Source organism: Nicotiana tomentosiformis, chromosome 5, assembly GCF_000390325.3.
Source record: "Nicotiana tomentosiformis chromosome 5, ASM39032v3, whole genome shotgun sequence".
Lineage (NCBI taxonomy): Eukaryota > Viridiplantae > Streptophyta > Magnoliopsida > Solanales > Solanaceae > Nicotiana > Nicotiana tomentosiformis.
Genome location: NC_090816.1, coordinates 108,953,518 through 109,025,606, shown reverse-complemented (window position 1 = coordinate 109,025,606; position 72,089 = coordinate 108,953,518). Strand labels below are relative to the sequence as shown.

The 72,089-nt window shown below is 37.5% G+C and overlaps 4 protein-coding genes across 4 annotated transcripts in view; 1 reads left to right on the top strand and 3 right to left on the bottom strand.

Moving 5' to 3' along the window:
- LOC138891381 (cytochrome P450 71AU50-like) overlaps positions 1 to 2,720 on the bottom strand; it is a 3,172-nt gene extending 452 nt beyond the window's left edge. Inside the window, exons 1-2 of the mRNA XM_018772517.3 lie at positions 1,323 to 2,720; positions 1 to 729 (exon numbers count right to left, since the gene is read on the bottom strand). The exon at positions 1 to 729 is cut by the window's left edge and continues 452 nt beyond it. Of these exons, the coding sequence (XP_018628033.2) occupies positions 112 to 729; positions 1,323 to 2,198 (1,494 nt within the window). The 5' untranslated portion in view covers positions 2,199 to 2,720 and the 3' untranslated portion in view covers positions 1 to 111. The remainder of the gene's footprint in view (positions 730 to 1,322) is intronic.
- An 11,888-nt stretch (positions 2,721 to 14,608) lies between these two features.
- LOC104084512 (cytochrome P450 71AU50-like) lies at positions 14,609 to 31,038 on the bottom strand. Its single transcript, XM_070175200.1, has 2 exons — positions 30,130 to 31,038; positions 14,609 to 15,373 (listed from the first exon to the last, which is right to left on the bottom strand). Exons 1-2 carry the CDS (start codon positions 30,997 to 30,999, stop codon positions 14,957 to 14,959), a joined length of 1,287 nt encoding a protein of 428 aa, XP_070031301.1. The 5' UTR covers positions 31,000 to 31,038; the 3' UTR covers positions 14,609 to 14,956.
- Positions 31,039 to 32,897: 1,859 nt separating this feature from the next.
- On the top strand, positions 32,898 to 34,842 carry LOC138892976 (serine/threonine-protein phosphatase 7 long form homolog). The gene is made up of 2 exons (XM_070176737.1): positions 32,898 to 33,619; positions 34,566 to 34,842. The coding sequence occupies exons 1-2, from the start codon at positions 32,898 to 32,900 to the stop codon at positions 34,840 to 34,842; spliced, it is 999 nt and encodes a 332-aa protein (XP_070032838.1).
- A 7,563-nt stretch (positions 34,843 to 42,405) lies between these two features.
- LOC138892975 (uncharacterized) lies at positions 42,406 to 43,403 on the bottom strand. The gene is made up of 3 exons (XM_070176736.1): positions 43,018 to 43,403; positions 42,800 to 42,870; positions 42,406 to 42,752 (listed from the first exon to the last, which is right to left on the bottom strand). Exons 1-3 carry the CDS (start codon positions 43,401 to 43,403, stop codon positions 42,406 to 42,408), a joined length of 804 nt encoding a protein of 267 aa, XP_070032837.1.
- Positions 43,404 to 72,089: the final 28,686 nt, after the last annotated feature.

Here is a 72,089-nt window from a genome sequence, read left to right as displayed (position 1 = left end):
CAATTTACTTTTCAGCAAGCTATTTACAAAGGCTACAATTCAATTGATCATCCCCTCTTCTACTTTCATATTCAAATCAAAGGCGGTGCATCTTCTTGACTTATTTGCATTTTACTTCATATGCAGTCGATAAGTAGGAATTGCCATTAGATGCTGAGCTCTAGCTGTTACTAAACCAAATTTTTCAGTCATGTCAATATGTTCTGGCAGCATGCCATTTGGTAGCTCCCAATCAAAGCAGTGAATCAATTGTGCAACCACCAAACGAACGATGGTAAGTCCAAGCTGCAAACCAGGGCAGCTTCTTCTGCCAGAGCCAAATGGTAAAAGTTGAAAATTTTGTCCTCCAAGATCAATGTTGCTTCCTTGAAACCTCTCAGGTTTGAACTTTTCTGGCTCAAGCCAAGTGTCCGAATCTCTCCCTATTGCCCAAACATTGACCAAAAGTCGAGATCCTTTAGGTATATGAAAACCATCAATTACGCAATCCTCAATGGACTCATGAGGAATAAGTAATGGAGCAACTGGATGGAGCCTACAACTTTCTTTTATGACCATATCCAAATATTGTAGGTTTTCAAAGTCTAATTCTTCCACCATTCTGTTTTTACCAACTACTTGTTCCAACTCACACTGGAGTTTTTTCATCACATCAGGGTGCCTTAAAAGTTCTGTTAAAATCCATTCAATTGTTGTTGATGAAGTATCCGTAGATGCTATCAGCAAGTCCTGGATACATCAGTATATTCTTTAGCTATTAAACTCACAACATACTGAAAATTGGAAATCTAAAATTTGCATTCTACGTTCAAAGATAAGGAGCAAAACACATACTGCATATTTTATTAGGCTTTTTTCGTTTTGGCCCTTTGACCAAAATTAATTACAGGCGCTGGTCAGCATATAGAAAACATATACACTTAAGTATATAAAGTGTATATTATATATATCTTTATACTTAATATACAAAACATATATATTTGGTGGAGACAGTCTCTTGTAGAAATGTAAGGTAAGATTGCGTATAATAGACCCTTGTGGTCCGGCCCTTTCCTGGACCTGCGCATTGCTGGAGCTTAGTGCATTGGGTTGCCCTTTATACAAAACATACATATTTGCCTGCTATTATTTTGGAAGGCGGCCCAATAAGGTAATTTTTCCTATTTTATGACATACAAAACAGTTCAATATAGGACTAGGAGTATGCGCTTTTATGTTTTCCATTATTCTGAATACCATAATGGGCATCATTCACAAAGGTTTAAAACCATAAATAGCAGACAAAACCAATGCACAATTAGACTATTTAGAGTGAAAATTACCAGCAAAACAGCCTTGACATGTCGACGATCAAACTCGAATTCAGCTTCTTTGGATTGCATAATGCCCATCAGTGTATCAACCATATCTGTTGCTTGCTTCTGCTGCTCAGTGGATTGAACAACAACATGTTCGTCGACAACCCTCTCTAATAACCCATCAAAAAGCTGAGCTAATTCCTTCATACGATGACTGAATCCTTGGAGATCAAGAACACGAAGGAATGGAAAGAATTCAGCAACATTTGGCAATGCTGCCAGGTGAAGTATATCTTGAATCAAAGCTTTGAAGCCCTTTTCGCCAAGATCCTCGTCCATGTACTTCTTCCCAAATATCATTAGGCAAGACATGTTTGCGCTAAGAGATGCAACTTTAGCACTTAGATCAATCACAGTGCCTTCAGACGCCGCGTGTCTGAGGAAATTCACAAGAATTCCAACTTCTTGTTTCCTCATAGGCTGAAACTGATGGATCTTGGCGTTGCTTAGCAATTGCAGAGTGCACAATTTGCGCATGTTTCTCCAATATGGTCCGTATTTGGCTGAGACAAGATTCCTCTGTTCATAAAAGATGTACTGAGAAACTTCATGGTACGGTCTGCTGGCAAAAGTCGAATCATGGTTTTTCAAGAATTGTTCTGCAGCATGAGGAGAGGAAGCAACAATGACAGGTACAAGACCAAAGCGGATAGTCATTATAGGGCCATATTTCTTGGCTATTTTGTAAAGATCTTGGTGAAGATTATCGCTTACCATGTGTAGATTTCCAAGAATTGGAAACCCTCTTGGCCCTGGTGGAAGTTTCTTCTTTTTTAGCATTAATTCTTGAAGAAGAAAAAACAGGACAATTAATGCAATAGCTATCCAGAGAGAAGCCATGGATGGAATTCACACCCCCTTTTTGCTACTACTAATTTAGTTATTGAAATGGTATACTACTTATAGCTCTTTCTGGGAGCAGAGAAATTGTGGTGGAAATGGAGGGGAAAAGCATAGACCACAGACCAAAAAACTAGAAATTTTATTTAGGGAAAAGGTAACAAAAATACTCCATTACTTGGGGAACACGATGGTCACTTATTGACGGTCATATTTAAATGGAGAAATTCTCTTCAACTTGTGCACCGACTTCAAGTATACAATTTAACTATGCTATTGATAATTTAAAGAAACTTAAAAGTGTGTTGGTGAGACCATCCGCCTTGATTGTTTGCTGGCATTTTTATTGGAAATAAGGTTCATTCGCACATTGGGGAGGGGAGGGCGTAAAACGCTCCTTTACAAAGACGACTTCGTATTCTGGGCTCGAACTCGATGATTAAGAATGAAAGAGTACTTAACATTCTTGGTATGAAAGTAGACTGTGAATTAAATGGTACGAGTAAAATACGGACCGCCGAGAGGACATTTTCGTGTTCATTTTATCATCACATGGAGAAATTTAATGGCTGATAAATGCATGTACTATAGCTACCCCTGTAAATATTTATGCTACTTGACAATTTTGATCATCTGTCTTATATGCATTTATAGGTGGACCACTATTTGAATTGCTAGTTGTTGGTTTCTAGCTATGGCTCTGCACATTTTGTTAGCTACCTACCCACTTTTCAAAAAACAATTAAAGGAGGCCTCGTACCAATAAATAATAATGTCATTTCTTTTATTGGACAAGCCAAATGAAATCTTCCAATGATGGGTGGCCATGACACATTATATTCAAATATATCTAGTTGATTTAAAATAAGTAAAATCTAGTTCTTCCGGAACCATTAAATATATTTTTTTAAAATTATCTATCATGTAATATGAAACTTATTTCCCTGAAAGATAGAAAACTCAGCATTTTGTATTCCCACTCTAAACTTTGTTGGTAAAATTTACACTCTTTTTTAACTCTTGAAATCACCTCCTACACAATCTATTGTGTTAATTAAGTTGGTCCTAGTAATTTTAAAAGTTTTTTTCCCCTTTTCTTTTGGAACCGTATAGGGGTACATTTCTTCTGTCCATAGCCAACAAAAGCGTCTGCCACATAACTGGCTTCCCTCAATAGCATTTTGGTCAACCATCTAAAATCAGTTTATTTTGAGAATTTTTTTTTTTTTAAAGTGCTTTTTAAAAAATTATTTTTAGTGAGAAATATTTTGTATTTGACTAATTAATTTAGAAAGTACTTTTGAGTTACAATTAGTATTTGGCCAAGCTTTTAAAAAGTATTTGTAAGTGAATTTTTCTCAAAAGTGTTTCTTGGGAGAAGCTACTTTTTCCTGCTTCTACTCAAAAGTACTTTTTTCTTTAAAAAAAACTTGGCAAAACACTTTAACTTTGAGAAAAAATAATTTTGACAAAAAAAATACTTTTGGCCAAAAAAAAGCTTGGTCAAATAGAAATATGTAGTTAATGTCATGCGAGCTCATGGCGTCAAGGGATACATCATTGTTGATATTAAAAATAACGGAAAAAGGTCAAATTGTCTTTGTACTATGGGATATTATTTAAAATTGTCCTTCGTTATACTATTTAGTCGATTGGATCCCTACTGTTACCCCTAATTTAGACGGCAAGCCACGTGTCACTCCGAGACTCAATTGACCCATCCCTCATTTAAAATACATGAAGCCTCTCTTATCTGCCCTGTTACCCGACTCTAAACCTGCCACTCTCAATTAACTCCACCTCAATAGCATTTGGTTGGCGCCACAACTATATTAAATATCACATGCCGCCCTACCAGCACCCTACTACTACTACTCCCCCTTAGCACCGCCACCTCTTCCTCAATCGTCGTTGTACTATTACCGGATAATGACGTCATCTTAGTCAGATCATGAAATAAAACATTGTTTGGAGATGGTGAAAAACTATTAGTAAAAAAAAGGAAGAACACTAAATGTGAAAACCTGAAACCCATAACTAAACTGATCAAAGAGCAAACCCCATGTAGCACAAGCCAGAAAATAGTCGCTGGAGACTTAACAGACCCATCAGACAACAAATCTAACGATCCTCTAAAGTTGTTGCTCCAATGACCTTGTTGTAACGCTGCTAACTGTTTTATTTTTTCAGTATAAAATTCAAAATGATGTCAAGAACTTGAAGAATCCTCAATTTTAGTGAATAAAAGAGTGGTCTTTAAGATTTTTGAAGAGAAAAGGCGTTAGTTGGGGATAGTGATTGGTGAGAAATTAAAAGGGTTTAATCAAAGAAATAAAATGTTACTTTAAGCTTAAGAATCTTAAGGGGTTGCTTACCCACTCTGTTTTTATTATATTTGAATTTCAACGATTAAAAATGACGTCATGAACAAACAATGGACGTTGAGAGAAGCTTCAAACGAAGAAGAAGATTTGACTAAAATAGATTCGGGTCAGAGATAGATCCGAATAGGGTGGGATTTTTTTCGTGATAGTGGGGCGAACTTAGATCCGAATAGGGTGGGATTTTTTTCGTGATAGTGGGGCGAACGAAAGGATAATTGAGAGTGACGGTTTTAGGGTCGGGTATGGGCGGATAAGAGATGGATTCGGGTATTTTAAATTGGAGAATGGTCAATTCAGTCTGGGAACGATACCTGGCTTGCCGTCTAAATTAGGAGTAGATTTGAACAAGAGTATTAAGGTAGGGACCCAATCGACCAAATATAAAGAAAGATAATTTTAAATAATATCCAATAGTATAAGAGCAATTTTGACCCTTTTCCGTAAAAACAAACAAACAGAGTGAGACCTTAAATCAACAAACAAAAAAAAGAAAGTTGCCCGAAGACCCCAAAGCATCAAGAGCATTGCGCGCCAAAGCTGCACGTTATAACTTCAAGAAAGGCCAGTTGTACAGAAAATACTTTCAAGGCCCGTTGGCCCGGTGCTTAGGAGAATCAGAAGCTAACTATGTCATGAGAGAAGTCCATAAAAGGGATATGCGGCAACCACTCGGGTGCAAATTATTTGGTGCTGAAATTAGTTCGGGTAGGATATTACTGGCCCCCGTATGGAACAAGATGCCAAATACTTCATACGAAAATGTGATAAGTGTCAACGCTACGCACCTCTAGTACATCCACTGGCAGATCCCTACATTCGTTTATGTCCCCGTGTCCATTCATGAAATGGGGGATGGACATCATCGGACCACTGCCACTCGCTCTTGGAAAGGTAAGATTTCTTTTAATTTTGACTGACTATTTTTCTAAATAGGTGGAGGCATGTCCTTATCAGAAGATCGAAGAATGCGAAGTGGTCGACTTCCTGTGAAAAAATATATTTTGCAAGTTTGGAATACCAAAAGAGATTACATGCGACAATGGGCCGCAGTTTATCTGCACAAAAGTTACAAAGTTCCTTGAAGACTTGAAGATAAAGAGGATTACCTCTTCACCTTATCATCCAAGCGCAAATGGTCAAGCGTAGTCAACAAACAAAGTGATTATTCAAAACCTCAAGAAAAAGTTGAAAGCAGTAAAAGGCAACTGGCCCGAAGAATTACCTTGGGTTCTATGGGCTTACCGAACAACGGCCAAGTCAAGCATGGGAGAGACCCCTTTTTCCCTTGTATACGGTGCAGAAGCTTTGATACCGGTGGAAGTGGGGGAACCAACCTTAAGGTATTTTGAGGAGAGCAAAGGATCAAACAACGAAGCAATGCTATCAACTTGGAGTTGCTCGAGGAACGCAGGAACTTGGCGCGTGTCAGAATGGCGGCCCAAAAGCAGATAATGAAGCGTTATTATAATCGAAGGGCCAACCTCCAATATTTTAAAGTAGGAGACTTGGTCTTGAGGAAGGTAACTCAAAACACTCGGGAACTCAACTCGGGCAAGTTAGGCCCAACATGGGAAGGCCCTTACCGGATTTCAGCTATCATTGGAAAAGGATCATACGAGTTGGAGAACCAAAATGGAGACAAGTTGCACAGTAACTGGAATGTGGATCACCTAAAAAGATATTACTGCTAACAAAAAACAGTCAAACGAAAAGTATGTGCTGCACTTTTTTTCACTTCGTTCAGTTTTTGTCCTAATTGGGTTTTTCTGGCAAGTTTTTTAACGAGGCAGTAATGAAAAGTATACTACGAAGACAACAGTGATAAGACCTTTGATAACAAGGCAAATAAGTAAGTTTCCACTCGGGGATGATTAGATAATCTTTACTTCGATAGCAAATTCACTTGGGAAGTTAAATTTGCTACCGAAAAGAGGTTATCCGATCGTTCACGAGCACAAACCACTAGAAGATTGTTAGGTATTCTTTCGCTCGATAGCATGGGTTCCTAATGGGAAACAAGATATATTGCCGAGTGAAGGATTACCTAGCAATTCATTGGTGGGATCTTCGAAGGTACAAGGTTTCCAGTATTCCAATTCGCATTCGAACACTAGGGGAAATGATATGAGGTTACGGCAACACCGAATGCCAGGCAGCACTGAATGCCATGTCAACTGGGGAACGTAAATCCGGAACATAATACATCATAGTGTTCGAGGACTGCGCAGTCAGCCTCATAGAAACAAGTTGTACAAGATAGCCACAAATCATGGTAATTTGTTTTATAGCCACAAGTCATGGAAATTTTGTTTCTTTATAGCAAAATGCTTATGTACGTTTGAAAATAGAAGGAATTAAATGAAATGAAATCCTTTTGTTTTTATCTTGTTTCTTGTCTGAACGACGATTAATTTTACCATTTGAAAGTTAAACAAGTACTTCAAATATTTGTGCCGTAATGAACAGGAGACGTCCTCTTCAAGAGCACCGTAAACATAAGAGGGTCCTCTCTTATAAGAACCCTCACGTTAAAGGGTTGGTTCCGGAAGAATCAATGCCCGAAATTCATAATGCCATCAGGGAAAAATACACTCGAAGCTGCATACAAAAAACACGCAAAAAGCAAAGTTGCGCAAATACTTATTTAAACCCTCATGTAAAAGGGATAATTCTCGGAACCAAAATGCTTCGAAGAAAAAGCATATGAGATTGCACACAATAAAGCACGAACAGAACAACATATGCAGAATACTTAAGCAAGTACGAAAGTTAAGGACTTGCATGAATATTCAAAACGAAAATAAGACTCAAACAATACTTAAGCAAAAAATATGTTTTTATTTACAAGGGAGCGTCAGAGTGATAAAGGTACAAAATAGAAAAAGAAAGAAAAATCTAAGCTACAGCTTCTCCGGAATCAGCAGGAAGAGAAGTATCTGCATTCTCGGGAGTTGGTTCAACCGATGGCTTAATGTTTTCTCCATCTTGGTCTTCGACATCATCACCTTCCGATCCCTCTTCAGTTTCTAAAAATAAGGAACCGGAATCAGAAGAACCTGGAGCGTCAGACTGCGTCGGGAGTACATTTTTTGAAGCCAACTCAAGCTCTCTCGCCTTAGCAATTTTGGCATCAATGTCAATGATACCGGTCTTGGCCTCTTCCAAGGTTTTTCTCTTCATACTATATATGGAATAAGCTTTTTCAACAATGAGGGAAGCCGCTCGGCGCTTGAGTTCTTCTTTGAGTTGAGTAATTTCGGTAGGAAGGTTTTCCCGAGCGGACCTAACAGATTTGAGACTGACATCATGCTAACGGATAGTTGAACTATTGAGCCTATCATGCTCGATAGTTTTCCTGTACTTCTCCTCCAATTGGGCATGTTTCGCTACCACAGTAGCAAGCTCTTCGCTTTTGGAGTTTAAGGTTGCCTCTAAGTTAATCACTCTTTCAGCGAAGGCAGGCTCACGATCGATTGCAAAAAGAATGGCATCCTGGACTTCAGCTCATTTAGCCTTGGCTTCATCAAATCTAACCCTCAGCGGGCCAACTTCTTGGCTGAAGGTTATCACTTCTTGCTCGCTTTGCTGCAAATGAGCTTCCAAAACATCGGCCTTGGTGGCTTTATTTTCTAGTTCCGAGAGGCGGAGAACAGTCTGGTCCCGTTCGACCAAAAACTGATTCCATTCAGAAGTAAGTTCTTCCTTCTCACGAATCAGCCTTTGAAGGCCCTAAGAAGCAAGAAAATTGGCCTGCAAAACAAGAAGAGGTAAAACTCAAAATACATTCATTCAAAAGTAGGGAAAATAACAGAAGAAGAAAGAAATGTACCGCTGCGGCATTATGCATAGCATTATTCAACAAACACTCCCCAGAGTGTGTCTGAACCTTCTCCTAGTATTTTTGGCTTCAGATAGTTAGCAAGCTCCACCGGCCTCGAAAGCAAGTTGCACCCGGTGGAGACCGAAAGGGTAACACTCATCCTCCTTTGTGGATCTTCAGAATGGGCGACATAATTTTTCCCCAAATTCCCATGAACTGGGGACTATGGAGAAGGGATACCTTCTTCATGGTCAGGTGCGGCCGATGGAGATGATGTAGCAACCGCTGTTGGAAGAGTGGATGAAGATGAGAATGATGTAGCAGTTGTTGGTGATGGTGAATGTGGAGATGAAACTGATGGAGTGGATGAGTGAGAAGCAGCTGCATCAAATACAGTGTTGGTTATTTGATGCTCGCCAACCAAAGATGGCATGGACCCGATACTCAGCCTCACAGTACCGGTTACAACAATTGGGTCCTGAGAGCGGGAATTGGCATTATCTACCAAATCAAATTCTCCCCAAAGTGCTGAGACGACATCTTCAGTTGTTGCAATTGTCTCAACAGGTCGAGCATCGTGTTGAGATGATGAGGATCGTATCCTTCTATGTAAAGAAGCTCCCTCATCACTAGCTTCTTCATCATCGTCGATCATCACAGTGTCTCTGACTGGCCCGGAAGGAGGACCAGTCACTATCGCCATCAGAGATGATTCGGGGGCATCAGCCTTTGCCCTCTTATTCTTTTCCCGGGACGCAGAGGAGCGTATCCTTTTTGGTTGCTTGTTCTCTGGACGGGGACTCCATAAAGAAACACTTATGCCTGAAGCAGGTCTAGAGACGCTTGTTCGAGTAAGTGTCTCCTGAAGCAGCCTCGCCGCATCAGCAGGGTCAGCCAAAACATCCTCATCAAGGACATCAACTGAGCCCGCAGGTAGACCTAATTTCGTGAGCAAGTCAAAAGGGTTCAATCAAGTTCTTCACACACAAAAAAGTGGAAACGAGATAAATTAAAGTTATCATGATTTTTGGACTTCCACCCGTACTTAATAAACAATTCTTTCCACAAACGGGTTTCGGGCATTATGATGTCCAAGATCTTCTGAACCCACAGATCCAAGCCTTCTATCACCGGTGGGATCCATAGAGTCGATGTAACAAACGAAGATTGAAGGATCAATACAAGCATGAAAGAATATTTAGTAAGGAAAGATGTATTAAAGAGAACTTACGGGAGCGGTTCCAAGCAGCCGAAAAGGATGATGTCGTTGTTGGAATAATTTCACTGGTGGCAACTGCAATGAACCGTTCTATTCACCCACGGTCGTTGTCGTTATCCATGCTAGACAGCAAAGCATGGTGGCCACTCTTGCATAGGTTTATCATTCCCCCGCGGAAGATTTTGGGGGAATATAGATTCATCATATGAGCTAAGGTTAGGTCCTTTCCAATTTCTAGGCACAGATGTCGAAAGCAGGCAACCGTCCTCCACACTGAAGGACTTACCTGTGCCAAACACACTTGGTAGCGAAGGCAAAACTTCGCAATCACAGAATCAAGCTCTCCGCTCGAAGAAAACGCACCCAAAGTAAAGAGATACGTGCAAAAATATATAAACCCTTCCTTGGGAAGGGTCACTCGCTCCGATAGGTCAGGAGCAATAATGTCTAACTCATGACATCGGCAGTCCTCCTTCACAGCAGGAATACTGGAAGGTCGAATAGAAGAAGGGTACCTACTAAAAGCCCATGTGCGAGGGTTAGCAGTAGGAAGTTTCTCTGCAAAATCCTTCGAAATACTAAGCCTTCTTGGGATGATGGAACCCACCGTTGGAGGAATGAAATCCTCGATTTTGTTCTTGCCCTTTGAAGAACTAGCACATTTTGAAGAGGAAGCCATTGGAATAGAAGGAAGGAAAATTTCTGTTTCGAAGAAGATGAGAGAAAAGTTGGAAAATAAAGGTACAAATTAGAAGTTTTAGAGATTATGAAGTACATAAGAGAAGGATGATGCGTATAACTAAAATTTTGGCGGCTAAATTCATGGCCACGATTACCTCGATAATCAGAAAAGGCATGCTAAATCATAGGAAGACATGTGTTCGAGGCATTAAATGCGGAGAGACAGGTGTCTAATCAACCGTCAGTGGCCTTCAAAAGGAATTATAGTAATTTCCCCCAAAAGAGTATTTCTATCAACTTTCCGATAACACAAAGTTATATTACCGGAAAGTAGAGGGACTATCTGTATAGGGAAAAATACGACATGACACGTGCCCGCTTAAAGGAAGGACGTGTGGAACACAAGATGGAGATGGCCACCGAACATAGCTATTCCGTTTGTCATCGGAAGGAATAATGATCATAAAAGTAGTATTAAATACTTTGCACCCGGTAACATTTAATACGGAATATTTTGCAGCATTAAGGATGATGACCAATTACAAGGAATTTGGTATTTATATCTAATGTTACATCTTCATCAATGACCCTCATAATTGGCATTAAAGAAGGGAATGATCCTAGGACCTCCTTCCCTAGACATAGCTATAAATAGAGAGCTCAGTTACCATTGTAAAGACACGAATTTTTCTGGCTAACTTATGTTACATTCTATACAATATTTTAATACAATTTGATTTTCTCGCTTTTGATCTTACCATTGTTGTGCCCAGAAATCTTGTTCCCGGACTTATTAGCTCTATTATTTCATCTACATTCTAAGGCTAAGTATTTCACATTTTATCAGTTATTTCATTACTTTTTGGATTAAATTAATTTACTTGTCTAGAAACTACGAACAAATTCAACTATACCGTTTTTCAGGTAAACAATATTTATGAGTCATTATATATCTGTTCACTTTATGAGGAGAATATACAAATATTAATGAGGCGATGACTTGAACTTAGATACGTTATTTATGTTCTGGTGTTTCTTAAGGCAAACTTAGAAGATATATAAGAATTGTACTTGCTCAAAAATACGCATACTATAGGAAATAAAACAAATGCCCTCCTTGTACAGAGCGTTGCGCGCTATAACCCTCATCTTATTCAAACCAATGGCACGTTATAGATGCACCCCAAAGCATCAAGAGCGTTGCGTGCCAAAACTGCACGTTATAGCTTCAAGAAAGGCCAATACAAGTATGAAAGAATATTTAGTTAGGAAAGATGTATTAAACAGAACTTATGCGAGCGGTTCCAAGCAACCGGAAAGGATGATGCCGTTGTTGGAATAATTTTACTGGTGGCAACTGCAACGAATTGTTCTATTCACCCACGGTCGTTGTCGTCATCCATGCTAGATAACAAAGTATGGTGGCCACGCTTGCATAGGTTTATCATTCCCCCGCGGAAGATTTTGGGGGAATATTGACTCATCATATGAGCTAAGGTTAGGTCTTCTCCAGTTTCTAGGCACAGACGTCGAAAGCAGGCAACCGTCCTCCACACTGAAGGACTTTCCTGTGCCAAACACACTTGGTAGCGAAGGCAAAACTCCGCAATCACGGAATCAAGCTCTCCACTCAAAGAAAACGCACCCAAAGTAAAGGGATACGTAAAAAAATATGTAAATCCTTCCTTGGGAAGGGTCACTCGCTCCGATAGGTCAGGAGCAATGATGTCCAACTCATGACATCGGCAGTCCTCCTTCACAGCAGTAATTTCCGCCAAAATAGTATTTCTATCAACTTTCCGATAACACAAAGTTATGTCACAATAAGGTGCTTTTCAAAAAAATACTTTTAGGGAGAAGCTACTTTTTTGTGCTTCTCAAAAACTACTTCTACTCAAAAGCACTTTTTTCCTTTAAAAAAAACTTGGCCAAACACTTTAACTTTGAGAAAAAAATAATTTTGACAAAAAAAACACTTTTGGCCAAGAAAAAAGCTTGGCCAAACAGGAATATGTGGCTAATGTCCTGGGAGCTCATGGCGTCAAGGGATACATCATTGTTGATATTAAAAATAACGGAAAAAGGTCAAAATTGCCCCTGTACCATCAGATATTATTTAAATTGTCCTTCGTTATACTATTTAGTCGATTGGATCCCTACTGTTACCCCTAATTTAGACGGCAAGCCACGTGTCACTCCCAGACTCAATTGACCCATACCTCATTTAAAATACCTAAAGTCTCTCTTATCTGCCCCGTTACTCGACCCTAAACCTGCCACTCTCAATTAACTCCACCTCAATAGCATTTGGTTGGCGCCATGGCTGTATTAAATTTCACATGCCGCCCTACCAGCACCCTACTACTACTACTCCCCCTTAGCACCGCCACCTCTTCCTCCATCGTCATTGTACTATTACCGAATAATGACGTCATCTTAGTCGGATCATGAAATAAAACACTGTTTGGAGATGGTGAAGAACTATTAGTGAAAAAAAGAAAGAACACTAAGCGTGAAAACCTGAAACCCAGAACTAAACTGATCAAAGAGCAAATCCCATGTAGCACAAGCCAGAAAATAATCGCCGGAGACTTAACATACCCATCAGACAACGAATCTAACGATCCTCTAAAGTTGTTGCTCCAACGACCTTGCTGTAACGCTGCTAACCGTTTCATTTTTTCAGTATAAAATTCAAAATGATGTCAAGATCTTGAAGAATCCTCAATTTTAGTGAATAAAAGAGTGGTCTTTAAGATTTTTGAAGAGAAAAAGCGTTAGTTGGGGATAGTGATTGGTGAGAAGTTAAAAAGGTTTAATCAAAGAAATAAAATGTTACTTTAAGCTTAAGAATCTAAAAGGGGTTGCTTACCCACTATGTTTTTATTATATTTGAATTTCAACGATTAAAAATGACGTCATGAACAAACAGTGGAAGCTATTATATTTGAATTTCAACGATTAAAAATGACGTCATGAACAAACAGTGGAAGCTGAGAGAAGCTTCAGACGAAGAAGAAGATTTGACTAAAATAGATTCGGGTGAGAGATAGATCCGAATAGGGTGGGATTATTTTCATAATAGTGAGGTGAACGAAAGGTTAATTGAGAGTGACGTGTTTAGGGTCGGGTTATGGGGCGGATAAGAGATGGTTTCGGGTATTGGAGATGGGTTAATTGAGTCTGGGAGTGACACGTGGCTTGCGTCTAAATTAGGGATAGATTTGAACAAGAATATTACGGTAGGGACCCAATCTACCAAATAGTATAACAAAAGATAATTTTAAATAATATCCAATAGTGTAAGAGCAATTTTGACCATTTTCAGTAAAAACAAACAAACAGAGTGAGACCTTAAATCAGCAAACAAAAAATAAGAAAATAGGCGCGCTTCCTTTGCCGCATGAGCGCTAATGATATTACTATTTCCACTTTGGACAAGTACAGGGATGGTGATTGGCAGAAATAAAAGCTAAATATATTGAAAATATTGAGGAAAACAAAAAGGGAGAAACACCTGATTTCAAATTTTCACGCGTCCATCTCCTTCTGTGAGTGCAAAATACGCAAAATGCCATGTGACATAAGGTGTTCAAGAGACACACCTCTGCTAGGTAAAAGTGTCTATGAGGTCACTTGCTAAGTTTAACTTACAAAAAGTGCCAAGTTTAAGGGGCTATCTAGGTATTTGACCCTTTTTTAAAAAAAATTTAAAAGTATTTGAAACCTAAGTTGCTTGGACTCGAGTGGCGGGTATCCGATACCGGAACGGATTCGAGTATCGTATTCAGCAAAATCTAAATTTTAACATTTGGGGGTGCAGATCCGGATATGGATACGGGTGCGGGGATTCGGCTTATAAAAAATAGAACTTTAAAAATATTGTAAATTTTGAGAGATATTCTATGAAAAACTTACATGAATATTGTAGAATTCAATCTTTCATTCTCCAAGATGGACATTATTTTTTCATTGTCCTAAATCTGTTTTATTTTTTATTTTGAAAAATCAAATCTCAATTTTTCTCCCAAATTTGTCGATGGACTCCGGTCAAAGTGTCCGAAGTCAGTTGACCGAATCCGACACATATCCCGTCCTTGTCCCCGTCCCCGTCTCGTATCAGAACGGGGACGACACCAAAATCGAATAGTTCGCGCAACTTAGCCGGAAACAAACTTTAGAAAAATCATTTCACATTATTTTTGTGAAGCAAGAGATTATTTGGTAAAATTACTAATCCAAATTTGAAACAAAAAGGACATAGTCCTTTCGGGCTTTAACTTTACTCACAAGTAACAAGTAATAATACGTGATAACATTCCACACGCTTGCAAACTTTTTTTCTGAAAATAAGTTCAATATACAATTGAAAATAAGGCAAATACTTTCCTATTTGTCTTACCTTCGTCTTATTCAAACCACAGACAGTGCACCTCTTTGATTTCTTTTGACATTTGCATTTACTAAATATGCAGCCGATAATTAGGAATAGCCATTAGATGTTGAGCTTTAGCTGTTACTAAACCAAATTTCTCAGTCATGTCAATATCTTTTGGCACCATACCATTTGGTAACTCCCAATCAAAGCAATGAACTAATTGTGCTACGACCAAACGAACAATGGTGAGTCCTAATTGCAAACCAGGGCAACTTCTTAGCCAAATGGTAAAAGTTGAAAATTTTGTCCTCGAAGATCGATGTTGCTTCCTTGAAACCTCTCAGGTTTGAACTTTTCTGGCTCAATCCAAGTGTCTGAATCCCTCCCTATTGCCCAGACATTAACCAAAACTCGGGATCCTTTAGGTATGTGAAAGCCATCAACTATGCAATCTTCAATGGACTCGTGGGGAAGCAATAAGGGTGCAACTGGATGCAGCCTAAAGCCTTCTTTTATGACCATATCTAAATATTGTAGGTTTTCTAAGTCTGATTCTTCCACCCTTCTGTTTCTACCAACTACTTTTTCCAACTCTTTTTGGAGTTTCTTCATCACATCTGGATGCCTAAAAATTTCTGATAATATCCATTCAATTGCTGCTGATGAAGTATCCATTGAAGCTACCAACAAGTCCTGTATTAAGTGCACTTACATGAGTACACTCAGTGGCAAAGCCAAGAACTTCGTCCAGGGTGTTCAAATTTGAAAGAAGTAAAAAAAATCTCTGATAAAGGGTGTTCAATATATGTTATATACCACTAAAATCTAATATTTTACCTATATATACCATGTAATTTTTCGATGAAGGATGGTCAGTTGACCACCCTTGGAACTACGTAGCTTCGCCACTCAGTACGCTACTAAAAAAAGGAGTAAAAAATATATTAAGCGGGAATTGATCTCTTTTTCTCTTGATAAATAACTCAACATCTAACCAATTACGTCATTCAACCTTTTTAGAGCCTGGGTGATAACAGTAAATATTATATCAATTTTAAAAAATATATACATAAAATATCTAATTTTGCGGAAAGACCATAGATTCATTTGTCTTATAATCTTCCCTTTAAATTCGCCCCTGCATACGTACCATTATGCTTCAGTTAAGGGTGTATTTAGATGATTTTGAAGTATACACAAAAATAGAGCTGGCAAATTCTGAGAAACACTTAATAGTTGTGACCAGAGATCAATATCTAAATTAATAGACACAAGTAACTACTTTAATTTCTTTAACCTAATTGGTGAAGTGATAGAAAATATAATGATCAATCACTGACGGAAATCAGGGGCGGCTCGTCCATAAATCAGGTAAAGCAAATATTTTAGGCTTCATATTTATGGAGGCCCTATTTTGTTTTACACGTAATAGGCTATATATATATATATTTTTTTTAAAGTTATGTGAAGTGAAAAGGTTTGATTTCTTTATTTAACAAATAAACAGATGAAGGATTTGCAACTGCTTTGATTTCTGCCAAGGAAATTGCATTTGAAATTAATATCGAACCCGAATTTCATAAAAAAATATGTAATATATAAGAAGAAACAATTTGAGGAGAATGTTAATAGTGAAATCTCAAAATCTCTCGCAAGTGTCCTTTAGAGTTGATTACTTTTTATACATACTCTCTCTAGTCCATAATAAATGACTTTTTAACCTTTGATGCATGTGCCCCTTAAGAAAATACTGACTCCTAGAACAAAAATGTATTTTGACTGAATTATCCTTAATTAAAATTTATATGTTGTTAACTTGACACATTTAGATATGTAAATAAGGGCAAATTTTGGAAAAATAAAGTTAATTTCTTCTCGATTATATAAAAGGACACTTATTTTGGACAATAATAAAAGCCAAAAAAATCACTTATTATGGACCGGAGAGAGTAATAGACAAGGTTATTTTTTTACTTTAAAATAGATTTGAACAATTAGAGGCATATGAAAATATTTTTGGTTTTATATTTAGCGGTAAAAACTGAGATCACTAATTGATGGAAAATTAAAAAAATATTGCCTTCATTTTTAATGCTCCTTAAATCATAATAATCAACCCGATATTGATAGTTTAGATTTATTTTTTGAATAAAAAATATTAAGGAAAATAGTATAATTAGAAGATAACAATTTAATTGATATACTCAATCAAATAAAAAGGTTTGATTATTTTCCAAATGCCTATATTACTTATAGAATAATCTTAATAACTCCTATTACCGTTGCTTCAGCGGAAAAAAGTATTTCAAAATTAAAATTGATAAAACCTTACCTAAGATCAACAATGTCTCAAAAATATTAAATGAATTAGCTATATTGTCAATTGAGAAAGACTTATTAAGAAAAATTGATTAAAAAAATGAATAATAATTTTGCATCTAAAAAAGTTTAAAAAAAATAGACTTAAAATAAAAATAAAATAATTTTATTAATAAAAATATTAAGATCCCTCGTAAAATTTAAGAGGGCCACGAAATTGGTCGGCCGCCTGACTGAAATCGTCCAAGTCTTAGTAAACTGTTATAAATCAACTGAACATCTACACACTAGATTCGAAGCAATCGGGATTGGAATGTGTGTAAAGAAAATGAAGATTCTACTGTTAAATTTTCCCCTTTCTTGAAGCAAAATGTGCAATTCGGATCCTTTACAACAAAATTTGGTTGAAGATTTTTTCAAAAAAAAATTGCTTTTTTCGAAATCAGAGTTTATTCATAAAATTTTTAATTTTCACTTGAATATGTATTTTGAAAATTTTCGAAAATTTAAAAAACTACAAAAAACTGTTTTTCAAAATTTCACTCAAATCACTCACAAAACTTTAAAAACAATCCAAACTGAAATTTATGTCCAAACACAACTCTAAATTTCAAATACCATTTTTTTCATCATTTTTTCGAATTTTGTAATTCTTATATCCAAACGCCTACAAAATCACCGGAGGAAATTTTTGGTATAAATTGGCTCACCAGAAGAAGGCTTACAAAACTTCGCTGGATTTTTGGTGGATCTGTGGACGAAAGCTCTCGACTGGAATTTTTAACTTGGTGGATTTATTGGCAGAGGCGGTTTTCCAATTCTAGGAGAGTAGATCCTAAAATCAAGCAGTACTACTCCCTCACTTTTAATTTATGTGTTTGATTGGACAAATAGTTTAAAAAAATAAAAAAATACTTCTAAAATTTATGGTTATAAACTAAATATGTGTATAATGCGCCAAAATATCCTTTAAACATGTAAAAAGTTAGAATGAAAGAGTTACTAAATATAGAAATTGACATTCTTTTTTAAACAAACTAAAAAGATAAATAAGACACATAAAATGAGACTGAAACTCATAGTAGCATAATATATCCTTTAAATCATTTATGCTCAGCTTTTTTTTTTAATCATTAATATATGTGAATAGTCAAGTAGTCTCAAAACTCATCGTAGCATAAGTGGAAACACATGAATAGACCATGACATAAATAACATCCATTTCGCCTAATGATACACCCACAGTAAATGTTGCACAAGAATAAGTAAGCGGGTGCAAGACAGTTGCGGGTTAATAATCATGTGAGCCGGGTTTGTCAGTTTCAAGCAAATTTGCCACTGAGCGTACAAGACTGTTGGAGCATTTCTTCTTATACTTTTCCCTAAAAAGAGATTTTGGATATATTTTAAGGTTGTGGTCATCGAATAATATTTTTGTTATGTATTTGTTTTAATTATATTATCCAATATTTAATATAATTGCATTGTTAATAAAAAGTTTATTAGCATATTACTCTGTTTACTATTTTTGTTTGTCACTTTCTTTTTGTAATATAATAGAAGATATATATTTTTTTTAAAATTTTATCCTATTGTTCTCAATAATATTATCTGAATTTTAATGAATAAAATCTCTATTAAATTAAAGAGAGTTGTATAATGTAACGATCCGACTTGTCGTTTTAAGAATTTAAGCCCCGCCTGGCGGCATAAGGCCCTGAGCAGCTTCTTATTATGTGTATTGACTTGCGTGCGTGGTTGAATTCAGTTACCGTATGATTGGAGTGATTTGGGACACTTGGTCCCCAAAACGGAAGCTTAAGTCTTAAGATTTTTACCGTAGTCGGAACTGTGTGAAGACGACTCCGGAATGGAATTTTGATGATGTCAATAGCTTCGTATGGTGATTATGGACTTAAGAGTGTGTCCGGAAAATTATTTGGAGGTCCGTAGAGGAATTTGTCTTGAAATGGCGAAAGATGAATTTTTAAAAAGTTTGACCGGGGGGTTGACCTTTTTGTATCGGGACCGGAATCCGATTCTGAAAATTGGAATAGCTTCGTTATGTCAATTATGACTTGTGTGCAAAATTTAAAATCATTCCAGGTTGGTTTGATGTGTTTCGGCACAAGATATAGAATTTGAAACTTCAAAGTTCATTGGACTTGAATTGGGGTATGATTCGTGGCTTTGATGTTGTTTGATGTGATTTGAGGCCTCGAGCAGGTTCGTGTTATGTATTGGGACTGGTTGGTACGATTGGACGGGATCCTGGAGGTCTCGGGTTTGATTCAGGGTGGTTCCGGACCAAGTTTGGATGTTTTGATGCTGCTGGTTGCTGGTTATGGGGTTGTTCTTCGTGTTTGCGAGGAGCCTCTCGCGTTCGCGAAGAAGGATTTTGCTGTTAGGACTTTGTTCTTCGCGTTCGCGAAGAAGGAAATTTTGTTGTTCGTCGTTTGATTTTAGAGACTAATATCTCGCAATCTATACGGAATTTGGAGATGATCTAAAAGTAAAAGTTGTAGCTCTTTGTGTCTAATTTTCAGCAAGGTAAACCATTTGTCACTTGGAGTTGTGTACGAAAAGTTATGGTAGATACACTATAGGATGTCCGGGAAGAGTTTGGAAATCTCTGTTGTACATGGCTAACTTTGGAAGCTTATATCTCGTAATCTATAAGGAATTGGGAGATGAACAACAAATTAAAGTTATAGACCTTGGAGTCTAATTTTCAAAAAGTCAAACCATTCATCATTTGGAGTTTTCTACAAAAAGTTATGACCATTATACTAGAGGCTGTCTGAGAAGAGTTTGAAAATGACTTTTGAAGAATTTGTTCTTCGCGAATGCGAGGAGAGTCTCGCGAACGCGGAGAACAAACCCCTGGGCAGTAGAATAAAGTCCAAATTTGTGTCATTCTTCCATTTTTTGACCAAGGAAGCTCGGGTGAGGCGATTTTTTAAGAGTTTTTCAAGGAAAACATTGGGGTAAGAATTCCTAACTTGATTTTGATTAAATTACATGAATCTATTGTTGTTTTTATCACTAAATTAGTGAATTGGGTTGAAAAATTTAGAAAACCCTCTTGGTTTAAATTTAAGATTTGGAGGTCGATTTGTTATTGAAATTCGATAAAATTGGTATGGTTGAACTCGTATCGGAATGGTGTTCGGATTTCATGAAAATTATGTCGGGTTCCGAGGGGCGGGCCCCGAGTTGACTTTTGTTGACTTTTTGGAATAAATTTTAAGTCGATGTATTATTATCCGGAATTATTTTCGATCAATTTTAATGAAGTTATACAATTAATTTGGATAGATTTGAGCTGTCCGGAGGTCAATTCAAGCAAGAAGGCTATTTTGGAATATCGGCCTAACTTCAAAAAGGTAAGTGTCTTGCTTAACCTCGAGTGGGGAATTACCTCTTAGGCATCGAGTCTTATGTGCCGTTTGTGAAATGTTAAAAGCCGTGTACGCGAGGTGACGAGTACGTACTCGGGCTTGTATGTGCAAAATATATTGGGTTTAAGTCTTAGGCATATTGTGTAGTAAATTAGATAATTGTTGGCATTTATTTAATCATTTATTTGCCATGCCTAAATCCTTGTTGGTTGAACTTATTTTTATATAACAATTTGATGTGATTATTATTTTAATATTTATGTAATTCCGTGAGTTCGTTGGTTTGATAATTCTGGGAATTTAATTTCATTTTAAATTTTCCCTATGAAAATAATTAATTAAGCAAGTTTAAGAAGAATCGTTAATATAATTATCTAAATTTAGATTAATGAAGGCTTTGATTTATGCTGAATAATTTCTATCTCTGTTGATTATTTTTGTGGTGTTATACACATTGTGTGGAGCCTTCGGCTATTTGTTGTAAAATTTATTGATTTGGTTGTATCTTTAGAATTTGGTTGTGGCCATTGGGCAAATTGTTATATGAATTGATTTTGTTATATTGTCGTGATAATTTGCCGTATAAATTGTTGTGTTGTGTGAGTTGTTATTTTGAGGATATAAGGGTGGCATTTCACTGTTGTTATTTTGATGATATGAGGGTGGCATTTCATTGTTGATATTATGTGGGTATAAGGGTGACATTTTACTGTTGTTGTGTTTGTTAGAATATTGTCTGGGCGAAGCGATAAGGGTGGCTATAGGAGCGATAAGGGTGGCAATAGGAGCGATAAGGGTGGCTATTATTATTGTCTGGGCGGAGCGATAAGGGTGGCTATAGGAGCGATAAGGGCGGCAATAAGAGCGATAAGGGTAGTTATAGGAGCGATAAGAGCGGCAATAAGAGCGATAAGGGTGGCTATTGTCAGGGACGATATGTGATAATGTGGGGTTGTGGTGTTGATAATTTTCATGTAATGTTGTGATTTTCTTGTGTTTACTTTTATACCTTGTGCAATTTGTTTTGTTGTTGGTAAATTGATAACAATCTGATTTATGTTGAAATTGAGAGCCTGTGGCTATTGCTAGACGGTTTATAAAATAAAATGTAGGAACGAGGTGCCGTGAGTAAATAATGAGGACATTTGGCACATGAATTGTCCGTGCAGTTGTGATATGAAATGTGGGCACGAGGTGCTGTGATGAAATGATAATGATAATTGGCATGTGAATTGTCCGTGAAGTTGAGATATGAAATGAGGGCACGAGGTGTCGGGGAAATATGATGATTTAATTATAGGCACGAGATGCCGTGAAAATATGAAAAAGGTGCGAGTCCCGTATTTTTATGATTATGAAATGTTTAATTGAAAGAATTATATTCAAAATATTTATTTTGAAGGATTTTTACTTAGAAAGTATTATATGAAAGAATTGTATTTGAAAGATATTTATTTGAGGAAATTATATTTGAAAAGATTTATTGAAAGAATTATATTTGAAAAATAATTATTTGAGAAAATTATATTTGAAAGAGAGTTATCTTGAAGAATTATATGTGAAATACATTTATTTGAAGGACTTGATTTAATTGGGTGTAATTGTGTTTATTAATTGTTGAGTAATATTAATGGTATTCTTGTTGTATATTGTGCATATCACTTGTTGTTTTATCTTGCCCTTATTGTTATTTGTTTCCTATTATTTTGTATAATATATATTGCACAGGTTATTAGACTAGTGAGTGTCTTGACTGTACCTCGTCTCTAATCCATTGAGGTTAGTCTTGATATTTACTGGGTATCAATCGTGGTGTACTCATACTATACTTCTGCACATTTTTATGCAGAACCATGTATTGGAGACATCGGACTTGAGAAGAGTTAAAGCGGGATCGTAAGGATTCAAAGTAGAGTTGCTTGGTCGTCGCAGTCCCTTGGAGTCTTTTCATTTCATTGTACTGTTAATTTTAATCAAACAGTATTGTATATTCGGTCCTCGTGATTATTTCATGTATTCAGTTAGAGTTCGTGACTCAGTACTACCAGCCTTGGGAGGTTGTACATTCATATTTGTTCCGATGTTAGTTTTGGTTACTTATTTAATTAAAAAAATGGCTCCAAAATTTTAATTGAAATCGACTTACCTAATCTTAGAGACTAGGTGCCATAACGACGCCTATGGTGGAATTTTTGGGTCGTGACATATAATCATTGAATAACTTTTTTGTTTTGAATTTTTCTTTATTATATTATCAAATATTTAGTATTATTGCATGTTAATAGAAACTTTTATTAGTATATTGATTTGTTTAATATTTTTGTCTACTACTTTCTTTTTATAATATAATTGAAGATATATATTTTATTGCTGTTGAAATAATTTTTTTTTAATTTTAAATTTTATACTATTGTTCTCAATAATATTATATGAAATTTAATGAATAAATCTCTATTAAATTAATGAGACTTATATAGACATCGAATAACTTTTTGTTATGTATTTTTAAATTATATTATCCAATATTAGTATTATTGTATTGTTAATAGAAACTTTTATTAGCATATTAATTTATTTAAAATTTTGTATGCTACTTTCTTTTTATAATATAATAGAAGATACATTTTTTAAAAAAATAATTATTCTATTATTCTCAATAATATTTTCTGAATAAATAAACTTTTTATTTTTAAAAGGAGAAACAAAACTTATATAAAAAACAAAGAAATTTTAAATTGGTAGTTTTTTATTTTTTGTAATTTTAGTTTTTTATGTTAAAAAAATTTAAAAACTCCAACTTGTAACTACTTTCCAATTTGAATGGACATTGTTTTTTTTTAATTTTCGTTTTTTATTATAATTTATTTATTTATTTTTATTTTATAGATATTTAAATTCAAAAACAATAAAAGGGCAGCCTGGTACACTAAGCCCCCGCTATGCGCGGGATCCGGGGAAGATCCGGACCACAAGGGTCTATCGTACGCAGCCTTACCCTGCATTTTTGTAAGAAACCATTTCCACGGCTCGAACCCGTGACCTCCTGGTCACATGGCAGTAACTTTACCAGTTATGCTAACTTTATCCGCGGGAGCCGGGAAAGGTCCAGACCACAAAGGTTTATCGTACGCAGCCTTACCTTGCATTTTTGCAAGAGGCTGTTTCCACGGCTCGAACCCGTGATCTTATGGTCACATGACAACAACTTTACCAGTTACGCAAGGCTTCCCTTCAAAAACAATAATCAATAACTAATTATTAACTAAATAACTAATTATTAACTACTTATGTCATGTGGGTTTTTTTAGGCTGCCACTTGGCTTAATGAGAGGGCTTTTTCCTCTTCTTTTAATAATATATAGACACTTATGTCATGTGGCTTTTTTCTAGGCTGCCACTTGGTTTAAGGAGAAGGCTTTTTCCTCTCCTTTTAATAATATATAGATGGTAAAAAATTTAAAAACTCCAACTTGTAACTACTTTCCAATTTGAATGGATAATATTTTTTTAATTTTCGTTTTTTATTATAAATTTTTTTTATTTTTTTATTTTATAGATATTTAAATTCAAAAATAATAATCAATAACTAATTATTAACTACTTATGCCACTTTTTTATATGCTGCTACTTGACTTAAAGATAGAGTTTTTTCCTATCCTTTTAATAATATATAGATAACAATGAGAAGAAACAAAGTCAATCTAGTAGCCAACTCTAGAAGTATGAATCTTTTTAAGACTAAATAATACTTAGTAAGTATATAATTAGCAGAGCTAAAATATTATTTCAACGAGTATATAACAAATGAGAAGATTTGGTAACTGACTTAAATAAACAAACTTCAATAAATTAAAGTTACATAGAACAAAAATTTTAGACGAACTTGCTCAAAAAGAGTGTATAGATGAAAACAAAAGTTTTTTGTTGTGTGGGCGGGGAGGGACAGGGCGGGTTCACGCGGGGCGGGTTAAAAATAAAAGTTTTTGCTATGCGGTGCGGGATGGGACGTGGAGGATTGAAATTTTATGGGTTAAACTTAAACCAGCACCGCAACTGCCTCACTCCCACTGTCATCTCTATTCGAGGCTATTCTTAATGGGCTGGGTTGCGGGCTACTCTTTTAAAAAAAAAAAAAGGATATCTAGCACAACCCCTGCCCGCTAAAGAATTTAAAGTGAGCTTGGTCGGGTCAATTTATTTTTAATTTTTTTGATATTTTACTTCATTACTAAAATTGACATTCACCAAAGCTATAGGTATCCATTTTGATATTGAACTCTTTTTTTTTTTTGGCACTAAAATTTATATATCGAAAGATTAAAAATTTATGCCAGGGGAAATTGTAAATTGAATAGAAAAATGATTGTCTTTCTCGTAATTGGCTAGATCAAACTGCCTTACATGCCGATTCGATGTCGCAATGGGTCGAGACTCGGACCAGAAATCGGCTGGTCTATCAGGCCTAGTGCCTTGTTCGGCCCAGCCCTCTCCCTGGCCCTCTTGCCCAGCCCTTTCTTGGGCCCAATGAGACTGTTCTGATTCGGATATTTACGTAAAAATTGTATGGGGTGCTCTATTTGGTCGTCCCTTTTTAACTTATATCCGTTTTATTTTTTCATTTGCATCTATACCTATTTTTTTGTTTAAAGCGTTTAAAAAAGACTACTGACAAAACTATAGACTGCAGAAAAAAATTTCAGCATGTTTTGTTATAAAATTTTAGCAAATGAACTAAATAACTTCAGCATGCATTGGAAAAAATTCATTAGAAAATTACATACTGCAAGATAAATATTTAAGCATGTTTAGTTTGAAATTTTAGCAAATAAACTAAAAAACTTTAGTTTATTTAGACTGAAGTTTCGGATAAAACTCATGACAAAACTGTAGACTGCATTACAAAACTTCAGCATGTTTTGGTATGAAATTTTAGCAAATGAACTAAATAACTTCAGCATGAATTAGCAAAACCTCATTAGAAAATGACATACTCCAAGACAAAAACTTAAGCATATTTAGTCTGAAGTTTTAGCAAATGAACTAAAAAACTTCAGTTTGTTTAGTTTGAAAATTTAGGAAATGAATTAAAAAACTTAAGCATGTTTAGTCTGAAGTTTTAACAAATGAACTAAATAACTTCAGCATGCATTATCAAAAACTCATTAGAAAATTATATACTGCAAGATAAAAACTTAAGCATGTTTAGTCTGAAATTTTAGCAAATGAACTAAAAAACTTAAGCATGTTTAGTCTGAAGTTTTAGTAAATGAATTAAATAACTTCAGCATGCATTGGTAAAAACTCATTAGAAAATCACATACTGCAAGACAAAAACTTAAGTATGTTTAGTCTGAAGTTTTAGCAAATGAACTAAAAAATTTAAGCATGTTTAGTCTGAAATTTTAGCAAATGAACTAAAAAACTTAAGCATGGTTAGTCTGAAATTTTAGCAAATGAACTAAATAACTTCAGCATGTTTAGACTGAAATTTCAGATAAAACTATAGACTGCAGGATAAATAACTGAAATTTTAGTAAATGAACTAAAAACCTTAAGCATGGTTAGTCTGAAGTTTTAGCAAATGAACTAAATAACTTCAGTATGTTTAGACTGAAGTTTCAGATAAAACTCATGATAAAACTGTAGACTTCAACATGAAACAACTCCATGCTACATTAGCATGAAGTTTTTGCTTCAAGGTGAAACAATTCCATGCAAGTGTGATTCTGAAGATCTGTTTTCATGAATGAGGTTGCAGATCACGCGATTAATGCATGATGCAGGGTTTGTATCTTTTGTCAGGGGTGTAATTGTCATATTATTATGATTTTTTTGTCAGCTGGCTACCAAAATAATAATTTTTAAAAATAAAATACAGATTAAAATATGACACAAATATAGAATACGAGTGTAAATTCCCGATTTTTACTAGGCCGACCTAGGCTGAACGTGGGTTGACCCGCCCCCTAACAGGCTTAGGTGACTTATAATAAGAGAAAAAGGACAAAAATAATTTCAGCCGCTGCCCCCATTTTACCTATTTACCCGCACTTGCCCCAAAGCTAGGCTGGAAAGAAAAAGTTTGAAATGTGTTCGGCCACGTGCTCTAACAAAAAGAAAATATTTATGAATAGTTGGAAGAAACACGCACTATAAAATATAGAAAGAAAGTTATCTCATTTGAGCTGCAGCTACTCCCTAAGCTATACATTCCTTTCTTGTCTTTGTTTGACTTTCTTTACTTTTTGTTTTTATTTTCTTGGCTTAATTAAGTGGCCCCCCTTTTTAGTCTTTTTCCTTGTTACTTGATTTAATTATAGTGACATGCTTTTAATTTTATTTCTTCTTTTTTACTTGGTTTAGTTGCAGCGCCTTCATCTTTTGATTTTTTTTTTGCTTGATTATTTTTGGAATATCAATTTTTTATTTTTCTTTTAACCGTGAATAAAATATTATTATTTGTGAAATTCGAGAAGTTAAAGAATATTTTTCTTACTTTTGATTATTACTCAAAAAATAGCAGTGAATTATTTTTTTTCAATTGTTCGTTAAAATATTTTATGTAATAATTTTCGTATTTGCACATAAAATTAATTAACAATATCACATCTTATTTTTAGTAAAAATAGATACGATTTTTCAAAAATGGTATTTCTATGATTCTTGTAATTATACTACACAATATACCATGATTAATATTGAATCGTAATATACTTTGTTTGAGTAAGTTAAATGATAGTCCTAATATTCTTGGTATACTTCATAATATACCCGTACACCATGATCACAATTGAATCATGGTATACTATGACTGATATGATAAAAGGTATACTCAATATTCTTCGTCTACTGTATATCACCATGACTAGTGTTGAACCAGGGTATACTTTGTTTGAATATGTTAAATGGTATACCTATTATTCTCGAGTCATGATATATTTTGTTTGAGTATGTCAAATAGTATACCCGATATTCTTTGTATACTCTACATTGGTATGCCATAATCACTATATAATCATGATATTCTTATATTCTTGGTTATATTATTATTAGTATACCATGATTAGTGTAGTATATTAAATTCTAGGATTTACCTATTTAACTATAAAGCACGAAAAAAGTTTTAAAAAAAAGGAGCGACAAAAAGAGTAACATGCCCGGTAATCATAATTGATTACTAATTGTGTCGAAATTATCTCAATATAAATTTTAAGACTGGGTTATTTATTTTTTATAAAAATAAAAATAAAACGAAAGGAAGTGATAATAGTTTTTCGCAGAAGACTTTTTCTGAAAAATACTCCCTCCGTTTCAATTTATGTGAACTTATTTTCTTTTTCGTTCGTGACAAAAAGAATGTCATCTTTTCATAGTTGAAAATAATTTATCTTTATGCAATGATTTATAACCACACAAAATATATGTGCCTCATTTTACACCACAAGTTCAAAAGTCTTATCTTTTTTCTTAAATTTCTTAACCAATCAAATAGGTTCACATAAATTAAAATAGAGGAAGTAACATAAAAAATTAATAATGAAAAAGGAAAAAAAAGTGAAAAAATATTTTGGACAAAGAGATTTTAGTGGAAAGAGTAAAATTAAAAAATACACCAAAAAATAAAAAATAAAGTAAAAGAGTGAGGGGGTTACTACTAGAAAGAATAAAAAAATAAAAAGAGAAAAGTACAAAAACAAATTAAAAAAACTGAATAAGAGTGCATAATTTTATTAAAAGAAAAAAAATAAAGTGAAAAAATATCAACAAAATACGAAAAATAAAAAAAATAAATAAGACAAAAAAAAAACGTAAAAAACAAAGAAAAAAAAGGATAAGGGCATGGTCTTAAAATCTAAAATTAGCGTGTTTTGTCTTTTTTCAAAAAGTGGAACACTTTGATTACGTGTGGATTTTGTTAAACTTTGTAAAGGTGTATCTTTCTATTATACTAGTGATGGTTAGCCCGACTAAGCACGGCCCAATCTCGGATGGTTATTCTGTCTTTGCAAATTTAGATATGACTAATCAATTTAATAATTTGATTATAATCATTAGGGAACTCAAGATAATGTTTATTTTGTTATATTTTCATTTTCTTTCTGAAAAAATATCTCGATGTCATTTGTATAAGTTCAAAAGTTATTCACTCGTTACCAAGCGTAATATTAACTTTCTAAATGTTAGGTTATTGTTTTTAAATTTTAAATTTTAATTTGATTTCTGTGTATTCATAAGTTAACATAGTATATTACATGATATAACAAACATTAATTATTGGTAATAATAGTAATTATATTTCATGTTTTTTTAATATCAAAACTTAAAGAACTATCTGACCTTTTGTTTTAATTAAATTTACAAACCTTTTCAATATCCTTAGAAAGAAAAGGAAAAAACATTAGAAACTTGTTTTCCAACACTTCTCAAAGTCATGAAAAAAGTGGTTCAGCACTTGTAGTGCAAAAATCTTGTTTCCAAATTAAAAATTATTGGGAACTTGAATAAAGATAAAAACAAAGATTACTTTGTTCTTCAAGTTGAAGATGTAGAGTTTGTAGTTCATATGCTTTATGGGTTTGCTGAGATGCAATTGTTTTCCAAATTAACCATAGGCAAGAGCGTCAATCTCGACTTTAAGAAAAATGGTTAAAATACAGGATTAAAAAACAAAAATATTTTTCTTCAACTTTGCAATACAGATGAGCTATCATTTTATAACACTTTGAATAGTTTTAAAAATTTTATAATGTAAGGTTTAAAATTATTTGAATTACATTTGTTAAAAGAAAAAGGGTTACAATTTGCTTAAACTATCGAAACAACTTATGTAAGTTTTTCCTTGGAACTCATTTTAGTACTAAAATAGAACACATAGTCAAGCAAATCAAACGAAGAGCTCGAGAGATGTGTGAGAAATGGTAAACTCAAATTTCTGTAATTATTTTACTCTTTTTGCGGTTTTATGAGTATTTCTTACCCCTTCAACGCACAACTAAAAATTATCATGACTACTAAAGAAATACAAAAGGAAAACCATTTTCCTAATTAATTAGAACGGAGTTAACTTCAACGAGGAGTAAATACTATTCAATGATGAGGTACGTCGCATTTAGAGTTGGTGTTGTGGCCTTGTGGGTCTAGGTGTCATAATGTCTATTTAATTTAAGTAACAAGAAGTCAAGAAGTTCTTTCTTAATAATAATAATAATAATAATAATAATAATAATAATAATAACAAGAAACTCTTTCTTGGCTTTTCTACACGTGGTCCCTAAATTTACGAAAAGATATCCGACTGATCAGGTGGGGGATATTTCTATTGACTCAGCAAAAGAGTAGTCCAACTTTTACTACGCACTGTACAACACCCTTAAGCATATTGGGAACATAATATTAACTTACGCTAAAACTCAGCCGAGCAAGTGAAAAACATGGAATTTACCAAAAAAACAGCCTGAACGACCGGAAGCTCCTCTCTTAGCCGTTTCTATAATAGTAGTAAGTAATAATATCAGATTTTATCATGTTTTCAACTTAAGTATACTAAAAACTTAAAAAATTGTAGGGCTTATGCTTTGCCTCATCATGAGTCGAATGCCTATGATGTTTTCATTTCATTTTTCCTCCTAAGAAGAAAAAAACCATGTACGTGAACTATGTGCCTAGTATCATAGTTTAAGGCGAACAGAAAATGAATAAATAATTATACTGAACTCTAATGAACATTACCAGCAAAACAGCTTTGACATGGCAACGATCAAACTCGAATTCAGCTTCGCCAGATTGCATAATTCCCATCAGTGTATCAACAATATCACTAGTTTGCTTCTTCTCATCAGTGGATTTACGAACATGTTCGTCAATAACATTCTCCAAAAACTCATCACAACTCTTAGCTACTTGTTTCATTCGACGAGCCAATCCCTGGAGATCAAGAAAACGGAGAAAAGGAAATAATTCAGTAAGATTTGGCGTTGCTGCTATATGCGATGTCTCTTGAATCACCCCTTTGAAACCCTTATTATCCTCATCGATATTATACTTTTTCCCAAATACCATAAGACAAGCCATGTTGGCGCTAAGATATGCAACTTTAGCACTAAGATCAACTTCATCTTGATTCAATGCTGCATTTTTGAGAAAATTCACGAGAATTTCAAGCTCTTGTTTTCTCATAGGTTGAAATGAATTGATCTTGACACGGCTTAGCAATTGTAGAGTACATAATTTACGCATGTTTCTCCAATATGGACTGTATTTGGCCATGATCAGATTTCTTTGATTATAAAAAATATAATGACAAGCTGCATGATATGGTCTACTAGCAAAAATTAGGTCATGGTTTTTCAAGAATTGTTCTGCAGCATGAGGAGAGGAAGCAACTATAGTAGGAACAAGACCAAAGCGGATGGTCATAATAGGACCATATTTCTTGGCTATTTTATAAAGATCTTGGTGAAGATTTTCACCTATAATGTGAAGATTCCCGAGAAGTGGAAGCCCTCTTGGCCCCGGGGGAAGTTTCTTCTTCAACTTGAACATTTTCTGCAGAAGAAAAGGCAGTGCAACTAACGCAAGAGCTAGCCAGATAGAAGCCATGGTGGAAAATGAGGAAAATAATGGTAGTACTAAGTTCTTTTTAAAAGCAGACAAATGATTGTATAAATGGAGTAAAAGACTCGCACGACAAATCCAAAGAAAGAAAGAATAAGAATAAGAAACAATAACTACTACTCGCTTCGTCTTAATTGATGTGATGACCTGTGTGAATGTGACTGGACATAAACTTTTAAAAAGAAGAAAAATTTCTCAAACTTATGGACTAAAGAAACTATAAATATTTGTGTGATTACAAGTAAATTGTGCATTTTAAAGTTAAATTATTACAAATAATTAAAAATATTATGTATCTTTTTGAAATTGACTAAAAAGGAAAAGGTATCATGGGACCGAAAGAATACTACTAATATTAGCTGAAATGCTTTTATAAAATTAGTAAGTTCTTTTTGGAAGCACACATAATTGAAAGAAGAAAGGAAAAAAGTAAAGTCCGGAATCAAAATATGGTTCTTTTGGACTCAAAGAATCAAAATATGTGGAAAATAAAACTGGCCACCATAATATGTATAGCGCGGCATTTCACCGCGCTATACCTTAACGGCCGTTTGTCTTTTAAGGTATAGCACGGTGAAATACCGCGTTATATTTGAACTTAAATAGGCGAGAAGGTATAGCGTCTTTATTTACCGCGCTATAGTATAACACGGTAAATAAGGACGCTATACCTACATAAATACCATCTTCTTCCCCAAAAACAGAAACCCCCCTCCCCCCCAAAAAAAGCCGAGCCAAAACCAACGCCCCCCCTCCATTTTTAACGGAAAAAACTCGGGTGGAGTCCACCGGTCCATCAAAAAGTGTAGATTCTCGGTCCCAAATCGTATCTAAGGCGTTATCTCATAGTGGGTTGCTTGTTTCGGCTCCAAATCACCGAATCTTACTTTCTAAAAAATTTAAATAGAGGTATATTCCGACTTATTTTTTGTTAAAACTCATGTATAAAAAATGCATATTAGTTGTTTTTACTGTGTTCTATGTTATTTCGTAATTGTTTTGCAATTTAATTAACTTGTTATTTTTTATCCGGATTATATTATTAGTATGATAAAAAAATTAGTAAAATAGAGAAATTGTTATTAGTTGTTAAAAAAATGTTAATTAGTTAATTTTTACTTTGGTATATATTTTTTCGTGGTTAAATTAATTTATTATTTTTATCCGGTTTAGATTAGTTATTTGCTAAAAGATTAGTAAAATAGATAAATTATTATTTTAGGAGTAATTAATCTTATTTAGATGTTATTGTTGTACATATATGAATATGTGACTTTAGTTCCCTGTAGTGGTATTTTGTGCCCGTAATTTTAATATAGTGCTCGTACTTGTAATATAGTGCCCTTTTAACGTAGTAAAATATAGTGCCCTTTAGCGTAGTATCTTTGTAGCTATTGAAATTAATCATTTAATTATCTATTAAACCCAAAAATATCTGAAAAAAGTTGATAGTTCAAATATAAACTCTCTCGAATTCTAGTCAACAAACGTAAGAAAATAACATTAGAAAACAATAATATTTGTCAAACTAAGTATTGTTACATGAATATTTAATAATTAAATCTTTTATAGTTATGAAAATTAATTATTTATTTTATTATAATAAAAAATAGGTGAGTAATAAACTAACATATAAAATAATAAACTAACATATAAAATAAGAAACAAACATATTAAATAATAAATAAACATATAAAATAGTAAACTAACCTATAAAATATTAAAGTAACATATAAAAATATCGAATGTATCAACCTAATTAACAATATAGTAAAAATATCGAATAAATTTTAATATTAATGATATTGCAATATATTTAAAAATGTTAAGTAATGAAAAAGAAAAATACTTTAATTAATATTGTTCAATTTACAGTAGTCGTCATGGAGGTTCCGCCTGTGCATCCCGGACCTGCATCGCTAGAGCTACTGTTGCTACAGGCCGAGCATAGGTTTTCGTACATATGGGAGGGGCAGTGTTTGGCCCAGACATTCCGCGCTAGACGGGTAGACGATATGTGGTACTTTCTTAGAGCCCAACCACTCCATCCCCGTGTAGTCAGACGCCTTCAGGATACGAGTTTCTATAGGATCATAGAGATTGGGCGGTTGAAGTTGGACTGGTCGTTGATCACGGCTTTGATAGAGCGGTGGAGACCAGATACGTACACGTTTCATTTACCCATTGGCGTGACTACTATCACGCTTCAGGATGTGGAGGTTCTGTATGGGCTGCCGGTTAATGGACATCCCGTAGTTTACCCGCATGCTCTCAGAGAATATATGGGATTGCAGTTCCTGGAGATATTGCAACGGCTCACCGGTTTCCAGCCAGCGGAGGAGGCTACATTGAATGGGGCCAGTTGTTTGCAGTTGACGCTTGTCCGCCTGCATCTGGAGGCAATGGATGAGGACATTACAGATGATACACCGGATCTTCATATCGACCGGTACACAAGATTGTTGATGCCGCTTATGTTTGGTGGGGTATTGTTCCCGAACACTTCAGAAAACCTAGTCAGCTTGAGATTTCTTCATCATCTTGAGCGGCTAGATGATATACCTGGTTATAGCTGGGGTGCAGCTGTTCTAGGTTACTTGTATAGGTAGATGTGTCGGGCGAGCATGGGCACCCAGCGAGACGTTGCCAGATTTTTGCCGTTGCTGCAGGTGAAAACATAGTCAATTATTTTCATGATTATAATATACATAGTAAAAATATACCTTAAATTTTACGTCCACATTGTATATTAGGTTTGGGCCTGGGAGCGGTTCCTGCAGTTGCAGCCACCTCTACCACCCATCGCTCCGGATGCACCACCTCCACCGTTTCTCCCTTAAGCTAGGAGGTGGGTTGATAGGCGAGGATACGGACGCGAGGTCGAGGCTCGACATAATCTCCCCTATTGCAGGGATTTGTTGGATTTGCTGGAGGGCGCGCAGGTACATGTATACTTAAGTTTACATAGCCTGGCTTTATATGTGTTGCATTTACTCACGATTCCTATTTTTACTTAATAGTTCGTATGGGGGCCATACAACGACGAGCTAATAGATGGTTTTCCCGATTATTGCTCGAGCGGCCGACTTATGTGGAGCTCTTCCGTCCCATTGATGTGTCTCGATATTGTCGAGCATCATCCCACCGAGAGAGTCATTCACCAGTTTGGTCGAACGCAGCTTGTACCTACTCCTCCCGCTTGGCTTAGGACACATTACCAGCGGGATGATCATTCCAGGGTTGACCAGACCTACGTGGCCTGGCTAGAGGCGCAAATTGAGATTTGGGACCGTCGGCATGACCTGATTCCGCCACCCCCTCCACCTGAGCATACAGATGGTGAGTATGAGTATATGGGCTGGTACCGCAACATTACCCGACTTTTCGTCAGGAATCCCGTTCATCGCGCTGGTGGTCGGTATATTCCATATGCCGGGAGGCATGAGGCACTGGTATGTTATCTATTATACTTACTTATAACGTTAACCTAACGTTCCGTAATTAATATTTTACATGTTGTGCAAGCTATTGGCTTACATTTGTTCTACCAGTTGGGCTGCAAATGTAGCAACATACCGGCGAAGGAGCGGTAGCTTTGCACGAGTATGGCCGCCAGGTTACAGATCTGGCTTCCGAACATTGAGGCGAACCCGAGATGACGAGCGCTTAGGACACAAGGCTGATTATCTACTGCCAGAGCAGTACCATCGTGGGCCAGCAGTGGAGGCTGAACGTGGTCGACGTGGCAAGCGTGCCCAGAGAGGAAGAGGTGTCCCACGAGGTCATGGCGGGTCGGTGAGGACGTGGTCCCCAATAATAGGGCGTTGAGCCACCTGTTGAGGATTTTGGAGTTAATCAACCGGGTGACCACCCTGAGCCAAACGATGCCTCTCATGATATGCCATCATTCAGCCTTCAACTGATGCCAGGGACTTCACAAGTGACCCCATCAGCTCCATTGTTGATCGCAGGCATGTCCATTACGCGACATGAGTAGGATCAATATTTTCCTGGTCCTCTAGAGCCATCGACGGTTGCTGATGATCGTCCGACACGAGATGTGAATAGTGGACGCCGACTGAGTTATAGGTCATCATCGAGGGATGCTGAGGATCTTTCACAGGCGCATGTTTGTTTGTATTTGTCACGACCCAAATACCTAACCAATCGTGATGACGCCTATCGTGGAACTAGGCAAGCCGACATTCTCAATATGCTTTCAATATATAACAGAAGTGAGCTAAAGCAATTAAACTAACTGAAGGTTTACATAATAACAGGGTAAAAACCAAAACACAAATGCAGAATGATAGCCCGACCTCGGGGTGTCACTAAGTCATGAGCATCTAACAACCAATCTAGAAATAGAGTCTACTATAGTCTGTGCCAAATGCCAATACAAGAGAGAAAAGATAATAAGAAAGGAGAACCAAGGACTGCAGACGGCGGCAGCTACCTCGTAAGTCTCCGATAATCAGCTCGCGCATGAACTCAGCGACCGCCAGAACAGTACACACCTGGATCTGCACATGAAGTGCAGGGTGTAGCATGAGTACAACCAACTAAGCAAGTAACAGAATTAAATAAGGAACTGAGAAGTAGTGACGAACTATAAAAATACATATCATTTCAAAAGTTTTCAGTAAAGAGTGAACATGCTTTCAAATCCGGCGGTATAAGTCAAATCAGTTCGAGCTCAAGTAAAACAGATATGAATCTTCCAGAAATTTCACAACAACAACAGATAAAAACTAAGCGCAACAATAAATAAAAGCAAGTACAGCCTCTCAAGGCAGCAGTCACTCAACTCATCTCAACAGCTCATACTCTGGGCTCTCAGCCCTCAATACACACTCTCAATAGGTACCTGCGGTCACTAGGGTGTACAGACTCCGGAGGGGCTCCTTCAGCCCAAGCACTATATTGCTGCGGTACGCAACCCGATCCAATATTGTTGCGGTGTGCAACCCGATCTAATATTATTGCGGCGTGTAACCCGATCCAATATTATTGCAGCGTGCAACCCGATCCAATAATATATATATAGCCTGAAGGCTTGTTGCGGCGTGCAACCCGATCCAATAATATATATATATATTCCGAAGGCTTGTTGCAGCGTACAACCCGATCCAAATACCTCACAGCTCGCAGCTTGGCACTCAGACCCAACTTTGTTTTAACCCCAATTTTTTTATAATTACACTTTTTCTTATATATATAGCTTATATATACTATACTATATATACATCTTATATCGAATATAATTTATATATATATATATATATATATACACACACACTAAGTGTATAGCATATATCTTAAGATGTATATATAGTATAGTATATATCTATATATATTGAATATAGCTTATATATATACTATATATACATCTTAAGATATGTATATATATCGAATATATAGTATAGTATAGTATATATATATATCTTAAAAAATATATATATATATATATATATATATAGTATATCTTAAGATGTATACTATCGAATATGGCTTATATACTATGTATATATAGTATAGTATATATATAGTATATGTGTGTATATATATATATATATATATATATATATATATATATATATATATATATATATTAAGATGTATATATAGTATATATAGTATAAATATAAGCTTATATATATATATCGAATATAGCTTATATATCTTAAGATGTATATATAGTATATAAATCGAATATAGCTTATATATCTTAAGATGTATATATAGTAAATCGAATATAGCTTATATATCTTAAGATGTATATATAATATAGTATATTATATATATATAAGCTTATATATATATATATATATCGAATATAGCTTATATATCTTAAGATGCATATATATATATATATATATATATATATATATATATATATATATATATATATAACGCATTGCTTTGATTATCTCTTTACAATATTTTTGTCTTTAAATTTGAATTAAAAATTTTAGGTGACAATTCTATAATATAATTTACAAGAAATTGCCTTAGATATTCTTATTACCATTTTTTTCTCTTACTTCTGTAAAAAAAATTTAAAAAATAGAAAGCATCTGTTGGGCCCACTTAGGCCCGGGACCGGCTCACTTAACCTGGGACCGTTAGTTCGTGGTCCCGGTCCCGGGCCGGTTCCAACAAGAAGCCTGCGAAGCCCGGGATCGCTTAGGACCGGCCCACTTAGGACCGGGCCCGCGAATCCCACTTAGGACCGGGCCTGGCCCACATGCCACCCTTAATACCAATTCTCGGGGTTTCATACCATCAAAACCTGATTTAAGACTGTTACTTACCTCAATCGCGCAGAAATCCTACTTCAAAAAGCCTTTGCCTCTCGAATCGCCCTCCAAATGCCCCGAATCTAGTCACAAGCAGTACGCGATAATCAATATTGCCTAAAAGGATAAATTTCACAAGAAAACTACTAAAATATAGTCCAAAATCCGAAATCGGCTCAACCCGCCCCCCGGGCTCACGTCTCGAAACCCGACGAAAGTCACAGAACCCAAAAGCCCATTCACTCACGAGTCTAACCATACCAAATTTATCAAAATTCGACCTCAATTGCCCCTCCAAAACTCCAAAATTCACTCTCCAATTCCCAAGCCCTAACTTCCCAAATCTCACCTCAAACACTCACCAACTAGGTGTAAACATCAGTGGGAAAACACCATTATTGAAGATAAATAGGCACAAGGAACTTACAACAGTGATTACTCCGAAACCTCTCTCAAAATCCCCAAACTCCGAGCTCAAAAATGATGAAAATGGTAAAAAATCTCGAAGTCTTCTATTTATAGGTTCTGCCCAGACTTCTTGCACCTGCGACTCCATTTCAGCATCTGCGGAGCCGCATCTGCGGGAAAAGCTCCGCTTTCTCTGAAAAAGCACTAAAACACTGCCTCCGCTCCTGCGATCAAGTGACCGCATCTGCGCTCTTCACGGGTGCGGGAACTACATCACACCTGTGGTCCAAACTTGCACCTGTGCCCCTAAATCCGCTTCTGCGAGCATCACAAGTGCGGGAATGCCATCACACCTGCGTCCTTTGCCCAGATTCTCCTTAGCCGCATCTGCGGCTCGTCCTTCGCTTCTACTGGCTCGGACCTGCGGTTCCCACTCCGCAGGTGCGGTTACACCAGTAGCAGCAGCTTCCGCTGTAATTCCTCAACTCCCATCAAGCCGTTAACCACCCGAAATTACCCCGAGGCCTCCACGACCTCAACTAATTATACCAACAAGTCCTATAACCTGATACGAACTTAGTCGAACCTTTGAATCCCTCAAAACAATATCAAAACACCAAATTACACCCGAATTCAAGCCTAAAGAACTTCTAAACTTTCGAATTCCACAACGACGCTGAAACCTACCAAACCACGTCCGATTGACCTCAAATTGTAAACACAAGTCAAAAATGATACCACGAGCCTACTCCAACTTCCGAAAATCCAATCCGACCCCGATATCAAAATTTTCACTGCTGGCCAAAATCACCAAAATTTCAACTTTCGCCAATTCAAGCCTAATTCTACTACGGACCTCCAAATCATATTTCGGACGCTCTCATAAGTCCAAAATCACCTAATGGTGCTAACAACACCATAAAAATTTAAATCCGAGGTCGTTTTCCCAAAAGTCGACATCCGATCGACTTTTCCAACTTAAGCTTTCAATTAATAGACTAAGTATCTCAATTCACTCCAAAACCATTTCGGACCCAAACCAACTAACCCGGTAAGACATAATACCGTTATAAAGAATGAAAGAAGCAGAAATGGGGGAAATAGGGCTATAACTCTCGAAACGACCGGCCGGTTCGTTACATACTCCCCCCTCTTAAATAAACGTTCGTCCTCGAACGGGTCTAGAAACATAGTTGGAGTCTCAAATAGGTGTAGATATCTGCTCCGCATCTCCCGCTCGGTCTCCCAAGTGGCCTCCTCAACAGGCTGACCTCTCCACTGCACCTTCACTGAAGTTATATCCTTTGACCTTAACTTCCGAACCTGCTACTCCAAAATGGCCACCGGCTCCACATCATAAGTCATATCATCATCCAACTGAACCGTGCTGAAATCCAAACTATGGGACGGATAGCCGATATACTTCCGGAGAATAGAAACATGAAATACTGGATGCACACTCGACAAGCTAGGTGGCAAGGCAAGCTTGTAAGCCACCTCCCCGACCCTCTGAAGTACCTCAAAAAGCCCAATGAACCGAGGGCTCAACTTGCCCCTCTTCCCAAACCTCATAACACCCTTCATGGGTGATACCTTCAGCAGAACCTTCTCCCTGACCATGAAAGACACATCACAGACCTTCTTGTCAGCATAGCTCTTCTACCTAGACTGCACTGTGCAAAGCCACTCCTGAATCAATTTTACCTTGTCTAATGCATCCTGGACCAAGTCTGTACCCAAGAGCCTAGCCTCACCCGACTCAAACCATCCCACCGGAGATCTACACTGCCTCCCATATAAAGCCTTGTACGGAGCCATGTGAATGCTCGACTAATAACTGTTGTTATATGCAAACTCCGCGAGCGGCAGAAACTGGTCCCATTTACCCCCAAAATCAATGACACAAGTGCGTAACATGTCCTCTAATATCTGGATAGTGCGCTCGGACTGTCCGTCTGTCTGAGGGTGAAAGGTTGTGCTCAACTCAACCTGAGTAGCCAACTCTCGCTGCACGACCCTCCAAAACTGCGATGTAAACTGTGTGCCTCTATCTGAAATGATGGAAACCGGGACACCATGAAGGCGAACAATCTCTCGGATGTAAATCTCAGCCAACCGCTTTGAAGAATAAGTAGTACCAACTAGAATAAAGTGCGCAGAGTTGGTCAGCCGATCCACAATCACCCAAATAGCATCGAACTTCCTCGAAATCCATGGAAACCCAACTACGAAATCCATGGTGATCCGCTCCCACTTCCACTCTGGGATCTCTAACCTCTGAAGCAAGCCACCCGGTCTCTGATGCTCATACTTAAACCTGCTGACAGTTGAGACACCGAGCCACTAACCCAACTATATCCTTCTTCATCCTCCTCCACCAATAGTGTTGTCTCAAATCCTGGTACATCTTCGCGGCACCCGGATGAATGGAATACCGCGAGCTGTGGGCCTGCTCAAGCATCAACTCCCGAAGCCCATCCATATTGGGAACACATATCCGGCCCTGCATCCTCAACACGCCATCATCACCAATAGTCACATCTCTAGCATCACCTTGCCGAACCCTGTCCTGGAGGACGAGCATATGGGGGTCATCATACTGACGCTCCCTGATACGATCATAAAGAGAAGACCTAGAGACCACACAAGCCAATACCTGACTCGGCTCTGAAATATCCAATCTGACAAGTTGGCTAGCTAAGGCCTGAACATCCAATTCCAAGGGTCTCTCTGCTGCTAGAAGATATGCTAAACTCCCCAAACTCTCCAACCGGTGACTCAAGGCATCGGTCACCACATTGGTCTTCCCGGGATGGCACAAAATGGTGATATCATAGTTCTTGAGAAGCTCCAACCACCTCCGCTGACCCAAGTTAGGATCCTTCTGCTTGAACAGATGCTGCAAACTTCGGTTATCAGTGTAGATCTCACAATGAACCCCGTACATATAGTGTCGCCAAATCTTCGAGGCGTGAACAATAACTGCTAACTCAAGATCATGGACTGGATTGTTCTTCTCATGGGTCTTCAACTGGTGCGAAGCATAAGCAATCACTCTACCCTCCTGCATTAGAAAACATCCAATACCTATCCGCGAGGTATCATAATACACCATGTAAGAACTAGAAGCTGATGGCAGAACTAGAATTGGGGCCGTGGTCAAAGCAGTCTTGAGCTTCTGAAAGCTCTCCTTGCACTCATCCGACCACTTGAATGGAGCACCCTTTTGAGTCAATTTGGTCAAGAGCGATGCAATAGATGAAAAACTCTCCACAAAACGACGATAATAGCCCGCCAAACCAAGAAAGCTCCTAATCTCTGTGGCTGAGGACGGTCTGGGCCAACTCTGCACCACCTCTATCTTCTTCGAATCCACTGAATACCTTCGCTGGACACCACGTGACCCAAGAAATCCACTGAACTGAGCCAAAACTCACACTTTGAGAACTTTGCATAAAGCTTCTCCTCCCTCAATCTCTGTAACGCAATCCTCAGATGCTGGGCATGCTCCTCCTGGCTACGAGAGTATACCAGGATATCATCAATAAATACAATAATGAACGAGTCCAAATAAGGCTGAAACACATTGTTCATCAAATGCATGAACACTGCTGGGGCGTTAGTCGGCCCAAAAGACATCACAAGGAACTCATAATGGCCATATCGGGTCCTGAAAGCTGTCTTAAGAATATCCGAATCCCGAATATTCAGCTGGTGATACCCTGACCTCAAATCAATCTTGGAGAACACCCTCGCCCCCTGAAGCTGGTCAAATAGATCATCAATACGTGGCAAAGGATACTTGTTCTTGACTGTGACCTTATTCAACTACTTGTAGTCAATGCACATCCTCATAGAACCATCCTTATTCTTTACAAATAGAACCGGTGCACCCCAAGGTGACACGCTAGGCCGAATAGTCCCCTTATCAAGGAGATCCTGAAGTTGTTCCTTCAACTCCGCCGGTGCCATACGATACGGTGGAATAGAAATGGGCTGAGTCCCCAACACCAAATCAATACCGAAGTCAATATCCCTGTTAGGCGGCATGCCCGACAGGTCTGCAGGAAACACATCCGAAAAATCACGCACCACCGGAATAGAATCAATGGCAGGAGTCTCTGCACTAACATCCCTAACAAAATCCAAATAGGATAGACAACCCTTCTCAACCATCCGCTGAGTCTTCAAGTATGAAATCACTCTACTGGAAACATAGTCTATAGAACTGCTCCACTCAACTCTCGGCAACCCCGGCATCGCTAACGTCACGGTCTTAGCATGACAATCTAATACAATATCACACGGAGACAACCAATCCATACCCAATATCACATCAAAAGCAACTATACTGAACAACAAAATATCCACTATGGTCTCCAGACCCCTAATAGTCACCACAAATGACCAATATACGTGGTCCACAATAATAGTATTGCCCACAGGAGTAGATACATGAACAGATGAAACTAAAAACTCACGGGGCATATCCAAAAAATGAGCAAAATACGAGAAAATATATGAATAAGTGGAACCGGGGTCAAATAATATAAAGGCATATCTATGGCAAACTGAGACAATACCTGTAATCATTACATCTGAAGTAATGGCATCTGGTCTGGCAGGAAGGGCATAGAAACGGGCTTGGCCACCCCCTGATCTGCCTCCCCCTTTCGGGCGACCCCTAGCTGACTGGGCTCCCACATTGGGCTGGCTGAGCAGGTGGTGGAAGGTTTGGTGTTGATGACAAAGGCTGGCTCCTCTGCGGAGCAGGACCTCCCACTATACGGGGACACTCTCTCCTCATGAGACCAAACTCCCCACACTCATAGCAAGTCCCCGGTGCTGGTGCAGGGGACTGAAGGGAGCCCCGAGCACCGGGATAACTGGCAGAAGGACCTGGCATAGACAAACCCTGACCCGATGGACCACAGGACAAACTCTGCACTGGGAGGGCATCGAGAGATGAACGACCCTGTTGATAACTATGAGAACCATGGCCAGATGATGCACCATAGTGAACTGGACGAGCTGTTGAGCATGTCTAAAAGGATGACCTCTATCATGCTGGAACTAACCCCCAGAAGGAGCACCGCTAAATCCTCCATGTCCACGAGGCCTCTTGTCCTCCCTCTCAACCCTTTCCTGACTGCGAACCATCTCAATCTGACGAGCAATGTCGACAACCTCATCAAAAGTAGCACCAGACACTCTCTCTTTGGTCATAAGCAATCGCAGCTGAAAAGTGAGGCCATCTATAAACCTTTTGATCCTCTCCCTATGTATGGGAACCAACCAGATAGCATGACAGGCCAACTCCAAGAATCGCATCTCATACTGCATCACAAATATATCACCTTGAAGAAGCTGCTCAAACTGCCTGCGCAGCTCCTCTCTGCGGTTCTGAGACACGAACTTCTCCAGAAAGATAACGGAGAACTGCTGCCAGGTAGGAGGCACTGTGCTGACTGGCTTACGCCTCTCGTAAGCCTCCCACAAACTGAATGCAGCCTCGGAGAACTGAAAGGTAGTGAACGAGACCCCACTGGTCTCCAAAATACCTGTTGCACGGAGTATCCTCTGACACCTGTCCAAGAAACCATCCTCTCCCTCTGCACCACTGAAAGATGGAGGCTGGAGTCTCCCAAATCTCTCCAATCTATACTGCTCATCCTCGGGCATGACAGGAACCACATAGTCCTGAGCAGCTACAACCAGCTAGGCTAGTGGTGCCCCCGGTGTCTGGAATCCCTGTACCACCTGCTCTGGTGTGCGGGCAGCGGGAGTTTGAGCACCCCCCAGCCTAAGAAGTGGCTGTTGCGGCCGGAACAGAGACTGGCTGAGCAAGACTGGTACACGTGGTCAGAATTTGAGCTAAGGCCTCCTGAAGGCCTGGAATCCCAATAGGCACAGGTGGTGCCTGAGCTGGTTCTATAGGCTCTTCTACAACTGGTGTCTGCTCCTGAACTGGGGCAACTGGTGGATCTGTAGGTGCTTCCCTAGCAGTGATGCGAGCTACACCTTTGCCCCTACCGCGACCTCGGCCTTTCGCTGCCCTGGCTGGTGGTACTGGTGGCTGTCCATCCTGCCCAGCAGTACGAGTCCTCACCATCTGTGAGAGAATGGAACAACAAATGTTTAGTTACTAGAATCAACAGATTCGCACGACAAGAATTCAAGAATGTGGAGTTTCCTAAGGGTTCTGCAACCTCTCGAAGATAAGTACTGACGTAATTGTACCGATCCGCAAGACTATACTAAACCTGCTCATGACTCGTGAGACCTATGTAACCTAGGCTCTGATACCAACTTGTCATGACCCAAATACCTAATCAGTCGTGATGGCGCCTATCGTGGAACTAGGCAAGTCGAAATTCTCAATATGCTTTCAATATATAACAGAAGTGAGCTAAAGCAATTAAACTAACTGAAGGTTTACATAATAACGGGGTAAAATATTACACCCCATGTTTCCGTACGTGGAAGTACGCCATAAGTAAATTGATATAAGCTCGGAAATGAGATGTTACCTTCCGCATTTTCGTACGTTAAAGTTTCGTCGTAAGCTAATCACGTAAGTTCGGGAATGAGATTATTTTGAGATTATAAGCATTTTGCTATTTCAAACAAATGATAAGTAAATTCGTGAAGGTGAAAGGGTAAGCGAATCGAAGAAAATGAGTTTCGTTGAAGTTTGACATGTTGGGACAAAATATGGCCCGAGCTAAAATATCCGGTATTTATGGACTAGTGCCATACAAGGTACCACATGACCATGATAGTAGGATGTATAAGGTATGTGAGAATTGAGTAGTATTTTAAGTAAGTGAAAATAATTTTTAATTATGTGGGTAATTGATTAATTATTGGGTAATGAGACATTGCCTAGTTAATTAATAATTAATGGTTGATTAATTGAAGTCTTTGGATAAAAATTGGACACAAAACGTGGCAGCCACATAAAACTACATTAAGTGACTCTTAAATTATTTTTGCAAGGTGGCAACATTTAAAGATTGCCTTTAACTCATTTGGTTAAGAATATAATCATAAAGGGCAAAAGATGGTACAACCCTTTAGATTTCCTTTCTTACATGTAGTCGATGGCCTTTCATCTTCTTTTCAGACAGTTTGTTTCTTTTCTAGCTATGTATCTGTTTAGTAAAATAAATTCTTATTGTTAGTTAACTATTCAATGAGAAATCTGTTTCTTATGAAGAATTTAAACAAAAGACGTGCTCCATCCTTGTTGATGAAGAAGTCTTTCTCATGAGATGTAGTTTTCTAGTGAAAGGTGTAGTCTGCTCATTCTACTCTGAGTTTTCATCCCTCAGCCCACATGTCCCTCCTTAGTACCTGAGATTTTTAGGATCTAAGACGTTTTCAAAGCTCCTAGCAGGTTTTTTTGAAGGTTACACTTACTCCAGCACTATTACTGGGTCTCTGATGTTAGATAGCTGCAGTTACATTTAATTGAAAAGATTCGTGACTTTTCGAAAAGAATATATTCTTTATTTTTGAGTTTGAGGATACAAAGGCATGTTAATTGAGTTAACCCCTGTTTTTAAAGATATGCAATCTTTTTCACGAATATCATACGGATTATTTTCCCTACTTCGCTCCGTCATTACGTGTTGTCACAATTGACGTTTGTTAGAGGGATTGTCAAGAGAATCGGCTCCGGTATGTTAAGGTTATCCCCTCTTTCTTTTTGGCATGATCTATGCGATACGAACGAAACGAGTAAATGTACAATTTTCATAAATGACTATTCATAGAAATATTAGGGGTGTCTATATTCTTGATTCCCCATGTGAATTATTATTATATCTTCTATTCATGGATCTTAGAAAAATACGTATTTGATAAAGTTTATCCGAAAGGCATATTATTTTTATGACGTTCCGAGAAAATCTTATTAATATATATTTTTTTTATGTATTTCATGCATTTATACATGTACATTGACCCATGACCAGATGGCGTTATATACGCGTATATTTTATATATATATATATATATATATATATATATATATATATATATGGGATATGAAAAAAGGTTATGGCGTTATATACGCACCACCACCTGATTAGCTGGTATACATTGATGATTTGCCCACAGTGACTGAAATGATATGATGGGATGCCCTCAGACGCTTGATGATGTTATAAACGCATATACCTATGCATGGTATGACATTTATACGCATATGCATGACATTATAAAAATAAAATGATTCACAGAGCTATGCAGACGTATATGTCGAGTCTTTTACTCCATGATTCTCTCATGTCTATTATTTACTGATTTTCATTCCTTACATACTCGGTATATTATTTATACTGACATCCCTTTTGCTTGGGGACGCTGTGTTTCATGCCCGCAGGTCTCGATAGATAGGTCGAGAGTCCTCCAAGTAGGCGATCAGCTCAGCAGAAGATATTGGTGCACTCCATTTGCTCCGGAGTTACTTGTTTGGTCAGTATGATTTAGATGTGTATGGTTTGGTATGGCGAAATTCTGTCCCGACCTTTATGATAATTATATACTCTTAGAGGCTTGTAGATAAATGTCGTGTACGTGAAAGATTGTACGGCCTTGTCGGCCTATGTTTTGAGTTTATAAATGATAATGTTGGCCTATTAGGCCCGTATGTCACGTGTATATGATGAAGTAATAAGAAAGATACGTTACATTAGTACTCGGTTGAGTAAGGTATCGGGTGCCCGTCGCAGCTCATCGGTTTGGGTCGTGATATAAAAATCCAAAATACAAGTGCGGAATGATAGCCCGACATCGGGGTATCACTAAGTCATGAGCATCTAACAACCAATCTAGAAACAGAGTCTACTACAGTTTGTGCCAAATGCCAATACAAGAGAGAAAAGATAATAAGAAAGGAGAAACAAGAACTGCGGACACCAGCAGCTACCTCATAAGTCTCCGATAATCAGCTCGCGCACGAACTCAGCGACCGCCAGAACCGTACATACCTGGATCTGCACATGAAGTGCAGGGTGTAGCATGAGTACAACCAACTCAGCAAGTAACATAATTAAATAAGGAACTGAGAAGCAGTGACGAACTATAAAAATACAGATCATTTCAAAAGTTTTCTGTAAAGAGTGAACATGCTTTCAAATCCGGCGGTATAAGTCAAATCAGTTCGAGCTCAAGTAAAACAGATATGAATCTTCCAGAAATTTCACAACAACAACAGATAACAACTAAGCGCAACAAAAATAAAAGCAAGTACAACCTCTCAAGGCAGAAGTCACTCAACTCATCTCAACAGCTCATACTCTGGGCTCTCAGCCCTCAATACACCCTCTCAATAGGTACCTGTGCTCACTGGGGGTGTACAAACTCCGGAGGGGCTCCTTCAGCCCAAACGCTATATTGTTGCGGCGTGCAACCCGATCCAATATTGTTGCGGCATGCAACCTGATCCAAAAGTATTACGCCGTATAACCCGGGCCGATATTGTTGCGGCGTGCTACCCGATCTAATAATATATATATAGCCCGAAGACTTGTTGTGGCGTGCAACCTGATCTAATAATATATATATATATATATATATATATATATATATATATATATATATATATATATATATATCCCGAAGGCTTGTTGCGGCGTGCAACTTGATCCAAATACCTTACAGCTCGCAGCTCGGCACTCAAGCCCTATCCCAGTCACTAACCTCTCCAGCCCCTCGGGCTCACAGAATATCATAATAATTAGCCCAAATAGAGAATACAACAAGTATCAACAAGAAATGAGAGGGAACAGAGATATAACACACAAGTAAGACTGTGACTGAGTACAAGGCAACAATTAGCAGTCAATTCAACAAGTATACGTCCCCTGCGGGTCCCAACAGTAATATCATATGGCCTAAGCATGGTTTCATACATGAAAGGTAGTTAATTGCTCAAAGACAAGGAAAAATAAGTAATAACAATGGTTATTCGACTTTACAGTCTCACGGGATGAACCAAGTCACAATCCCTCACGATACACGCTCACACGCCCATCACCTAGCATGTGCCTCACCTCCCAATATTCACATCATACCAATTCTCGGGGTTTCATACCCTCAAACCCAGATTTAAGACTGTAACTTACCTCAACCTCGCAGAAATCCTACTTCGAATTGCCTTTGCCTCTCGAATCAGCCTCCAAATTCCCCGAATCTAGCCACAAACAGTACGAGATAATCAATATTGGCTAAAAGGATCAATTCCACAAGAAAACTACTAAAACATAGTCCAAAATCCGAAATCGGCTCAACCTGCCCCCCAGGCCCACGTCTCGAAACCCGAAGAAAGTCACAAAACCCGAAAGCCCATTCACTCACGAGTTTAACCGTGCCAAATTTATCAAAATCCGACCTCAATTGCCCCTCAAAACCCCTAAAATTCACTCTCCAATTCCCAAGCCCTAACTTCCCAAATCTCACCTCAAACACTCACCAACTAGGTATAAAAATAAGTGGGAAACCACCATTATTGAAGATAAATAGGCACAAGGAACTTACCTCAGTGATTACTCCAAAATCTCTCTCAAAATCCCCAAACTCCGAGCTCAAAATGATGAAAATGGTGAAAAATCTCGAAGTCTTCTATTTATAGGTTCTGCCCAGACTTCTCGCACCTGCGGCTCCATTTATGCATCTGCGGAGCCGCATCTGCGGGAAAAGCCCCGCTTCTGCGGAAAAAGCACTAAAACACTGCCTCCGCTCTTGCGATCAAGTGACTGCATCTGCGCTCTTCGCGGGTGCGGGAACTACATCGCACGTGCGGTCCAAACTCGCACATGCGCCCCTAAATCCGCTTATGCGACCATCGCAGGTGCAGGAATGCCATCGCACCTGCGTCCTCTGCCCAGATCCTCCTTAACCGCATATGTGGCTCCTCCTTCGCTTCTTTGGGCTCGCACTTGCGGTTCCCACTCCGCAGGTGCGGTTAAACCAGTAGCAGTAGCTTCAGCTGCAATTCCTCAACTCCCATCAAGCAGTTAACCACCCGAAATCACCCCGAGATCTCTGGGACCTCAACCAATTATAGCAACAAGTCGAATAACCCGATACGAACTTAGTCGAACCTTTGAATCCCTCAAACAACATCAAAAAACCAAATTACACCCGAATTCAAGCCTATAGAACTTCTAAACTTCCGAATTCCACAACGACGCCGAAACTTACCAAACCACGTCCGATTCACCTCAAAATTTACACACAAGTCAAAAATGACACCACGAACCTACTCCAACTTCCAAAAATCCAATCCGACCCTGATATCAAAATTTTCACTACCGGCCAAAATCGCCAAAATTCCAACTCTCGCCAATTCAAGCCTAATTTTATTACGGACCTCCAAATCTTATTCCGGACGCACTTCTAAGTCCAAAATCACCTAACGGAGCTAACAGAACCATAAAAATTCAAATCCGAGGTCGTTTTCCCACAAGTCGACATCTGGTTGACTTTTCTAACTTAAGCTTCCAATTAAGAGACTAAGTGTCTCAATTCACTCCAAAATCACTCCGAACCCGAACCAACCAACCCGGTAAGACATAATACAGATGTAAAGCACAAAAGAAGTGGAAATGGGGGAAAAAAGGCTATAACTCTCGAAATAATCGGCCGGGTCGTTACAATATTACTATTATTTATATTTTTTTTATTTCATTGATTAGTCATCAATATCTAAAGCGTTTTTATTTTTTTTAATGGCATCATCCTCGCCCGTCACGGAGGCCACTTTGTGCAATACTAACATGCCCGAGGCAGATGGTTATATTCAGGAACCCGCCGAGACCATGGTAAGACCATTAAATGTTTTTTTGCTAACACGTACATTAGTAATATATATTTCATCTACTAAAATATCTTATGATTCTGTAGGCTACTATTGGACCAACGAACCCTTCTACTGAGCCTGCCAGCCTTACCAACGATCATGCTGTAGCGCATCCTCCGATAAAGAGACGACATGATGAGGATGATCCTGATAGTGTAGCCGGATGGGATGGGATGCACCTCAGGCAAGCCAATGCTTTAAAGCATACAGGCTGTGGGACACATTGACATTTTTTATTATCTGTACATATGACATTCAGTATATAATAGCAATATTATTTATGTTTTATATTATTTGCGCATGTATTTTTATTTATCGGGTTATTTATTAGTTTAATACTACAACACAAAACATAAGCGACAACTTAACATAATTTAAATTCGGTACAATTAATGAAAATATATGACACGTAAAACATAAAGATAAAATACCACACTCAATACATCCATGTGTTTGTTTAGTCACTATCGCCCATTATTCTGCGCTTCAACCACTTAAATTTCTCTTCCAACCTATTTTTTTCTTCTTCTGCATCTTTTAGTTTCTCCTTCACTGCCGCAAGTTGTTGTTGTAGTTTAAAGATCTAGAGTTCGTATTCACCGGTCATATTCCAAACATACTTCAAACATGATTTGTAGTAATCATGGTTAATGGGTTCATCATACCATTTTTCAAATCTACATTGATTTCTGTCCTACCAATGGGAATTACAACACAACACTATTAATTAACATGTTATATAAAAAATATTAACAAATATTTTTTCCAAAATAATAACTTACAAGTTGTTGACAGATCCAGCGTCTGCGCCCCACATTACTATTTCACTAACATGGCTTCAAAATCGCACGTTTTCCACAATAACACCTTGGTACGTCATTGCGTCCAGATATTTCTTAATGCAAGAAAAAAGAAAAATTTATGGAAAGTTTTTCTATTTGTTTTGGTTAAGCGTAAATAATAACTAAAATGCGCTAGGCTTTTATAGGCAAGATAAAACACATAACGTATATTGGAATAATGATTCTTTAGGGTACAAGACAGCTTTTTCTAGAACGACAGCTTTTTCAGATCGACAAGACAAGACACATAATGCATATTGGTGGCGCACTATGTTTCGCGTGATAATGATTCTTTAGGGTACAATACAACTTTTCCAGAATGACAACTTTTTCAGGAGCGATAACTTTTTCAGGTCGATAAGACAATACACATAACGCATATTGGTGGCGTGCTGTACTTCGCATGATAATGATTATTTGGGGTATAAGACAACTTCATAAACTAAACCAAGACATCTGTATTCAAAGACCATTTGAAGAAACATTACAACATCCATTTAAAAAATGCCACTAACATTTAATAAGTGATTCAAAAAGAGGCAGAAAGGTGAAGGTAGTTCAACAGATCTCCATGGAACACGTCTTAACACTATTGATTCCTATCTTTAAAAAAAAATACTAGGTTGCTATACTGACTTGGTTGATGACAAGTGGTATGGTGTTCTGCGTCCCTTGAAAAATAAGCCTATTAATATACACACTGATCTCAAAGTTGCAGGGCACATTATTGAGGGCGAAGCGCATTCAACAAAGCCTGAAGGTATGCGAATTTGGGGTGAAAAACTACAATGGGTTCCCCTTTATTCAAAATGATGTGATTATGAAGTACTATGTTGCTGACATGGGCTTGTTGTGCCACAAGCACTGTCTGCAACCTTCCTAACAAACACACACAAAGATAAACCAGAAGTGATTCGACATTTGATGAAGGAGATTCTAGAGATAGAAACGGCACTAGCTGTTCATCATGCTATGGATGATCTTAACTACCTGGGAGGAATGGAGCATCAGTACTAGGATTTATTCGAAAATAAAAAATTACATAGAGACAATGATTATCCTGTTTTCCCAACAGTTGTCGAGTGGGAGGGACTACCTAAGTTTCTACCACAGATGTTGGACGTTGAAGTCCCATATTATTGTAGAAATCAAGCAAGTGGTCTTATTGATAATAGCGATGAAATACGAAAAATGTGTGTCAATTGGAGCTTAGATTACGATGCCCTCGGTCCCGAAGGGTGCGTACACAATGTTGACGAAGAAGATGAAGACAATGACATTGAAATTGTTCCAGACAACGACGATAATGGCGAATGACTATTGTTTTTTTTTTCTTGGGGTGTATGGTAAATTGTTGTACTGAAGTATTAATGCTAAATATCAATTAGATTTAACCCCATTGGAATAATAATTTTATTTCATATATTTTGCAAGTTGAACATTTACATACATTTATTACAATAAATTACTGTAACAAAACTCTACGTGTATCCTTGATAATTGGGCACATTGGATGAACTTCCACTGGGAGCTGAATAACCACCTCTACCTAAACCAGCTAAAGGACATTTACGACGGTCATGTCCTGTTTGGGAACATATGCCACATTTATGCGCATAAACAGTATCACCAACATCTATTTGGTTTCGTATACGCATTCTTTTCTGCACTTGTCATTGAAGCACATACTTCTTGTTACAGACTATTTTAAATGGTTTTGACGGATAATAATGCTCATCACCCAGTGGCTGCAACTGTCCACTATAGGTGTTTCAGTATGCAGCAACACTATATTCTTTATTAACGTACCTCGTTGTCGCGAAACCTATATGTTGAAAGTACTTCATGGCATGTGAGCACGGCATGTGATAGATGGACTATTTTCCACAGGAGCATAACCTTCTGGTTTCATTGACGGTGTGTGTATTATTTCCCCGATTATGATGGATAGCGGTGTGAACTTCAAAAATATTTCGCTCGTTGCAATACTGCAAAAATGAATGCCACTGTGCTCGCTTCCTGTATTTCTCAAATCTTTTCATTGGCATGAATTCAACACCCCTTTCCATCAATGAGGATGCACCTCTAGACCTTTCAACAAACCTCTCCGCTATCTGTTTGAATGACATCCGCACCATGGCAATGACATGCAATTCATGTGCAGACTTCAATAACCCGTTGAAAGACTCTGACACATTTGTAGTCAGAATTCCCCATCTTCTTCCACCATCCGCATACAAAGTTCACTTGTCAAGCTCATGTCGCATCAACTAAGTATAGGCTCCTTGGTCTTCCTCCCTGATCAATTCCATTCGCCTCCTGAATTTATACTCTTGGTGATCTGTTGCAGCCATCCACATTAAATCATTCAAGTCCTTATTAGGATAAGCCCTCTGAAAGTTGGCCTTCAGGTGCCTCACACAGTAACGGTGGTAGGCATACGGTTACTTCCATGTACGCAAATTCTATACAGAACTTAAAATACCGCCATGACGATCAGATATTAGATAAATACCTTAACGTTGTCTGACAATGTGCTCCTTTAAATGGTTCAAAAAATAATGTCCACGCCTCTTGACTTTCATTGGCACAAATACCGAATGATAGGGGAAATATACTTCCATTAGCATCTACTGCAATGGCGATCAACAACTTAATATCATACTTTCCATAGACATGAGTGTTGTCTATGGATATTATCGGCCGACAGTGCACAAAACGATCAATGGCTGGTTTAAATGACCAGAACACATATCAGACTCCACTCAAGCTTCTATTCAACTATAGTCCCGGGGTTAAAATATTGCAATGTAGCCATGTACCTGGGTAGAGATGCAAAGAACTTATCCCAGTTACCATAAATAATTTCAAACGCACGTTTGCGCCCGAGAAATGCCTTTCTTTTGGTAATGGTACACCCATATACCTAGTGGACATGTGTTATACACTCTTTGATCTTGTACCTTATGGGCGCTTCAATGTGTGGAATCAAGACAAGAGAAATCAAGTCAACATTTAAGTTAAAATAATTCCCACTGAATGTGTCCATTTCACAATTATGGGTGCCAATGTATTTACCCACAACCCATATATTTGTTTTTAGCTTCCTCGCACGCAGCATCCAATTACAATTCGTAAACCATCTACGACAAATAACCTTGTATGCATTCGGAGATGACTCATGAACTATTATCTCACGACACTCTTTTATGCTGTACATTCGTACCGCCTTGCTTAGGCGTGCTTTATCAGCAAAAAGCATGCCCTTTGACAGCACCGTTGCTTTAGATTCATCCCACATTGCTGTCCGAATTTCGTCAAGATCCCTTGTGAGGGCATCCACATCCGGCATACTTGGCAAATGATCAAGTAGGGAATCTCCCTTGAATAAAACGGCACGTGGGACTGGTACACTCTTGGTCTAACGGGAGGTGGTGCATGCTCCCTCGTCAAATCAGGTTCAACATTCTCTTCCTCCTCATCATCACCCTCATCATGGAAGAGTGTCTCATCTCTAGACTCATCAGCATTGTTGTCATAATCACTATTCTCTTCCTGACTCTGCGCATCTGCCAGATCCCGATTAAATGTGTCGCCTTCGGGCAATTGAGTAAGGACCTTCAAGTTGCTCGTTATCACTGCACAACCAATAAAATAATGAGTTTCTCAAATTCATCCAAATATTACATATAAACTTTATCACTTCACTTACAGATCATAATGTGTTGATATCCTATGATGGACATTATCCTGTTGATGGTGACTCCCGGATGGACCACTATGATCCAACACACCAAAATTAGGCTTATTCCAACTGGCCGTTGGTTCATAACTTGTAAAATTCATATCTGGCCGGTACCCCCTGTGGAATATATGAGTGTTAATATAAATTCAATACATAAAAATAAACATCGTCACACAAAGGACAATTGAAGTTTATCACTCGGCTTATGGATTATGTAAACTAGGGAGAAATTATTTCCTCACTCCTCATTCGCCCGTGGAGATAAGTTTAGATCAGGCCAAACTCTTTCACCCGGAACCTCTTCGGCTAAAACTGCTCCAAAATAACCACCTGATAATTGAGGGATATCCCTATTTTGCGGAACCTCATTATTGCGAACGTCTTTAGCCTTGACGTACATTTCCAATATTTTTATCACAAGAAGTTCTCGGTGTTCATCCGGAGTCCTCAAAAAATCTTTCAAAGTTTTATCATCTTCGATGTTAAACTCAGCATAACAAGAAACCCCTTGCGGAGTAACAAAATACGGATATCTTCTGGTTACTTTAATATTCACCGAACGTTTGCTCACACTCATTTTTTTATATAACAACGATACCAATCTATCGTACTCTATTGTAAGTGGAAACTTAACATGACACTGTGGAGAACAACTATAACGTACTGAGTTATTCTCCACCACAACCTCACCACCCCAATATAATGAAACCCTAATTCTTCGCTCTTCAGACATTATGACAAAATGCAAAATAACTTAACAAACAAATATTTAACGAATAAATATTTTAGAAAACTTGAAGGATTCTGAATAGATTTTTACAAAATCCTCGTGAAACTCTTTAAATAAGGAAAAAAATGATGTATAGCGCCTTACATATGTGCGCTATACCCAGTAGAATTATTGGTCTGTCAACTAAGTACAAAAGAATTATTAGTGGGCCCAAATTTTAGGTATAGTGCGCTAATTCACCGCGTTATACCCTGTTGAAATACCGGTGTGTCAGTCAATACCAGAAGAATTATAGGTGGGCCCAATAATTGAGTATAGCGCGGTGAATAACCGCGCTACGCCTTAACGGACAAACGTGCCGTTAAGGTATAGCGCGGTGAAATGCCGCGCTATACATATTATGGTGGTCAGTTTTTTTTCCACATATTTTAGTTCTTTGAGTCCATAAGAACCATATTTTGGTTCCGGAATCGATAAAAGTACTACTACTAACTAATAAAGACTTCTTAGTAGTAGTTTTTTTTTATTGTTGCTTCTCCTTTCTTTCTTTCTTTTTTTCCTTTTTCTTATTGTCCCGAGAGCCGTGTCTTTCCTTCATTTCCATTTGTCTGCTTCCAAAACAACTTATTAATTCTGTAAGAAAATATTTCGGCTAGAGTGTAACAATTTGGCTAGACTTAACAAATGATAGTATTCTAAATGATACTCCTATAGACAATGTAATGACTTTATTAGATCAATATTAATGTATTATTACCAAAAACATTATTATTACACCTCAGTACCAAATAAATATGGATGAGCTATATGCATTATCAGTTAAGGAGGCATGTATAATTTATAAGTTATGGATTCATCGGACCTCAAACTCTATATATGCATTGCACATGTATACCAAATCATATAATACTTATTTTTTCTTTCGCCCCACCACAATCGTCACTAATAAATAATTTTCATCGCAAGTCTTCTTTTATCTTTTACATGAACAAAGAAAAAAATGAGATTGATTCGAATCAGGGCAGCCCCTTCACTTATCATGAGTTGTAAGTCTCAAAGCCCCTACGTATGGATTGAGATGATAAAGGACAACAATATAATATGACCCTTTAATTTTGATGAGGGCACTGGCATTGTACCCCTCACGCAGCAAAGAATAACAGGAGAAGAGCTTTCTATATAATAAATAATTCACCAAATATATTTGAAATGATCTAATATTATAAATAGAATTCAACGGGAGATGCCAAGAGTCGTACAAAGTACTGGTAGTCTTTGAATTGTATATGAAGAGGTAATACCATGTCTTGTGGTCAAAATTTTCTAACTACTTTATGTTAGAGTTATCATGTCGATTACTCCCTACATCCGCTATCTTATGTATATGCTTCTTATTGTTTCTTCTCTGTTATAAAGAGCATACTTTGCTATACTGACAATAATTTATCTATTAACTCCACGGAATTGGATGGAATCACGAAACAACAGATAATTACAAAAAATGATGATACACTTGTTTACCTTCAAAATCGGATAATAATTGAATTTGTTAGTAGTTATAAGGATATGTAAATTACTTGATACAAAGCGATAAATTAGATTGTAATTAAAATAAATAGCGATAAAATAAACTACAAACCACAAGGATTGAAAAATGTATACTTTTATTGACAGAGCACAAGGATTGAAAAATGTATACTTTTAATAAGAATATACTTTTATTGACTGAAAAAATATCAAGGAGTAGGAGTTTGAAAAATGTATTGCTTGTGAGCGTATGTTACAATGTGCTTAATGGATTGTCAAGTCCCTTTTATATATTGAGGAAGACCTACCCTTTAGGGTATTATTTAATTGTACTATAAAAATATAAGTCCTTGATTTTGAAGATCGTTGGTTCCCTTTTTTGACTAATTTCCTGATTTTCGCCATAATGATCAGTTAATGGCAAGAATCACGGACCCTTGCCGGATGAGTTGACAGAGCTTTCTTCGAGACTGTTTAGAAATATGACCGGTCAACCTTCGGCAAACTCGAGGGCAAATCTGATGGTTTCGATGGTTAATTTCGATAGTGCTTTGGGTTCGATCATAATTACCATGTGCCGATCTTGGTTGGTGGTGTTAGTCGTCAGATTGATCTTTGAGCTCGACTTCACCCAATCACAGATATTTCGGCCCAGGCCTAATCAAAGAGTTCGGATGCTCGATCGAATATCAAACTCGATTTTACCCATATACAACTTGTATTAAGAAACATATTTTTCAAATAATACATTTTGTTTGCAATAAACTTTACACGTAAAGAAACCAGAAAGGAAGAACACCATATAAAAGAGATTTTTATTAGAGTACATCATCTTCGAATTCTATCTCAAATCAATTTTGATCCATAAATTTATTTGTTGCTTGGATTATCCAATATAACCAGAGTCACCAGACCAATGGCGGACCAAATTCACTACTAAAAAATAACAAATTTGTGACCGTTAAATCAGTCGAAAATCGGTCGGAAATCGTATTTTTTCGACGGATTTCCGATTGAAAAGTGTCAGTCGGAAAACACGTGGTCGTAATATATTTGCGATAGAATCAGTCAAAAATTTGCGACAGAATCAATTAAAAATTTGCGACGGATTCAGTCGCAAACTGAAAAATATGGGGACATTTGAAATTAGGCCATTTGCGACCGAATCAGTCGCAAATTTAGCGACTGATTCAATTGTGACTAGAATTAAAAAATATAAATATAAATTAAAAGTTGCGATTGATTCCGTCGAAAAATTAAAAAATAAAATTAATTTTTAATTAATTATTCCGACTGAAACAATTGTAAATATTGATTATTAATTAATTAAAAATATCGATATTTCTCCATTTGCGACTGATTCAGTCGCAAATCTTAATTAAATTTTGTTAAAAATTTTCAATTTGCGACTGAATAAGTCTCAAATATGGGTAATTCCTTGTGAAATTTGCGACTGATTCAGTCACAAATCTGGGCATTTTTAAGCAGAATTATGCTGTATTTCTAATTACACCACATGCCAAATAAAACAGCTAACCAAACACCTAACAACCAACAAAAACCTAATATAACAATTCAAATTCAATATTTACTACAAAACGAACAATAATATTTATAACAATTCAACCAACTAATCAAACAGCCAACTATCAAACAACATAAATTACACATGTCTCTAACTTCAACTCTAAAATATTCAAATAGCCAATTTAGAATCAGTCTCCTCCTCAAATTCCGACTCCATTGCAACTCCTTTCTTGCTTTTCTTTTTTTAATAATTTTTGGATCAAAGCATGAGTTGCTCGAAATTCTTGCGATATTTGATCCACTTTTTGACGCATAGCTTCCATGTCTTCTTGGGAAACTGATGCCCTAGTGAATAATGTTGCTGGTGGACGACTGGAGGATGGCTGTGCTCCAATCCCGTAGACCCGGCCTTTATTTATTATTTTCACGAGAAATAAAGAAAAGAAAGTAAAAGAAGTAAGAAAACAAATATGCAACTTTCAAACTAATACCAAAATAGATAATTACATAATATTTATACCTTTATTCACGCCACCAACAATCTGTATTCAAATTACAGTCATATCCTTCGGGCCAGCTGAGTTTCTTCAGGCTTTGTCGCCATGCATCAAGATCAATATGATACGATCAAATATAACATTAGAAACCAAAATTCCAAATATTAAAAAGACACGATTATAAAGAAAACCAACATGCATCAAAAGACTTAAAAGTAAAATACGTCTAATTAAAATATCCGAGTAAATATTAAATTAAACTTGAGTTACATGAATAATTTCTTTGGATTTGGGATACGAAACCTCATCTGATCCTTTCCTATATTTCGTTTCTACACATGCTACATGAATTTGAGTGATTGCCATTGGTTAAAGGCTCAAATAGTCCAACAAACATTATCTTCTTCTCCTTACACAATCTTGATCAGAAAATCCAGTGCTTCAAATTTGTCAAAATAAGTCCACAAGGGAAAAAGAGATTCTAAGAGGATGTTGCGCAACTAAAATACTATGAGATAAACGTTAATATTGATAATACGCACCTGGACAATTTAGAGTAAATTTCATGGGTGGTGATTCAACTTTGTGTTCATTACCCAAAAGTCACTTTTCTTTCTTTCGTTGCGTAAAAGTCATTCAAATTTATGTTAATTACCCAAAAGTCATTTTTCATTCTTTTGTTACACAAAAATTATTTTACTATGCTCTAGTTATCACAATAATCACTTTGATCAGTTTGTATATTTTACAAACTTTTCACCCGAAAAGTCTATTATGCCCTTGGCATTATAAATCCTCCTATTTATGTAAAATACTCGTACAATTAATTTTTTCTTAATATTAAATTTTAAGATATATAAGTAGCATTATTAAATTTGTCAGTAACATTACCGTGAACAAATCTCAAGTTCATGTTCTTAATCATGCTTAATAAAAATTTAAAAAATCAAAGCTCATTGATTTATTAAATAAAATACCCACATTTAGCAAAATGACACATCAGACTAATACTTTCAAATAAATAATATTAACAGATAAAGCTTTAAAAAACTTAATATTAAACACAAAAATCTTTAAAACTTTTTAAATTTTTTATTGACTATAAAAAACTATCATTTGTTAAACAAATAAGTTTTTATTATGTTAAATAAATATTAAAAATAAATATTTTTTTATCATTTTTATATTTAAAATATTTTCATGTTTGAATATGATTAAACAAAGTGAGCGCCATGAAAATATTAAATGTATGGATATATTATAAAAATAATAAATAAAATAATTTAAAATTATTTTAATTATAAGTAAAATACCTAGGTAAAAATATATTATATAGTATATAATATAGAAGGTATTACATAAATGAGAGCACTAATGTCAAGGATATAATACACTTTTCAAGCAAAAGTATTATAAAATCTGGCCAATGTGACTTTTGTGATAAATAGAGATTTTTGTGTTACAAAAGAAAGAAAATTGATTTTTGAGTAATGAACATAAAGTTGAATGATTTTTACGTAACAAAAAGAAGAAAAGTGACTTTTGCATAATGAATATAATATTGAATGACCACCCATGAAATTTACTCGACAATTGACGTGCAGCGGGCTTCTGTTTGTATTTGAGATAGAGTTTATCTGGGCGATCATTTCCTTGGCAATCGAATCTCTTTCACGAACCGAACAAAGATATGAATTGTATAAGACAAATGGATAATTGTAGATCCGACTATCATGTAAAAATATCACAAGAGGTTGCCCGTGATCCTCTTGAGTGACTGAAATGCTTTAGTTGTGATTTTGCAACGTACAATGAGTAGAATAATAAGTAACATTAATTGTCAGAAAAATCATTTTAAGAAAAATTGATGAGGCGTTAAATATTGTAATGGAAATGTTTCTTTAATAGTTGTGACTTTTCGGATTGTAGTAGTCTAAAACCCTAATTTAACAGAGATGGCTTTTGAATTTTTCAAATTATCATATAAAACAAAATAAAGGGGAAAAGTAAAAATTTGAGGATAAAGATAAATAGGACAATTCACATTTTTGTACAAAAATGTCATTAGAGTAGTGTTTAATTGGAGAGCATTTTAGTAATTCAATTTTATATTTAGGAGCTTTTTACTTTTAATATATATATATATATATATATATATATATATATATATATAATATGATATACTATACTATACTATAGATATAGATATAGATTTACTGCTCAGTGCTGAATGGTGTAGTACTAATCAGTTATCTTCAATCTTAAATGCAAACTACGCACCCAACTGAAATGTAAAACTATTTGTATTAATTTCTTTCAATAATATAGTCCTATGTATTGTCGGCAACGTCTAGGAAAATCTGACCCTTCACCCCACCTTCTCCCCACCATAGAGAGAGGGGGGAAAAAAACAAAGAAATGTGACACGAGTTAAATGTACATTATGCAACTATATATGTGTTATTTCTCTTATATTCTTTACCATTAAAACAAAGGGAAGTAAACGAGAAAAGCCAAATAGCATGAGATGGAGCATTAGCTACGTCTTAGATAATGTTTTAAGTTGTGTGACTCTATTTTTTAATCTACTTTAAAAGATTGATCTCTTTTTATTTTACTCTTGATCATAATCTTTTATTGACACATAAATATTATAATACATTTAACATAAGATATTTCAAAGAATTTATTGTCACATAAATATTATAATATATTTAAAATTACAAATTATATATTTTTATTATTTTTTAAATATTTGTACCTAATTAAATAAGATCATATAAAATGATTACGATAATATAATGCATTTACATAGGCTTAACACAAAAGTAGCAAATCTCTCAAAGTTTGCCATATTTATGAAAATATATTACAAAATTAAAGTGAAAAAAGGAAAAAAACAATAGAAAATTAAAGTATTAATAAAGGACTAGTTCATAGGAAAAAAGAGACTTAAAAAAGATGAAAAACTTTAGAATTAGGACACAGAAAAAAGGGACTGGTCGTAGAATAGAATCCTTAAAAGATCAGAAGCCTTTTTTGAGAGGTGAAGCTTTTTATGGGTGACCCCATTATCTTTTCTGTCTACTAGTCAATACGCACGTTATATTTGGGTCAATTGTTACAAAAGGACAATACTACTTCGTCTCATTAAAAAGGCAGAAATTTTGTGGTTCACAATTACAAAAGCCCCATGCTAAATCAGGTATGATTTTCATCTTTCGATGTCTCAACAATTAAACTTGCTCCAATTTTTCATTTAAAAATTTAAACTAAAAGTTATACCTATTAAACACGTAAACTCAAGTTCTACTATTCAACCTTCAGTAATATCTAGTTAAAAAAATAGGATGCGTGCAATACACACGCGAAAGATATGTCAAAGAGGCACATAAAATTATGACATGCGGATATCTTTTAAAATAATAATAATTTTTTTTAGTAAATAAAGTTTAAACTTTTTAACAAAAGTAAATAAAGTTTAATTTTTTTTAAACAGAAGTACAACCAATCTAATAAATCCCTGATGCTTGCTTGTTTGGATTTGGTTGATTTCTGATTTTTATTGAATGCTATGTTTCCACGTTTCGTCAAAAATGAATTAACATGTGCTTATGATAGAAAACAGAAATTGAAGAGGGTGGGAGTTAGTGATTATGACAGTGAAGTCTATATAAATGAAGATTAAATTGTTAGTTGATTTTTTTGACTCATATGCTCTTTTATTAGCAAATGTCGTGATTCTCGACTTCATTGAATTCTTGACTTTACAAGCTGTTCGTAAAATTAAAGTTTAGACGATTGTCACGTTCAAAATTCTTTTGCTTCTTGGATTGGAATTTCATTTCTCATCCTTATAATTTTCCCGGAGTTTACTGCAATGGTATAAGGTAATTCCTTTTCAATATAGCCTTGTTTTTATTTTGTGAGATAGAGAAGATGAAGACTAGTGGTTATGGAGGAATCCCGCTTGTGATATTTCCGTGGCCAACGAGATGATGGGTGTTTTTTTGGTGGGTTAACGGAAGAAGGACTAATTTTCTTTTTCAAAAAGGTCTCATGCGCTTAGAGTAAGTGTCATATTAGTAATTAATGTATAATAGGCTCAATTAAGCTCGAGTCTAGGCATCTAATAGGTACAACCTTTAATTTAAGTGTGTAAATGTAAAGTTTGGACATGTTTAGTGGGCTATTGTTGTCACTACCCAAAACTAGCTTGTCGTAATGCCGCCTAACGTGGTACTAGGTAAGCCAATATTTCAAAATATTCCAACACTTTTCAATGAAAATGAGCTAAACAGTTTAAATAATTAAAACTCTCATAAACTGGATAAAAATCAAAACTTGACATGGAAGTTCCCAAATCGGGGTGTCACTGAGTACATGAGCGTCTATACAATACAAGTCTAGAAGTAATGTCTATGAAAGACTAAAACTAAATACATAAAGTAGAAAGATAGGGAAGGAAAGACAAGGTCTGTGAACGTCGGGCAGCTACCTTGGAATCTCCAACGATCAAGATGCGCAAGGAAATCAACACCCATCGTGTTCGAAAACACCTGGATCTGCACACGAAGTGCATAGTGTAGCGTGAGTATAACCAACTCAGTAAGTAACAAGACTAAATAATGAACTGAAAGTAGTGACGAACTTCACGGATATAGTTCAATTACAGAAATTACAACATAGAAAGAGAGGCATGCTTTCAAATTCGACAATTAAGGCTAAACAGTTAGCTCATGTCAAGTTCAATTGAAACAAGATATAATATCTCTCAGAAATTTCATGACAATGATATATGCCGACTGAAGTACGACAGTAATGAAATCAAGTGCAAAATCTCAGAACAGCAGTCACTCAGTCCTCCCATGCACTCCAACCTCACAGTCACCCATTCTTCACAATCTCTCCTTCATCTTAATCGCTCGGTACTCGGCACTTGCACTCAGTAGGTACATGTACTTGTTGGGGGTGTGTACAGACTCCGGAGGGGCTCCTTCAGCCCAATCGCTATAACAATCCAGTCATGGCATAAATCAACAAAATATGTTGCGGCGTGCAACCCGATCCCATAAATATCCTCACAATCAGGCCCTCGGCCTCACTCAGTCATCAACCTCTCCAGTCTCTTGAGCTCTCAGTAATCATGATAATCAGCCCAAACAATAATGATATAACATATCAATAATGAACGACAGAGACTGAGATATAATAAGCAAGCAGAACTGTGACTGAGTACAGAACATCAATTTAGCAGATAATTCAACATGTACACGACCTATGTGGGTCCCTACAGTGCCAACACATTGTCTAAACATGATTTCTAACATGGTTGCAGTTCAATTTCTATAACACATGGAGAATATATGGATAACAACAGATTATTCAACTACACAGTTCCAAGAATTGACCAAGTCACCATTCCTACTAAATTATTAATCTAGCCACAAACAGTTCGATACAATTAATATTGGTTAAAGGAATCAATTCCATAAGAAAACACTAAATTATTAATCAAAAGTCAAAAGTCGACTCAAAAGTCCCCCCGGACTCAAGTCTCGAAATCCGATAAAAGTCACAAAATCCGAAAGTCCATCCAACCACGAGTCCAACAATTTACCAAAATCCCAAATCGTCACCCAAATCTCCAAATTTCACCCTCCAAATCCTTAAACTCAAACTCCCAAATTCTACATTAAATACACACAAACTAGGTGGAAAATCCAATGGGAAAATAAGATTATTGATTAAAAATGAACACAAGTGACTTACCTCAAGAAGCCCCATGAAAATCTTCTCAAATATCGCCCAATCTCGAGCTTGAAATGTTAAAAATGAAGAAAAATCACGAACACTTGAATTTAAATGTTCTGCCCAGCCTTTTCGCTTATGCGGTTCATTTAGCCGCTTCTGCGGGACCGTTTTTGCGGTCAACCATCCGCATCTGCGAAAGTCACTAATGCCGACCAACCGCTTCTGCGGTCGCAAATCCCGCTTCTACGGGTACGCATCTGCGCAAGTCGTCCGCTTCTGCGGACCAGCCTTCCTAAGCTCTCTTCCGCATATGCAATCCCCCATGCGCAGGTGCGAGCCCGCACCTGCGGAATTCTTTCCGCACGTGCGATGCACCCATGGCCACACCAATTATCGCCTCTGCTCCATCCAGCCACACCTGCGGCATCGCACTTGCCGCCAACCCCTCATAGGTACGATCACACCAGAACCTCCCAGCTTCAGTAATGCACTAAGTCCTATTTTCGATCCGTTAACCATCCGAAATTAACCCGAGGCCCCTGGGACCTCAACCAAACATATCAACAAGTCTTAAAATATGATACTAACTTAGTCGAGCCCACAAATCACCTCAAACAACATAAAAAACATGAATCGCACCCCAATTCAAGCCTAGTGAAAACTAAGGGATTCAAACGTCTACAAATGATTCTGAAACCTAGAAAATCATGTACGATTGACCTCTAATTTTGAACACAAGTCATAAGTGACACCACAGACCTACCCCAACTCCCGAAACTCCAATCCGAGCCCGGTATCTATAAATTCCACTCTCAGTCAAACTTCCAAATTTCCAACTTTTGCCATTTCAACTATAGACCTCCAAATCACAATCTGGACACGCTCCAAAGTCCAAAATCACCCAACGGAGCTAACAGAACCATCAAAACTCTATTTCGGAGTCGTTTACTCATAAGTCAAATCCGGTCAACCTTTTCAACTTAAGCTTCCAACTTTGAGACTAAATGTCTCAATTCATTCCAAAACCTCTCCGGACCCGAACCAACTACCCCGGTAAGTCACATAATAACTGTAAAGCATAAAATGAGTAGTAAGCGGGGGAACGGGGCTACAACTCTCGAAATGACCAGTCGGGTCATTACATCCTCCCCCTCTTAAACAAGCGTTCGTCCTCGTACGGGTCTAGAAACGTACTTGGAGTCTCAAATAGGCGTGGATATATGCTTTGCATCTCCCGCTCGGTCTCCCAAGTAGCCTCATAAACTGGCTGACCTCTCCACTGCACCTTCACTCAAGCTATGTTCTTTGACCTTAACTTTCAAACCTGCCGATCCAAAATGGCCACCGGCTCCACATCATAAGTCAAATCACCATCCAACTGAACCGTGCTGAAGTCCAAAACATGAGACGGATCGCCGACATACTTCCGAAGCATAGAAACATGAAAAAATGGATGCACACTCGACAAACTAGGTGGCAAGGCAAGCTTGTAAGCCAGTTCTCTAATCCCCTGAAATACCTCAAACGGCCCAATATACCGAGGGCTCAACTTGCCCTTCTTCCCAAACCTCATAACACCCTTCATGGGTGAAACCTTGAGCAGGACGTTCTCCCCAACCATGAAAGCAACATCACGAACCATCCTATCGGTGTAACTCTTCTGTCTGGATTGCACCGCGCGAAGCCGATCCTGAATCAATTTAACATTGTCCAAAGCCTCCTGAACCAAGTCAGTACCAAATAGCCTAGTCTCCCCAGGCTCAAACTAACCCACCGGAGATCGACACCGTCTCCCATACAAAGCCTCATACAGAGCTATCTGAATGCTCGACTGATAGCTGTTGTTGTAGGCAAACACCACGAGTGGCAGAAACTGATCCCCAGAACCCCCGAAATCAATGACACAAACGCGTATCATGTCCTTCAATATCTGAATAGTGCGCTCGGACTGTCCATCCGTCTGTGGGTGAAATGTTGTACTCAACTCAACCTGGGTGCCCAACTCTCGCTACACGGCTCTCCAAAACTGTGATGTAAACTGCGTGCCCCGATCTGAAATGATAGACATTGGCATACCGTAAAGGCGAACAATCTCGCGAATTTAAATCTCAGCCAACTGCTTTGAAGAATAAGTAGTCTCGACTGGAATGAAGTATGCGGACTTGGTCAGCTGATCCATAATCACCCAAATGGCTTCAAACTTCCTTGATGTCCGTTGGAGCCCAACTACAAAATTCATGGTGATCCGCTCCATTTCCACTCTGGAATCTCTAGCCTGTGAAGCAATCCACCTGGTCTCTTATGCTCATAATTTACTTGCTGACAGTTAAGACACCGAGCTATAAACCCCACTATATCCTTCTCCATTCTTCTCCACCAATAGTGCTGCCTCAAGTCCTGGTACATCGTCACCCGGATAAATGGAATACCGTGAACTGTAGGCTTCTTTAAGAATCAACTCACGTAGCCCATCTACATTAGGCACACAAATACGACCCTGCATCCTCAACACCCCATCATCCCCAATAGTAACATCTCTGGAAACACTGTGCTGAACCATTTCCTTAAGGACAAGAAAATGACGATCATCATACTGACACTCTCTGATGCAATCATATAAGAAAGACCGAGAAACCATACAAGCTAGAACCCGACTGGGCTCTGAAACATCTAAACTCACGAACTGGTTGGCCAAGGCCTGAACATCAACTGTAAGAGGTCTCTCACCAACAAGAATGAATGCAAGGCTACCCATACTCACCGCCTTTCTACTCAAGGCATCGGTCATTACGTTGGCCTTCCCGGGATGATACAGAATAGTAATATCATAGTCCTTTAGCTACTCCAACCGTCTACGCTGCCTCAAATTTAGATCCTTTTGATTGAACAAGTGCTGGAGACTCCGATGATCCGTAAATACCTCACAAGACACACCGTAGAGCTAATGCCTCCAAATCTTTAATGCATGAACGATGGCAGCCAACTCCAATTCATGAACATGAAGTTCTTCTCATTGGGATTCAACTGGCGCAAAGCATAAGCAATTACTCTACCCTCCTGCTTCAAGACACACCCAACACCAATCTGAGAAGCATCACAATACACTGTATAAGAGCCTGAAGCTGAAGGCAAAAATTAGAACTGGAGCTGTGGTCAAGGTAGTCTTGAGCTTATGAAAGCTCTCCTCACACTCATCCAACCACCTGAAAGTAGCACCCTTTTGGGTCAATTTGGCCAAGGGCGATGCAATAGATGATACACCCTCCACGAAGTGACGATAATAACCGGCCAAGCCGAGAAAGCTCCGAATCTCCGTAGATGAGGACGGTTTGGGCCAACTCTGAACTGCCTCTATCTTCTTTGGATCCACCTGAATCCCCTTATTGGACACCATGCGCCCCAAGAACGTCACTGAACTAAGCCAAAACTCACACTTAGAGAACTTGGCATAAAACTTCTCCTCCCTCAGCCGCTGCAACACAATCCTCAAATTCTAGTCATGCTCCTCTTGGCTACGAGAGTACACCTGGATATCATCAATGAATACTATGAAAAACTAGTGGAGATAAGGCTGAAATACATTGTTCATCAGATGCATGAATGTGCTGGGGGTTTGGTCAGCCCAAAAGACATCACAAGGAACTCATAATGACCATAACGGTTCCTGAATGCTGTCTTTAGAATATCCAAGTCCCGAATCTTCAACTTGTGATACCCAAACCTCAAGTCAATCTTAGAAAACACCTTCGCTCCCTGAAGCTGGTCAAATAGATCATCAATGCGCGACAAATGATATTTATTCTTGATCGTAACTTCGTTCAACTACCTATAATTAATGCACATACGCATAGTACCATCCTTTTTCTTCACAAACAGGACCGGTGCACCCCAAGGTGACACACTGGGTCTAATAAACCCCTTATCAAGAAGTTCCTGAAGCTGCTCCTTTAATTCCTTCAACTCAGTTGGTGCCATACGATACGGTGGAATAGATATGGGCTGAGTTCCCGACACCAAGTAAATACCAAAGTCAATATCCTTGTCGGGCGGCATGCCCGACAGGTCTGCATGAAACACATCTGGAAACTCTCGCACCACCGAAACAAAATCAATAGTAGGTGTATCAGCACCAACATCCCTCACAAAGGCCAAATAAGATAAACAACCCTTCCCAATAATCCGTTGGGCCTTCAAATATGATACCACTCTGCTGGGAACATAGTCTAGAGAACCTCTCCACTCAATCCTTGGCAGCCCTGGCATCGCCAACGTCATGGTCTTAGCGTGACAATCCAAAACAACATGACATGTAGACAACCAATCCATACCCAAGATTACGTCGAAATCAACCATACTAAGCAATAAGAGATCAACTCTAGTCTCCAATCCCCCAATAGTCACTACACACGATCGATATACACAATCCACAATAATAGTATCGCCCACTGGCGTAGATACATGAATAGATAAAACTAAGGACTCATCCAGATGATGAGCAAAATACGATGATACATACAAATAAGTGGAACTAGGGTCAAATAATACAGAGGCATCATGTGGCATACTGAGACAATACTTGTGATCACTGCATCTGAAGCAACAACATCTGGTCTGGCATGAATAGCATAGAACACACATGACCGCCACCTAATCGGCCTCCCCCTCTAGGGAGACCTCTAGCTGCCTCGGCCTCACCCCGAGCTGGCTGGGCAGGTGGTGAAGTAACTGGTAAGGAAGTCGCAGCCTGACTCCTCTGCTGCACTAGACCTCCAAAGAAATCAACACACACCATGTCCATAAACACCTGGATCTGCACACGAAGTGCAGGGTGTAGCGTGAGTACAACCAACGCAGCAAGTAACAAGATGAAATAATGAACTGAAAGTAGTGACGAGCTTCGCAGATATAGTTCAATTACAGAAATTATAACATAGAAACATAGGTATGCTTTCAAATTCGACAATTAAGACCCAACAGTTAACTCATGTTAAGTTTAATTGAAACAAGATATAATATCTCTCAAAAATTTCATGGCAATGATATATGCCAGGTGACGTACGACAGTAATGAAATCATGTGCAAAATCTCAAAGAAGCAGTCACTCAGTCCTCCCATGCACTCCAACCTCACAGTCACTCATTCCTCATAGTCTCTCATTCATCTTAATCGCTCGGCACTCAGCACTCGCACTCGCACTCAGTAGTTACCTGCGCTCACTGGGGGTGTGTACAGACTCCAGAGGAGCTCCTTAAGCCCAAACGCTATAAAAAGCCAGTCATGGCATAAATAAATAAAAACATGCTGTGGCATGCAACCCGATCCCATAAATATCTTCACAATCAGGCCATCGGCCTCACTCAGTCATCAACCTCTCTAGTTTCTCGGGCTCTCAGTAATCATGATAATCAACCCAAATAATAATGATATAATGTATCAATAATGAACGATAGAGACTAAGATGTAATATGCAAGTAAAACTGTGACTGAGTACATAATAACAATTTAGTAGATAATTCAATATGTACACGATCTATGTGGGTCCCTATAGTTCCAACACATTGTCTAAACATGATTTCTAACATGGTTGCAGTTCAATTTCTATAACATATGAAGAATATAGAGATAACAACAGATTATTCAACTACACAGTTCTTAGGAATTGACCAAGTCCCTATTCCTACGGTGCACGCCCATACGCCCGTCACCTAGCATATGTGTCACTTTAAAACCAATTACATGACACATAATACGGGGTTTCATACCCTCAGGACCATATTTAGAACTGTTACTTACCTCAAACCGTGTAAATCCATACTCCAACACACCCTTGCCTCGCGAACCGGCCTCCAAATGCCTCGAATCTAGCCACAAACAGTTTGATACAATTAATACGGGATAAATGAATTAATTCGATAAGAAAATACTAAATTATTAATCAAAAGTCGACTCAAAAGTCGCCCCCGGGCCTACGTCTCGGAATCCGATAAAAGTCACAAAACTCGAAATTCCATCCAACCACGAGTCCAACAATTTACCAAAATCCGACACCAAATCATCACCCAAATCCCCAAATTCCACCCTACAAATCCCTAGCCTCAAACTCCCAAATTTCACCTTAAATACACACAAACTAGGTGACAAATTCAATGGGGAAACAAGATTATTGATTAAAAATGAACACAAGTGACTTACCTCAAGAAGTCCCTCGAAAATCCTCTCAAAAATTGCCCAATCCCGAGCTTGAAATCTTAAAAATGAAGAAAAATCACGAACCCTTAAATTTAAATATTCTGCCCAGCCTTTTTGCTTATGCGGTTCATTTAGCCGCTTCTGCGGCACCGCTTTTGCGGTCAACCATCCGCTCTGCGGAAGTCACTAATGCAAACCAACCGTTTCTGCGGTCGCAAATCCCGCTTTTTCAGGTGCGCATTTGCGCAAGTCGTCCGCTTCTGCGGACCAACCTCCCCAAGCTCTCTTCCGCATATGCGATCACCCACGCACAGGTGCGAGTCCGCAGTTGCAGAATACTTTCCGCACATGTGATGCATCCAAGGCCATACCAATTTTCTCTTCTGCTCCACTCCAGCCGCACCTGCGGCCAACCCCTCGCAGGTGCGATCACACAAGAACCTCCCACCGTCATCAATGCACTAAGTCCCATTTTTGATTCGTTAACCATCTGAAATCAACCCGAGGCCCCCGGGACCTCAACCAAACATACCAACAAGTACCAAAACACGATACGAACTTAGTCGAGCCCTCATATCACCTCAAACAATATCAAAAATACGAATCACACCCCAATTCAAGCCTAATAAAAACTAAGGGATTCAAACTTCTACAAGCGAAGCTGAAACCTAGCAAATCACGTCCGATTGACCTAAAATTTTGAACACAAGTCATAAATGACACCACGGACACACTACAACTACCAAAACTCCAATCAGAGCCCGGTATCCATAAAGTCCACTCTCGATCAAACTTTCAAATTTTCAACTATCGCCATTTCAAGCCTAATTCAACTATAGGCCTCCAAATCACAACTCGGACACGCTTCTAAGTCCAAAATCACCCAACAGAGCTAACAGAACCATCAAAACTCCATTCCGGAGTCGTTTACTCATAAGTCAACATACGGTTAACCTTTTCAATTTAAGCTTCTAACTTTGAGACTATGTGTCTCAATTCATTCCAAAACCTCTCTAGACCCGAACCAACTACCCCGGCAAGTCACATAATAACTGTAAAATATAAAATGAGTAGTAAACAGGAAAATAAGGCTACAACTCTCGAAACGACCGATCGAATCATTACATTTGTTCCTTTTAAAGTTTTATTCTAGATATAACAGAAGTACATGAAAGGATCCCGGATAAACTTGTACTTGATATTTACTATTTCAAAAAAATGTTAGCCTTTATGTTTTTGGATCTTTTTATAAGCACTCAACTTCCAAAACAAGTATGAAAATTGATATTGTCCAAGACAACATAAAAAAATCAAATTTTAATCTCACGCATGATGCGGCAATCTAACAATGACTAAAAAGCAACATTCACAAATCAAATATTTCTTTTGGTGTTCTATCTTGTCTAATTTGTTTGGATGTTAGGTTCTATGCCTCCTTCTTTTATGTACTATTTTGCTTAATAATTCACAAGGTAGAGATAAATGTCAAATCTCTCCCCAGTATTATGAAGAGTGAATTTCTGTCACACCCCGAAACTGGAGCGGGGGTGATGACACTGAATCTACTTTATCCGTCGAGTGAGTCTTGTTCTAACTAACTAAATATACTGCCAAGCTTGTTAAAACAAACTAAAATATGTAAAAATATCATGTTATATATATATATATATATATATATATATCTGAAA

What these genes read in the sequence shown, in the direction of transcription:
- LOC104084512 (XM_070175200.1), bottom strand. Translation starts at nt 30,999, where the DNA reads ATGGCTTCTATCTGGCTAGCTCTTGCGTTAGTTGCACTGCCTTTTCTT. An exon ending in ATGTCAAAGCTGTTTTGCTG is followed by an intron (nt 15,374 to 30,129) that starts GTAATGTTCATT and finishes CACTTAATACAG; the next exon opens with GACTTGTTGGTAGCTTCAAT.
- LOC138892976 (XM_070176737.1), top strand. Translation starts at nt 32,898, where the DNA reads ATGGAGGTTCCGCCTGTGCATCCCGGACCTGCATCGCTAGAGCTACTG. An exon ending in GTTCTAGGTTACTTGTATAG is followed by an intron (nt 33,620 to 34,565) that starts GTAGATGTGTCG and finishes TTGTTCTACCAG; the next exon opens with TTGGGCTGCAAATGTAGCAA.
- LOC138892975 (XM_070176736.1), bottom strand. Translation starts at nt 43,403, where the DNA reads ATGCCCGAGGATGAGCAGTATAGATTGGAGAGATTTGGGAGACTCCAG. An exon ending in TTGGCCTGTCATGCTATCTG is followed by an intron (nt 42,871 to 43,017) that starts GTTGGTTCCCAT and finishes GATGGTTCGCAG; the next exon opens with TCAGGAAAGGGTTGAGAGGG. An exon ending in TAGCGGTGCTCCTTCTGGGG is followed by an intron (nt 42,753 to 42,799) that starts GTTAGTTCCAGC and finishes CATGCTCAACAG; the next exon opens with CTCGTCCAGTTCACTATGGT.